Source organism: Cololabis saira, chromosome 9 (assembly GCF_033807715.1).
Source record: "Cololabis saira isolate AMF1-May2022 chromosome 9, fColSai1.1, whole genome shotgun sequence".
NCBI lineage: Eukaryota > Metazoa > Chordata > Actinopteri > Beloniformes > Belonidae > Cololabis > Cololabis saira.
This window is the reverse complement of record NC_084595.1, coordinates 10,037,855-10,109,943: the sequence shown is the minus strand read 5'-3', so window position 1 is coordinate 10,109,943 and position 72,089 is coordinate 10,037,855. Positions and strand designations below refer to the sequence as shown.

General features: G+C 41.0%; 1 protein-coding gene across 1 annotated transcript; it reads left to right on the top strand.

Annotated features, from left to right (window-relative positions):
• The first annotated feature begins 50,932 nt into the window (after positions 1-50,932).
• Positions 50,933-70,102, top strand: ccdc92 (coiled-coil domain containing 92). The gene is made up of 5 exons (XM_061729834.1): positions 50,933-50,996; positions 51,177-51,353; positions 60,003-60,173; positions 61,448-61,489; positions 67,196-70,102. The coding sequence occupies exons 3-5, from the start codon at positions 60,038-60,040 to the stop codon at positions 68,002-68,004; spliced, it is 987 nt and encodes a 328-aa protein (XP_061585818.1). The 5' UTR covers positions 50,933-50,996; positions 51,177-51,353; positions 60,003-60,037; the 3' UTR covers positions 68,005-70,102.
• Positions 70,103-72,089: the final 1,987 nt, after the last annotated feature.

Sequence of the window (72,089 nt, the reverse complement as noted above, 5' to 3'; positions counted from 1 at the left end):
GGTGTTACTCTGTGTCAAAGGTCTCGGTGATGGAAAAGGAAAGAAAACAAAGAGGGTTCTTTAAAAGACAGAAAAAACTAAGACGTAACTTACAAGAAAGGGGCAAATTTATGGAAATGGAAAAACTAAAAACAACTATTTGAACTCAAATCGACCTTTTCAACTTTCCAAAATGACGGTGACGGCGTCAGTAGCCTGGTCTTGATTCAGTTTTAGAGAGCAGAAATGGTTGCTGTCTGTGTCTCTGCCTGTTCTCGTGTCTGTTCGTTTGTTTTCTGTCTTGCAGATTCCAAAGGCCGCTGTGCCTGTTGTGTGTTTTCCTGTGTTTTCTTTCATTTCAGGTTTGCAGCGGATGTCACCCCTCAACAAGGGACGGTGAAAAGAACATACAGGCTTGAGATGAAGATCTGCTGCGATTGTCTCTGTCATGGATGATCTTCATCTTTCAGCAGTACCGTCCTACACGGCATGCTGTATCCACTACAGCAGCTTCACTGTAGGAGAGCTGAGGTGCTGAACCTGTTCACATCATTCACATATTTAACCCTTGTGCTGTCTTCGGGTCAAAATTACCTAATTCTCCTTCCTTCTTCCCTTTCCTTCCTTCCTTCCTTCCTTCTTTCCTTCTTTTCTCCCTTCCTTCCTTCCTCCTTCTTTCCTCCCTTCCTTCTTTTCTCCCTTCCTTCTTTTCTCCCTTCCTTTCCTTTCCATCCTTCTTTTCTCCCTTCCTTCCTTCTTTCCTCCCTTCCTTCTTTTCTCCCTTCCTTCTTTCCTCCCTTCCTTCTTTTCTCCCTTCCTTCTTTTCTCCCTTCCTTCCTTCCTTCCTTCCTTCCTCCTTCCTTCCTTCCTTCTTTTCTCCCTTCCTTCCTTCTTTCTTTCCTTCTTTTCATTCTTTTTCCTTCCATCCTTCTTTTCTCCCTTCCTTCCTTCCTTCTTTCCTTCCTTCCTTCTTTTCTCCCTTCCTTCCTTCCTTCCTTCCTTCCTTCCTTCCTTCCTTCCTTCCTTCCTTCCTTCCTTCTTTCCTCCCTTCCTTCTTTTCTCCCTTCCTTCCTTCCTTCCTTCCTTCTTTTGTCCCTTCCTTCCTTCCTTCCTCCTTCCTTCCTTCCTTCTTTTCTCCCTTCCTTCCTTCTTTCTTTCCTTCTTTTCATTCTTCCTTTCCTTTCCATCCTTCTTTTCTCCCTTCCTTCCTTCTTTCCTCCCTTCCTTCTTTTCTCCCTTCCTTCCTTCCTTCCTTCTTTCCTCCCTTCCTTCTTTTCTCCCTTCCTTCTTTTCTCCCTTCCTTCCTTCCTTCCTTCCTTCCTCCTTCCTTCCTTCCTTCCTTCCTTCTTTTCTCCCTTCCTTCCTTCTTTCTTTCCTTCTTTTCATTCTTTTTCCTTCCATCCTTCTTTTCTCCCTTCCTTCCTTCCTTCTTTCCTTCCTTCCTTCTTTTCTCCCTTCCTTCCTTCCTTCCTTCCTTCCTTCCTTCTTTCCTCCCTTCCTTCTTTTCTCCCTTCCTTCCTTCCTTCCTTCCTTCCTTCTTTTGTCCCTTCCTTCTTTTCATTCTTTCTTTCCTTCCATCCATCCATCCATCGTTCCTTCCTTCCTTCCTTCCTTCCTTCCTTCCTTCCTTCCTAAAACATTGTGACACAAATAAACAGGATCCAGGACTATTGAGTAGCTAAAATCTTACTCATTGTGTGTTATTATTAAAAGAAGACAACATGTTAAGAAATGGCAAATATCATCCTGTTGCAGCTTTTTTGAGAGATGTCTCTGTCATATTGAAGAGATGACCGTACTTTTCCTTCAAATGGTACATTTCTATGTCCTATATCCAACTTGTTCAGAGTTAGGGACAGAATCAGACACACGACCTGGAAACAGCTAAATCTGGTCCCAGTCCACCGTGTATAGTTCTTGTTCCTGGATCATTTAAAACTGTGATTCATTGTTGGTGTCTGACGGATGCTTGTTTATGCCACAATAAATGACGATCACTGGGACAATGCTTGATGACTTCCAGGCCTCCGAAGGAAATATGGCACATAGTGCAGAGCAGCACGGGCGTCAGTGTGGAGTCTCGGAGCCTGGAGAGGATCAGAATAGAGGGAGGGTCACTTTCATATCTGAGGTCAGCTGACGGCGCCTCTCAGCATCGGTCCTGGAGTAAGAGGTGGATGTAAACAGCCTGTGTGTGGCGCATACTAGTTTGACATGTAGATTATATCAGTGTGTGCTTTATTTTTCTTTTTGTAGCAGGAGATTTATGTATCAAGGAATTGGGGCCTTTTTTGCTTGTGAGGAGTTTAAAATAAGTATAGTCGGCTGCATATATGAAAAAAAAACATCATACCCCAAAAAAATTCTAACAAAAGGTTTTTCAGTGGATTATTGTAGTACTAGGTGTACTTAATGACATCCTAAAAGTCTACCAAAATCTGACCACCAGAAAGGTGTATTTTTCAAGATGGCGACCAAGGTGGCCAAGAAATCCCAGGTGAATAGGGTAAACATTTTAACAAACAGATATCATCATGAAACTTCCCCAGTTAATTACTTACATGGAGACAAAAAAAATTGCATTGGAAGTTTTTTGAAATTGTATGTGTAACTATGCAAATTAGGCGTATCTCATTGAATATGCGCCAATAAAATAACCATTGCTCCTTATTCTTTAACAGAGGCAAGCATTTTTGGTGCCAAACCCCATGTTTTTTGATAAAAGCATCTAATTAGAATATTTAAATTATAGTAACATTATTAGCCATGCACATTTAACATTTAATAAAACGGTTATGAAATCGGTTATGAACATATCTATATTAAATGTACAATTTCCAGTTTCACTTCTATTTCTAATCCTGTATTCAGGAGCTTTCTTTATACCTTTATACCTGTAGTCTAAAAAAATCCATTGACTACTACAGTGTGGTACTGTGAAATTAGTCAAAACAGGGTCGCCACGTGAAGGCTCAGTACCGCTAACCCCTATAGTTGTTTTTTTTTTTTTTTTTTTTTTTATGTTTTTTTTCATTGTTTTTTAAGTTTTGGTAGACTTTTAGGATGTCATTAAGTACACCTAGTACTACAATAATCCACTGAAAAACCTTTTGTTAGAATTCTTTTGGGGTCAAGTCATAAATGCAGCTGACTAGTAAGTAAGTAAATGTTATTTGTACAGCGCCCTTCACAGACCATGGTCACAGAGCGCTTCACAGTTACAATAAAAACACAGTTAAAAGATACATACAAATTTAAGTTTAAAAGGCCAAGACAACACATTGACAATCATAACAGCCCCAAGACAATTAGGCAAAAGCCTGCACAAATAAAAAGGTCTTTAGTTGCCTTTTGAAGGAGTCAACAGACTCCATGGAACGCAGAGAGAGCGGAAGATCGTTCCAAAGCCTGGGAGCAACGGCCTGGAAGGATCGGTCTCCTCTGCTCCGGAAACGAGTACGAGGAACCATCAGCAGATTCTGATCCACAGACCTCAGAGCCCGAGCTGGAGTGTAGGGCTGGATCAGATCGCTGATGGAAGATGGAGCCTGACCATGCAAAGCTCTGAAAGTTAAAACCAGAATTTTAAAATTGATCCTAGAATTCTTGCTGCATGGCAAGACGCCACCTTCTTCTCCACTGGAAGTCGACTAAGGCTCCCTCTAGTACCCAGTGGCTCAACGACACCATGTTTTTTCTGAAGCTGGAAAAGATTAAATATTCACTGAAGGGTAGTTGCAACAAATTTTATAATAAGTGGCTTCCCTTTCTTACATTCTTCCACTCTCTCCAGTCCCTGCCTCCTGATTGACGGATCCCCCCTCCCTCTCTTCTCTCATTCCACTCTTTCTTCCTCCTTTTTATTTATCTTTTTATTTACTTTTCTTTTGTTTTTGGGGTTTTTTTTTTTTTTTTTCTTTTTTGCTTTGGGTTTTTTTTGTTTTCTTTTTTTCTCCCCCTTTTTATTCATCTATTTTTTAATTCATACTGTTTAGCTTTAATACTTAAATATTACTTATATATAATAATATAATAATTTTCATGTATTTGTCATTATTTTGTGTGGATTTTTTGTTCTGTTCTTAATCCAAAAAAAAAAAAGGAGGTAGACTGTATCTTTTTTTGTTTATTCCTGTTCAACTGTGCCTTACCCCCTAATAAAAATATCAAAACAAAAAAAGAATTCTTGCTGCAGAATTTTGCACTAGCTGCAGGCGAGACAGTTCCTTCTTGTTTAGACAAGAAAACAAACTATTACAATAGTCCAAATGCAAAGACACAAATGCGTGAATGATCAGCTCCAAATCATTTTCCTGAGTTTAGAGATATTCCTCAAATGAAAGAAGCAATTCCTTGTCAGCTGTTGCAGTGTTGCACTAATGACGTCTTTGTCAAACACAACACTTCTTAGGCTCAGTTTAACAGACTGGCCCAAATCACTCAAATACTGGATAATCCCAGGAATGGAGTCATCAGGGGCAATAACCAGGGTTTCAGTTTTGTCCACATTTAGCTGCAAGGCGTTCACACTTAGCCATTATTTTATCTCCACCAAGCAATGAACTAAGGAATTTAGCCTGTGGAGCTCAGTAAGCTTAAAAGAGCAGTAAAGCTGAATATCATCCGCAAACATGTGGTAAGAGACATCAGGAAATCTCTGGATGATTTTTCCCAAGGGGATCAAATACAACAAAAATAATACTGGACCCAAAACAGAACCTTGTAGGAGTCCGATGGCAGAATAAATCGCTCTCAGGAAGGGTACGAATGCATAAAAGTCTCCTGATTGGTGCTAGTTTGTAGGAACTTTAACAACTTTTCATCTGTGTGTAAATGTTTTTTACAAGTTTGCTCGCACTATATGAGCTTTTCTGATCTCAAGTATGAAAAGGTGGCTTCTCCAGTGTCTCTCCCCCATGTCTGCCTTGTGCGCTCAGCACGGCCAGCGTGTCCTCCATGACCCCATGTAAACAGCCTCTTCAAAGTTTCACTCTTTTAATATTTGAATAAACTGCTGCAGGCTTGTTAACTTCTCCAGCTTTTTTGTTACGCGTGGCTCACATGTAGGGTGGAAAATGTCCCTGACAGCTTGTCTGTTAAGACTCTGCGTGTTCTCATAAAATATCTCTTTATTTTTGTGGGTTTTTTTTCAGCGCTTGGACGTGTGGGCCCGTCTCGACATTTCTTCTCATCGAGGGAAACTTGTAAAGAGAAACTCCTGTAAAGTGGTTCATTAAAACTGTTTATAACTGCCAGTTGATTAGGTAGCCTTTAATTTGAAAAAACAGATCATTATGCAGCATCAACAAAGGACTTGAGGAATGCATCCATTAATGCAAAAAATCTCAAGTCAACTTTAGATGTTAAGTAGCAGGAGAAGGCTCATTTTAAATATATCTGCACCACAGGGAGAGAGGGTGTTTCTTTCTTTGAAAATAGAATTGGTATGAGCAGTTAATTACAATTTATAAAGCTGTACATCTCTATCAAAGAACAAACAGTCCTCTGAGAAGCAGCAAAAGACTTCATTAGCACTTGTTCACCTGTCTAAACAAACAGGCAAGTCGTAGATTTAAGTTTTCCTCTCCCTGATTTAGAGTAAAAAGCCAGTTTCCTACTTCAGGATTTTGGCTGCGTTTGAAACACTTCAGAGCTTAAAACGCTTACACTGTACAGCAACGTTTGCCAACAATATAGAAATAAGTGTAAAGAAAGTTCCAGCTGTGCACACAAATCACATTACCTCCACATTCACCGTTTATTTACCTCCAGAGAAATTTCAGTTTTCTGCCTTGTTGAAACATTTATGTCATGTTTATCAGAAACGAGTGTGCAGTGACTGTGGCCTGGTGAAATGTTAATGTTGTTGTCCCTGTTGGCTGCTGCAGCCCGTCATTTTCTGTGCAGTAATAAGCGAGTTTACCTGCGGTAATCATCAGCTGCGTATCTGCCCGGCTGCAGCAGATGTGTCCTCTCCGCCCCTGCTGCTGCAGAGGAGACGGAGAGAGCGTGGGAACGGGCCAGACGTCTCCTGCGGGTTAGAGTACCGTCTTCTGATGCTTCATGAGAGCAGTGAACTAATCATTGTGCACTACATGAACAATATTTATAAGATAAAGGTTCATCTAATACAGGGGTTGGCAACCCAAAATGTTGAAAGAGCCATATTGGACCAAAAACACAAAAAACAAATATGTCTGGAGCCGCAAAAAATGAAAAGTCTCGTATAAGTCTTATAATGCAGGCAAATGGCGAAAGGCAAAATGTCGAGAAAAAAGTCGAAATGTCGAGGAAAAAGTCAAAATGTCGAGAAAAAAGTTGAAATGATGAGGAAAAAGACAAGATTTTGAGAAAAAAGTCAAAATGTCGAGATAAATGTTGAAGTACAATCTCGAGAAAAAAGTCGAAATGTCGAGAAAAAGGTCAAAATTTCGAGAAAAAAGTCGAAATGTCGAGAAAAAAGTCAAAATGTCGAGGAAAAAGTCAAAATCTCGAGAAAAAAGTCGAAATGTCGAGAAAAAAGTCAAAATTTCGAGAAAAAAGTCGAAATGTCGAGGAAAAAGTCAAAATTTCGAGAAAAAAGTCAAAATGTTGAGATGAATGTTGAAGTACAATCTCGAGAAAAAAATCAAAATTTTGAGAAAAAAGTCAAAATTTCGAGAAAAAAGTTGAAATTTCGAGATAAATGTTGAAATGTCGAGAAAAAAGTTGAAATGTCGAGATTAAAAAGGAAAAGAAAAAGGAAGAAAAAAAAGAAAAAAAGAATTAAAAAAAGAATAAACAAAGAAAAAAGGAAAAAAAAAGAAAAAAAATGGAAAAAAAAGGTTAAACATTTTTGAAAAAGCTCCAGGAGCCACTAGGGGGGCGCTAAAGAGCCACATGCGGCTCTAGAGCCGCGGGTTGCCGACCCCTGATCTAATACATCTTCCATGTAGTGAGATATTACAAGTGTTAGCTATAAAGAAAAAAAAATTATTTTTAATTTAGTTTTTGTTTTTACATCTTGACTCTCCTAGGGTAGCATGACGTCTTTATACTCACGTGAGCAACTGAAGTAAGTAAGTAAGTAAAACTTAATTTATATAGCACATTTCATACAAGAGTTTGCTTTACATAAAATCAATAAAAACAAGCAAGCAGGAGCGTAGCCTCAGTTAACATTTTTACGAGCCTCATATAGCTCAACAGATCCAAACCGAGAGGTTTTTTTGTCCTAATATGACTTTTTCTAAAATAATCACAGAATGACAAATGAAGACAGGAAAGTTTGCCGTGATTTAGAAAATGCAAATAAAGAAGTGATTGTTGAATTTACTTTTACTTTTATGTCTTGACAGTATGAACCCATAATAGTTTATGGTTTTTTTTTCTTGTCACTTTTATTTTACTGCTTTTTTTCCGTTCTTGGTCCAAAGGAAGGTGGTCCAGCATGTGGGAAATGTTGCAATTTGCTTTATAGTATTCATGAGGGGCTTTGAGTCTCTGTGGAGGCAAGATGGACAGAGAAAGGTAAGAAAATCCTGAAATGTTTAAAAACAACTTTTCTCAGTGAAGGTTGGATGGGAAGTTTCTCCTTCGACACTGTAAAACCTCCTCCAACAAGCAGAGTAAACGACTTTCCAAGCATAAAGGGCTAGGTGCATTTCTACGCTGGACACCTCAGAGCTTCAAACATCACTGCATCATCAAAAGTTGATGTATCCACATGACCAAAACCTTTGTCAAACACGACAGCGTGGAGCTACGTTCAACAATACAATGTGTATTGTAACTGTTCAAAAGGAAAAGGTCCACGTTGACCTTGTCCAGAGATGGTCTTGGCATCTGCGGACTTGGATGAGTTTGGTATGGACCATCAGAATCATCAGGAAATGTATATTTTAAGGTCAAACAAATCAGTGCTACAGATCTTTTTTGGAGTAAGCTGTCTTTATCCTGCTCACTTGTGTTTTTGTGTTCTGGTGAAACATCATCATTTGCAGCCAAAGTGGCACTTCTCAAAGATGCATCTGCGTTTTTCTTGATACGGGTGCAGCCATGTTGCTCCAGAAGCCCAGCATGCCCACCGCGTGTCAATCATCACGTTGAGATGTTGGGGAAGTCAACATTTACAGTTGCGTTTAGCCAACCCTTGGTTAATGCAAACAGCTGGTTGCTTCGCTTAGCTTGGTAGCATAACGATAGCGGAGATGAGGAAGTTATAATGGCTAGCCGCAGGCGTAAATATCAGCGGTTTTTGTGAATGGAATAGTCCAATCACCTTAATAGGTTACCTGTCAGTGTTATGTTAAGTGCATGATGACGCCGTGACGTGATGTGAGTTTTCAGCAAAAGTTCTCAAAAGTAAACAAAAGAAAATAGACGACAAAAATAGCGTAGCATCATATTTAGCAAGCCCAAACAAAAAAGCGGCCACAAAAGAGAAAAGAAAAAAAAAGAGCCAGGATGATGTTGAAGCAAAAATGACAAAATAAATTGCGTTTTTTACTGAGGAAAAACATGTTAGTGCTACTGTAGATGTTTATTTATTTTTTGTTCCCAACACCTTTTATACAACAAAACCAGGTCTTAAAAAAGCTAACCTCTTTGTAACCCTTCTTCATCTTTGTGTGAATGTGTTTTAATATAAACAGTCCTGTTTGGTCAGATGTCATTTAAGCCCAATCATTCCTAACTCTTAAACTACATGTTACAGTTACGGTTGCTGTGGCCTCCATTACAGCAACATCATACTGTCTTCAGGCCCACTTTTTTCTTTTTGTCTTAAAGATGTTGATTCTTCGATCAACAATTTAATTCGGGGGGGGGGGCAGTTCCACACATATTACAAAAGTATGATGGAGGAGGAAAAGGACTCAGTTACTGGACTGGGCTGACTGCTGTCCTGTCTGGGCCCCAATACGCTGACGTATGAAACAAACCAAGACATCTATACAAACCGTTTCCTGGAAGAATGGGGCAGACGGCACCAGAAAAGCTTCACCACTCGGCTTCTTCAACACCACAGCACATCTAAATATCTAAAGAATGGAAATGTTACACATGGTAAAAGCTGTATGGTCCCAACTGTTTCTTGTTTTTTTTTGTGTGTGAAAAAAACAAAGTGTGGAAATGGGTATGGGTAATGGAAATGGGTATAAAAAGCTGATGAGAAATCAAGCGAAACTGAAATATCCTGGGTTCTTATTCCTTGACACTCTTCATCCTGTATAAATGTAACTACAGGAACTCTGCAAAGCAGAAGCAACGTTTCCCATTAACGGGCACATTGTGGATGAATCATAACTGCGGTTTGTTTGCCTGTTGGGACTATCTGGTGTACTTTTAATTCACAACAAATCATCATGAAAGTCACTGTGATTTATCACAGATCCTTTACCAACAGACGTTGGAAAAGTGCTCTTGTTTGGTATTACAAAGTGATTCATCATTCATGGGGAAATAAGTATTTACAGAGTGAACCTGATGAAACTAAAGGAATTACAATAAAGGTTTAATTCCTGACCACAGGACCACGTTTTATCAGCCTGCTGATATACTCAGAAATGTGCAGCGCATATTTTTTGCATAATACCAGATTCGCTATGGAAAGTCATCATCATCTTATTAATGACTAATGTCTTTTTAAACTTTATAAATCCACTTTATACCTTAGTGCAGAGAAATGTGAATGATGCAAACTTATCTACCTCTCCTTTACTTGCTGCAGTCTTCTGCAACAACGTTACGTTTGTGTAGTTTACACTTTCCTCGTCACATCCTGGCCAGACTATATTTTCTGTTAATTTATGTATAAAATAAAAAGAATGCAGTAATATATATGTGGGAATCAGAGGGGGGCCCTGCAGACTGACTGAGCCCACTGGTGGAAACACACTGGGCCACGGGGACTCCTGCATTACGACACAGCTTTATTTCTCGCCAGCATTCCTCAACTCAACAAAGAATTAACGATACTTGACCCTGAAATATTTCTGAGTGAGTTATACAAATAAGCTATGTTACTTATTTACCTTTGTGCTACTGTTTAATGTCTCTGTCTGGAAAAGTGTGTGTCATATGTAGATTATAATAAATGAATCCTCACGTGGGTTTTTGCTCTTAAATGGTAGAATTGGAAGAAGAAGAAGGGCTGGACAGCATTGTCATGAAGTGTCAGCTGTAGAAGAAGAAGTAATAAAGAAATAAGCAGTGATCCTCACTGAATAAGACGGCTCCACTGCTTCAACAGGATCAGGACATTCTTCAGTGGCATTTGAAAATATTTGCACAGGGACCGAAAAGGAGAGAACCCAAAGATATAAACACATTGAGCTGGGAAGGTTAAAAGGCAGAGGAGGGCGACGTGCCAACAGGAGCTGTGGCTTCCAGGAACGTGCACAAACACACCGACAGACTGAGCTGCCTCTGAATCTCCTGTGCTCCCAGTTTCTCTTACTGTCTGTCTCTCCTGCAGCATGCAGACATTTGAAAGAAGAAACTGATATTCCAGAGCCAAAAACTACTCAGCGCTGGAATTCTTATGCCAAGTCTTTTTTTCTTTTTTCTTTTTTTAACACAGCAAACCTAAAGGAATGCTTTTGACATTTTATGACTGAGGCTTAGCAGTTTCTGAGCCCACAATCAGGTGAAATGATCAATATGATCAAAACAGCCCTCACATCTGCTGAAGCTGGCAGCTGGTTCGCTTAGTTGATCACATAGATTGTAAACGAATGAAATGATCGCAACGAAAGAAAAGCAAGCACTTTAACTGGCTTGGGAACCGAGCTGAATAACATTCAGGAGGAATTTTTGAGCGTCTCCTCTTCCAGAACCGCTTCAAGTCATCCATTGGTAGCACGTCTCGTGTGAACTGCTTCCTTGAAGTCGTTTCATGGGATCTTTATGGGGCTACGGTCTGGCCAATCCAACAGGCTGACGTTTGAAGATCCATTTACTTCATTGCTGAGGTCCTGCTGGATCAATTTCCACTAAACTTCAGGTGTTGGAAAACCATGCTGGCATCTTCATGTAGGAAGTTGAGCTTAAGTTAAATTGGGAACTGATTTTACCAAGAGAAAGGGGGAGCCAGGAAGGCAAGCTCGCCTCATGATGCTGCCTCTACCACACGTTACAGGTGGGATGGTATTTGTAGTAGTAGTAGTAGTAGTAGTAGTGTTTATTTCGAATATGAATCATATAAAAAAAGAAAGAAAATAAGACAATCGTCTTAACATGAGACATAACAAAGTACATATTCGAAAGGGAGTGAGAAGAAGTAAAACTTATAAACTCTCACCCCCTCTCCTTCAATATGACTAGCTAACACATGCGAACATAACATTATGCAAACATAATAAAAAAAATAAAATTAAAATAAATACAAATAAAAAAACAAAAACAATCAAAACAAGACAATAAAAACATTGTAGCAACATAAGCTACTGACTAGTGTAAGAAAATAAGGATAAAAATAGATAAATAAAAAATAAACACTGTATCATTGCACCCAAGCATTTTGCTCATCCCTGTACCTCTGAAAAATAATATCTTTGTATTTTATTTTAAACAGTTTAATATTTGGACATTGCTTTAATTCCATTGAAAACTTGTTCCATAGCCTCACCCCGCTGACTGAAACACAACAACCTTTCCTGTTTGTGCGTATTAATGTGACATTAAAATTACTTTTGCCCCTTAAACCATATCTTCCCTCATGAACTAAATACTTACTACTTAATAATTACTACTAAATCATTTCTGTATATTTGTTGGTTACAGATCATTTTTTGCTTATTTGCGCTGTTTGATAGCCCACAATATCCATAAATTTGAGTATTTTGGACTTCAGGAATAATGGGTTTGTGTGTTCCTTGTAGTCGGCATTGTGGATTATTCTTATTGCTCTTTTTTACCTTATAGATTTGTACCATCTATAGTACTCTATGGCAGTGTCTCCCAACCTGGTGTCCGGGCCCCCCCTGGGGGGGCGCTAGAGATCTCTGGGGGGGGGGGGCGCAAAACTTTGTCTGCTTTGAGGATATGCAGTTGTAAAAATTATATTTACACATGTTAAATAAATAAAAAATCATAATAACACACCTAATGGAATACAGTAATCCAAGTCTGTATAAACCCACTTGAAAATATATTTTGGTCATTTTAAAATACAAAGTTATTTATCAGGATAAAAACTTAAAAACGTATTATTGTATCATTATTCAACATTTAATCATACGACTACTCCGACAGGTTGTTAAAGGAAAAATGTTTAAAAAAAAAAAAAAATTGTGTGTATTTTATACAATGGTGACACAAAAGGAAGGTGAGAAAAACAAAGTACAGGGTAAACCAAAGAGAAATGTATTAAAAAAAAAACATAATTAATGTTCATTTTTTCAATTAAATATTTGTAACGAATAACTTTACTCTTTTGCTGCTAGTACGTACGGGTCGGGGGCCCGGCTGGTCTTAGACACAAGTAGGGGGGGCTCTATTGAAAAAAGGTTGGGAACCACTGCTCTATGGTACACTTAAGATGCAGAGAAATGCTTTTTTAACCCCATTTAATTGATGTTCTGCCACAGACACTGAAAGTACTTTAGGAAACCTTTGTCAAGCAGTAAAATAAACTTAAAACCTTAGCATTATACCAGATCTGTTTGACTAAATCTTTGAGTGAACCTTTTCCAACTGCTGTATTGACTTTTCTAGGATAAGAGGCATCTGGGATGGACCATCACACTAGTACATATCCTTTTTGGAAGAAATGGGTGCTGTGTGCTCCATCCAGCCAAAAAAAGACCATGTAGACTTTTATCAGTAACAAATCCATAAGCCAGACTCTGAGAGCACGTAGCTACATCCGTGCTGTTGCCAAAGCTTGTTTACTCTTCTGTGATGGCAGCAGAAAATGTGTGGAAATGTTAAAGCCCTAAAGGCAACTGCTAGATATACAGCCTCAGCTTTATTTTTGGAGTGTGTTGCAAGGCTGAAATACAAAAACATAGGAAAAGACACGTCAGTTATCCTGGGGTCATAAGGTCTGTAGCAGGGGCGCCACTAGGCCCTTTTTGGGGGGGCTTGAGCCCCCCCAAAAGAAGTCTCAGCCCCCCCCAAAAAATAGAGAACTTTTTTTTTTTTTTTTTTTTTTTTTACCCCCTCTGGTGGTCATTACTAGCAGTTTCTGATTACACTCAATGCGCTGTGTGTGAGTTCCCCCCTCTATGTTCTTAGGGTGTGCTGACAAACATTTAGGGGGGTTCACACACACTGCAGCACGAAGTAGCCCTTCACAGTCAACAATCGTTCTCCCCAGTCCCCACTCATGATGAAACTGTGAGGTGAGCATTGAGCAGTCAGAGTCGTTAGTTACTCAATGAGCGCATACCGTTGTAGTAGCTAAACAAAATAACTTGTCACTGTGCCTGCCAGACAGGTGACTATAGGCAAGGCTACCATGACACACCCAGCCAGCCAGCCATCATGCTAGCTCGCAGTAAAGCGGGTCTAAATGGATGCAATGTCTTTTGAGAAACAATATGGGCATAAGTGAAGAACATATTTTCAAACGGGTCTCTTGTTTTCTGAATGAAATGAAGCCCTTCAGAATCGCAAGTGGCTGCTTTACACAGCCTGTCTGATGTGATGATGACGATATGCTATAGCTTGGCCCGCTTTGTCTTTCTTTCTTTCTTTCTTTCTTTCTTTCTTTCTTTCTTTCTTTCTTTCTTTCTTTCTTTCTTTCTTTCTTTCTTTCTCTTTCTTTCTCTTTCTTTCTTTCTTTCTTTCTTTCTTTCTTTCCCTATTTTGAAGCCTACCAACTTCTAACCAGTCAGATTTGTAGAAAATGTGTATGATTGATTGCTATATAAGCTGATTCACACACAAGAGTTTGAGTGAATCCAAAAAGAGACAATTTGCATGAATGTGTGATGAAATGGCCTTAAGTAGCCTAACTAAATAATACAATGTGATTTTCAAATGTTTGTTTCCAAGACAATTAAGTCTTAAAGTACATTTTCTCAGATTTATTGGTGTCTTTCTAGTCACACAATTGAATAGTCAGTGTTTCCAATACACTGATCTATTTGTGGTAGTAGGTACACCCTAAATAGATTTTGACCCCCACAAATACTGCCACATATTAATTTCAACTAGTTGACTGCAAACTCCTGCTTTAGCTTTAATTTTTAATTTAATTTTACTTTTGTTTTGCCTACAAAGCAAAATGTTACTTTACTTGAGTCTCCCCTGAAGTGATTTTGGTATTATTTATGCAAGCAAAATTCTACCATAACCTGTATGCAGAATATATATAGGGAAACAATTATTTTTTCATCGATGTAAAACCACAGAACAGTAAAGAAGATATTGATGTGTATAGGTCTTCATAGATCTAATCTCTTCATTTTGACCTCAAAGTGCACCAGATTGATCCATTTTTACTTAAAATCTACAAATTTTCTTCCGGGGGGGCATGCCCCCGGACCCCCCTAGGGGTTCTGTGGTCCATGAACTTTGGGGAGGCTGAGCCCCCCCAAAGCTCTGATGCTAAAATCGCCCCTGGTCTGTAGATTAAAAAAAAAGTTCAAATAAATAGTAAAACTAGCCACCACATATATACAGTATCCCATCTTTATTTCTTTAATTTTTGTTGTAAAAGATGTAGATCCAACTTTTGGTCAAAACATTGTTTTGTCCGTTCCAGTGAGCTTTCACATTGTCGTCGCTCTAAGTTCTTGCACTGTATTTACTGAGTTACTGTCAGGTATTTAAAGTCTCAGATGAGGACACAGAGTCATTTAGCATCGATGTTACGAAATCCAGGAAATGTTGCCAAGCACCTCAGTCTTTCGGAGCCCCGGTGCTCCAAATCAAAAAACAGAGAAGTGATATAAACCGACTGTCTGTGTTGAACAGTTGTAAGCTCATTCAGGATTTAAATCACAGCCGAATGTACATTTTATGTGTACAATGAGAAAATATATACTTGTCATCAATCCAGCAGGTGGATACAAATCTCATTCAAATGTTGGATTGTGTGTTTAAGCGCCTCTGGCACGGTGTGGTTGGACGTAATGTTTCAAAATGAGTGGCAGAAAGAGTCTTTTCATTGCTCCCGCTGGGGCACTGGAGCAGGGCTGTCACAGTGATTCAAGGCAGAGCCGTGCCCCTGCCTGAATGAAAATACAGCATGGAAAGAATTTCCTGAAATGAAACTCAATCACATTTGCCACTAAACAGCAGAATATGAGCTGAAGCAGTTCTCCGCAAAGCTTTAGGTTTGAGCGGCCTGCCGAAGCTGTTCCTAAAAATCACATTTAAAAAAAAAACTAGACAGGGGAAATTGTATTCCCAATCCTTGAGAGGAAATATTCTGTTAATGGTCAGTAACTTTATTTCTTTCAGTTTGACAAAATGAAAAGTTTAAGAGCCGGACTGACAGCCAAGGACGCCGGTGGCTGTTCGCTGGAGCTGGTGTGGCAGCAGAGGCCGTAATCCACGGCTTTCCTGTGCTCACTGGTCTCTGACAGCCCGGCCGGTGTTGGGTTTCTATGGGAACAGCTGGGTAAGGGCGTCCTGTAGTCTTCTTCAGTCGTCTTTGAAGGAGGATATCAAGTTCAGTCCCTCCATGAGGCCCTTTGGACCCGGCCCCAGCAGTCCCTCTGAGGAGAGGTGGCCCTGCTGCGGACATTTTAGAAGTCGACCGTCCAGCTGTGAGCAGCAGAGGATCCTGGGAGACAACGGGCGAGCGCCGTGCACGAGGGAAGGAGGACATTTGGGAACAGAGGATGTTGCCAATATAGAGTAAATGTGTCAGGCTGCGGTGTGGGAATAATAATAATTAAAGCTGCAAGCAGTGATGAACGGGCCCTCGCACTCCATAAGCATATACTCCATAAGGGGAACTATCAAATATAGACCAATCAGATGAAGGGGAGGCTCGCTTTTTGGCGTCTAGCGTCGCCACGGTAACACTTTTGAAAGAGAAAAGTAATGCGCGTAGTCGCAGGATGGAGACTGCCGAAGGAATGGCATAAATTTAGTCAAAATGACACGACTAATTCAAAATGGCCGACATCCTGTTCGGTTTCGGGCATGACGCCAAGAGACTTTTCTTTAAATTGCGCCATGATACAGGTGTGTACCGATTTTCGTGCATGTACGTCAAACCGTATCATGGGGCTTGAGGCACAAAGTTTTCAAGGGGGCGCTGTTGAGCCATTAGGCCACGCCCATTAATGCAAACCAATAAATATCAAATTTTTTGCCAGGCCTGGCTTGCGTGCAAAATTTGGTGACTTTTTAGGCATGTTTAGGGGGGCAAAAAGGCCTTCCTTTTGTCAGAAGAAGAAAAGAAAGAAAGAAAGAAAGAAAGAAAGAAAGAAAGAAAGAAAGAAAGAAAGAAAGAAAGAAAGAAAGAAAGAAAGAAAGAAAGAAAGAAAGAAAGAAAGAAAGAAAGAAAGAAAGAAAGAAAGAAAGAAAGAAAGAAAGAAAGAAAGAAAGAAAGAAGTGCTCGGGCCCTAATTAAAAAAAAAGAAAATCATTGAAAAGCGAATGTTTTCCTTTCAGGCAGGTTGTCCAGAAAGCCCATCTGATGACAGCTCCTGGTGCACCTCTCCTGCATCTCCTCTGTCTTCTCCCACCTCCGCGGAGGAAGTGGACTACAAGGGCCTTGACAGTGTGCTGATCGGGCCTTTTCGTCAATATGACTGATGTAGTGTTTCTTTATCTGGGAAGGCCAGGGTAAATGGCTTCCTTGTATTTAGCCTGGCGACACAGCCAGTGGAAAATAGCTCTGTAGTGGGTTTTGTTTGGCTAACCAGGACGGTTTTATTTGGAGTCTTGTACTAAAGGATGAGTATCCCAGCTTGACTGCAGTTGGCCCAAGGACACATGCGCTAAACTCCATATTGAAGTATAGAAATATCATTCAGTGTTTACTTACAACATTTGATCTTTCAACATGTGTCCCATTTTGTAGCTTAACCCTTTATAAGGCGAGTAACCATATACAGTAATTTCCGTGGACATGAAAAACTACTTTCACCACACTTCTCAGTGAGGTCTTGAAGTCATGTGAGTTAATCCTGCCAATCAGCACAGATCATGCTTTGTCACAGGCAGTGTCATCATGGCATCTGACCAATCAGCAGTGCCGTGGAGAAGCGGGAACTTCATTGATTTTCAAGAAGGTGAAAATTCACATTTTTGCTCCTACCTTCTTCCACACAAAAGTTCAGAAAACTGAAACTAACCATGCTCAGTTGATGACACTCACACAGTATGTGTTTGAATGATGGTGCTAACTGATGAGATAAGTGTTGTTTGTGCAGAATTAGTGAAATCAGTGAAATGGTTAGCATGAATAATGTGGATCCCATACATGATCATACGCCTCTGTGTGGTAAAACCTTTTATAGACATATGCCAGATACTCTAGTAAGCCATACTTTGTGTATTTTTTTTTTAAATACACCCCCTTATGGTCAAACTAGTTCAAGTGACAGTGTCCTTTTGTAGACATATGCCCGGTGCATCTAGTTAAGTCATACTTCGGGTGTTTTCATTTTACAAATAGCGCATTATAAGGTAAGACAATATTTCTCAATAGTGCATTGGATGTTGCCACAGATTTGTATAGCATAATATCAGTACCACCATTAATTCTAATGCTATTCTTCACTTATTGTTCTGAATTCTTTTTCAATGTTACGTTTTGTATGTATTACATTTATTTTCAGTAACGTTCTTCACCATCACTGTTTCACTTCACATGTAATGCAAAGAGGTCTTGATATTGCCTCAACAACGTAGTCTCTTTTCTTTTGCAGCTGTCTGCTCGGATATTTTACGGAAAGAGACATAGTGTTGTTGTACCTGCCCACCCAGCCATCAGTGACGATGAGGACTCAGAGGTGGAAGACGATGACATGGCAGACTCCGACTTCATCCCACTCACCCACAACCTAGACACTCCAGGGCCAAGTGACAAGAGTTAGAATTACACCATGTTACAATAACAGCGGAGAGTTCTATAGCTCTCCATACTGAGTTGAAATCACAGCAGAGACAGTTCCATAGCTCTCTACACTGAGTTGAAATTATTTGGGAGAGAGTTCTGTACCAGGGCCATGGGGAAGTGGGTGACAGGAGGAGGAACAAACCAGCCTGTCAGACTGGCACACACATAGAAGAGTGGAATGGCATGGTCAACCTGCATGCTGCTGTTGGAGAGAGAGGGTCAGGAGGTGATTGGACTGATTGGACGAAATATATGGATGGAGAAAAAGAGAAGCCCTATAAGTCACGTTGTACCATTTATGCAGTGCTTTAAGTGGGAAAAAATAAGTGCCGGTACTCTCCCCATCCAGTCATACAAATATGGGACTATGTAAATTTGTATATATATATTAAACTCTCCCACTCTGTTAAAAACCTCCTGTGTTTACCTTCATATTTCCGTTTGGCCATGCATTTTGCCCCTCCAAGTTATTTCCGTCACAACCACGAGCGCGCCCGTATAGCTCAACGGGATGAGCAGGCGACTTCTGAGGGTGGCCGCCACAAACAAAAGGTTTGCAGCAGGCGTTAAACTGGAGCATTTCTGGATCCACCGTAACCAGCAGGAGTTTGGGGGACAGACGGATGAGGGGATGCACTTGCGAGGGGTGGAACTGTCTTCTTATTCATTCTGACAGAATCTTAAAAAAGAGGTATGGGATTTCGTATATAAATGATATTTAAATATTATATTGAAAAAATGACTCTCCCCGCAAAAATTGCAAAGAGCTTCAAAGTAGGGGTGGGACGATATGGGTAACTCACGATTCAATACTGTGGCGATATGTGGCCCACAATCAGCGGCGGTCTTTGTATTGAGGCGTTGGTAGGCAACCGCTTGGGGCCCCACTAAACTTCCCCATACATAGGGGCCCCCAGAGCAGCTGCCCACACACTCCCCGTACAGCTGTTAGTCTAATTGGGGGCCCCTGGAGTGTGGAGTGAGCCCCATCCATGTGTTTATAAATTGTAATTTTGTATGTTTAAATCACAAGCAAAAACAACACAATAAAATACAGAGAAATACAGAAGCCGTGCACACCCCCTCCCTTTCGCGTTAAAATGGAATATTCCATCCATGCCATCATGTGCGCGAGACAACTGTTCCAAAACATTCCCCATGTTCATGATGTTCATATCCGCGCACGGCGCAATTACAATGCAGAATGCATTGTGATCCCTCAGTGGTAGCTGTGCACATCTGTGCAGTGGGTGGCACCGCGAACGTGCTGTTTCTGAAAGACGGAAGTGAAATGCTACACTCAAGCTAGCGGGGAAGCGAGTTGTGAGAAGTTGAAACTTTTGAAATTAGCGAAATGAAGCGCCACTATGAAAGTGGTGCTTCCAAAAGGAAGAAAAAGGAAGAGGCCAAATCAAAGGCGGGTGCCCTCCCGAAGCTGACGAGCTTTTTTAACGTGACGCCACCGGTCAACACGAATGTTGTGGAGGAGGAGGAGGAGGAGGAGGAGGAGGACGAGTCGCCGGCTGCTGATCTAGCAGGAGGAGAGCTGACAGCTGAGAAACCAGTGGAGGACATGAGTGCCGTTTCTGTTTACCAACAACAACAACAAAGTGATAATGCAGTGGAGGACGCGAGTACAAGTGCTAGTGCCGTTTCTGTTTATCATCAAGACCAAAGTGATGCTCCTCTTCTTGGAGATGATCCCGCATTTTGGCCAAATGTATTCAATGACCGGGAAAGATGTGAATTAGTCAAGAGAGGGCCCGTGCAGGTACAATTGGATTTCCCGAAAAACCTAGAGGGTCGGCGTTTCACAAATGTGAACTACTTCATGATGATGAAGAATGGTGAAAAAATCAGTAGGACGTGGCTACTCTACAGCAAGGCGAAGGACGCAACAAGCTCTGCAGAAGCCTGATAATGAGCCATTCATTACAAATCAGGTGTGTTGGAGGAGGGAAACATCTAAAACATGCAGGGCACTAGGTCCCGTGGACCGGAGTTGAGAAACACTGAAAAGCACATAGGCAGGGTCCAAGATTAAATGGGACATGAAGCATTTGATCATATGACTAGTGCAGTGTTTTGCAACACTGGTCCTCAAGGCCCACTGTCCTGCATGTTTTAGATGTTACCCTGCTTCAGCACACCGTGATACAAGTGGCTATGTCATCAAAAGTTTGCAGACCTTGATGGCAAGCTAATTAGGACCATAAATTAGAGTCAGGTGTGATGATGAAGGGAAACATCTAAAACATGCAGGACAGTGGGCTTCGAGGACCAGGGTTGGGGAAACACTGGACTAGTTTGCATTTCACCTCACACAAGAAAGGGATACTGCTTTCAAGTCAGAAACTTAGATAGATTTGCTCGAAGGATGAACTCTTGTGATTTTGAACTATCTGATGTTATTTATCCCCAGGTCAATCCATATTGGCGAAACAGTGAACGGCAAGCTCAGTACTTCCATGACAGTGGCCATTCGCTTTTCAGAAGCTGAGGCAAATGTTGGAGGAATAACTGCAAAGGTTCAGGCTGCCTTAAACAATAATGAGTCTTTTACCTTGACAGACAGCCAAGGAAATGAGATCTTGGATTGCGAAGGCTGAAGAAGTAAGTTGTATGATCAGAAAATGTGTGGTGTGTTAATGAACTTTAATGATTTAAAATACATTAGGTGAAGTAAGCAGCTCCATGGTCTTGTGCTTAGAGTAGGGTGTCCGCAGGGTCTTAAAAAGTATTAAAATTAAAATTAAGGCCCTTAAAAAGTCTTAATCATGATTTTACGAGTTATTAAATTAATAAATAAAATTAAAGGCTACTTACTACTTATTAAGTGAATGTTTTCTGACTCCTTAGATTCAAAGTACTGGACCTCAAACTCCAGGAAAGTCTATGCCATTTCTGATTTTGACTTTGTGGAGTTCCAGAATGGAAGAATAGCCAAAGCAAGGTAATACATTTGATTTGAGGCAAAATCGTATGATTTAAACAAAACAAGTGTTAATTTGTAATAGCTGCAACCACATAATGTGTATTATAATTATGTGTATACAACAGGGTTTTGAGCTAGCAAGTTTTTATCATATGGTGATACTATAGGTCTCAGAGATGTACAAATATAATACCTAAAGCATTATAAGGTTAAGAAATCTTGAATCTGTTGTTTCTGTTCCTTAAGTCGAAGGTCCGAAGACAGTTCAAGCCTAGAAGAGGTCATTGGTAACATTGACCACCTAAAGGCCCAAATACAGTTGCAGTTGGTGCCTGCGTACGCGTCTGTTCGGCTCCCAGCGTACCTCGCGTACCACACGACGAGAACGCGCCATACCGGCGGTTACCAATAGGGGGCGAAGGAGAGCAGCAGCTGGAAAAGTGATTAGTAGTAGCAGTAGCGGTAGTAGCAGTAGCGGATTTCAAAGACAAGAACATGTCATCATCGGAAGGAGAGGAGCTTTTAACACTGATTTTGTTGCATCGTCGGAGGAAACGGCGCCAGCGCCAGCACCATCGGAGATGGTACGTTAGGCCGTTGAACCAAAGCCGGCGGGAGACTGGAGAGTTCGCCAGCCTTGTCTTGCCCATGCGGGGGATCGACGATGAAAAACACTGGGAATATTTTCGGATGTCGTCAGCTTCATTTGACGATATTTTGCGTCGGATTACCCCGCTGATTCAGCACAAGACCACACACACCGCTTGTGTGACCACCGCGGAGCGGCTGGCCGTCACCCTGCGCTTCATGGCGACCGGGATGAGCTATCGAGCTTTAGCAGCCAGCTACAAGCTTGGAACAGCCACAGTGGGACGTATCGTGCCTGAAGTATGCCAGGCTATCTGGACTGCTCTCAAGGATGACTTTGTGGCCCACCCCAGGATTGATGGTTGGAGTAAAATAAAAGAAGACTTCAGTGAGTTGTGGCAGTTCCCCAACTGTGTCGGAGCCATCGATGGCAAGCACGCCCGGATCCGTGCTCCAGTCAACAGCGGGAGTAGTTTTTACAATTACAAGGGCTACTTCAGCGTCATCCTGATGGCGGTGTGTGATGCCAGGTACAGGTTCACTGTTGTGGACGTAGGTGCTTCTGGGTGTGAGAGTGACTCAGGGGTGTTTACAAGTGCCTTTGGGTCCCAGCTCATCCAGGGGGACCTTTCTCTACCACCACCATCTGCACTACCTGGAAGTGAGGTGCTCTGTCCTCCAGTCTTTGTCGGTGACGAGGCATTCCCTCTAAAGACTCATTTGATGCGACCATATTCAGGTGAGAACATTCATGTTGCATATATCAAGTTAATGATTTGGAATAACATCAACTAACAATAAATCTCAATTACTTTATCAGGCACCAACTTGTCAGCAGAGCAGCGCGTGTACAACTACCGCCACTCCAGAGCACGACGAGTGGTGGAGAACGCCTTTGGCATCCTGGCTGCGCGTTGGAGGGTGTTTGGCAAGGCCATGGAGTGCAGTGTGGAGACAGCAGAAGTGGTGATAAAGGCGTGTGTTGCTGTCCACAATTATCTCTGTGGTCTGGACCGGTCTGAACAGGCCAGGTACATCCCCAGCACCTTTGTGGATTCCACAAATGGCCAGGGTGAATGAAGGGAGCAGGTGGCAGGAGATACTAACCTCCTCCCCACAGGACGCCTCTCTGCTGAGCGGGCAACGGAACTAGGTTGTGGGGTGCGGAACCACCTCATGAACCATTTCCAGACGGATGCAGGCAGGATGGCTCACCAGGACACTGTGCTACGCAGAGGCACACTACAGTGACTTTAATAATACTGCAATAGATTTTTGCGATAGAATTTAAAGCAGCTTAGAGCCATGGATGATTTACTAAAAGAGGCTCCTAAGAAGGTGTCCACATCTGCAGAGGAGCAAAGCAAGCCGACTAATGACTCCCTTGAAGTCATTTTATGATCTGTTTAGGCTCTTTTATGTTTAATGTTACTTGTTAAAGCCTATTCTCTGCAGTTAGAGAATATTTCCCAGATAATTAGCATCCGTTTTTAATGTTTGTAGCCAACACAGTTTTAGTCTACAGCTTGTCTTTTAACTATATTTGACTCTGTACTTCGTTTATAGGCAACAATAAATTCGAGTAGGCCTATTACAAATATATATAGGCTATCATTCGAACGAATATTATACAGCCCTTAATATTCAATGATGTTATGGGCATCATATTTTATAAATGTGTTTGCTTGAATATTCAGACATGCTAGTGTTCTATTCATGTTATCATGTTATAATTATCCTGGCCATGGATGCATTAATCATTGCATCTGTCTTTCAAAGATGTCAGGTAAAAAACAAATGAGCATCCTGTTCTTCACCCAGAGAGGAAAGCCCCCTAAAAAGGCCAGATTAGACCCAGAGCTCGTAAACGCATTAGAGGAGGAGATGGTGGAAGAGGAAGAGACGGTGCAGGTGGAAGAGGAAGAGACAGAGCAGGTGGAAGAAGAAGAGGCGAGGCAGGTGGAAGAGGAAGAGGCGAGGCAGGTGGAAGAGGAAGAGGCGAGGCAGGTGGAAGAGGAAGAGGCGAGGCAGGTGGAAGAGGAAGAGACGGTGCAGGTGGAAGAGGAAGAGGCGGTGCAGGTGGAAGAGGAAGAGGCGAGGCAGGTGGAAGAGGAAGAGACAGTGGAAGAGATGGTGGAAGAAACAATGGAGGAAATGGCAAGAACAAAAAGGAGACAAGTCCCAGCAGCAGCCACCTGCAAGACCTCTTTTTATAATGAATGGACCTCTAAATGGCCATTTATTACTGTAGGAAGCACCAGCTCATACTATTGGTGCTCTATCTGCCGCCAAGAGAACTCCTGTGCCCATCAAGGTGTGCGGGATGTGACAAGACACATAGGCAGTAAGGGGCATCAGGCCAAACAGCAGGCACTGAAGTCAACCAGCACAGTCAAAACATTTTACATGCCAGTGACTGCAGAGATGAGTGCGCAAGAGGTCAAGGTACATTTAAATGCATAATGTTGACTACAATGTTATTTAATACAATTTTTCTTAATTAATACATCCAATTCTATGACTATGGCATACAGTATATAAGACATTCACCCATGACATGGACAGAATACTGCTCAGTAATATATTTTTATTGTTACTGAAATTCAAGGATTTTAATGGACGTGCAGACATGGGTTAAAATCAGTTAACATTCAAATTTGTATTTACCATAGCTATATCATTTTTATTTGTTTCTTCTGCAGACAAGGAGAGCCTAGGTGAAAGTCGCTGTAGCAATGGTACAACACAATGTTTCCTTTGCAGTGGCTGACCATTTCAGCCCCTTGTACAGGGAATGCGTCAAAGACTCTCCCACAGCTCAAAATTTCAAGAGTGCCAGCACAAAAACTACGTGCATCAATAATCATGCAGTTGCACCACATTTTAGGAACGAGCTGGTGATGAAGATGAGGGAAAATCCCTTTACACTAGTTACGGATGGCTCAAATGACACAGGTATACCTGGACAGCTAAATTGCCTGTTTCCATTACCTCATGTTATGTTCATGTCACACAACATGGGCGTCAGTTGGATTTCAGAAGTGCTGGGGACATTTACCATAAACCTGAGTAAGGTTTGAAAAGTGCTGGGTACGAGCTTTTCCGTGCTGTTGACACCGCAGCCACCCAGCTACAGGTTTGGTTCGACCAGGCAAGCGTAGACAAGCAGGTTAAGCTGGAGGACATGCTGGTGACAGGGAAAACAGAGGGAAACATCGTGAAGCAATATCCAGAACTGGAACAGGCACTGCAGATACAGCTAGCCATGTTTAAGGCGAACAACAAATATACGACCTGTGAAGAAGCCGCAAAAATCCTCAGAGGGCTGTCACCAGAGGTCAGACGGCTCTTCCCACAAGTGGAGACGCTGGTGAGACTGCTGCTCTTGGTGCCGGTGTCCTCCTGTGAGGAGGAGAGGAGCTTCAGTGCCCTGCGTCGCCTGAAGACATGGCTCCGGTCATCAATGTCTCAGTTGAGGCTAAACAGCATCGCCATCTGACACGTCCATAGGGACAAGCTGAAGAAAATCGGAAAAAAAAGAAATAGCAACAGTCTTCATTGATCAATCAGAGAGAAGGGTCCATGTTTTTGGCCACACACACACACACACACACACACACACACACACACACACACACACACACACACACACACACACATACACAAATGGGGGTCAGTCTGTCGTAAGCCAGTTTTCTTTTGAGGGTTTGGTCTGTGGACCTTGTACAGGAAGGAAGTCAGATACCATTCCTTGATATGGGCTGTCTTTGATGGGTACATGGCCAGTGCCTTTTCAGTACAAATTCAGCAAATACCTGTCACTACTCACCAGAGAGAGTTTGTTCGCCTATGGATCCAGTTTCATGCTTTTTGTTTTTGATTTATTGTTGTTCTGTTACTAACGCTTTAACACAATACAAGTTTTAAAAAAATCCTAAATTCAGATCTTATGTGGGCTCTTTTTGTGCAAGGCATCATTCACATCAGACAGTGCTTCTTCAGAATCAGATAACTCACAGCTTGTATTCTTAATAACAGTCTCCAAATCTAACTTTTAAAAAGCCACAAAACAAGAAAAATCAAAAACTTACATCATCTGAACACACAAGACGTCAAACGACAAACAAATCCAGGAAAGTTCAACGATAAGCATTACATCTGTTTCACGGAGCAATGGGCAGGGATAACGCGCATTTAACGCTGAGGGAAATTACGCAGACATTCTTAATTGCGGCCTCCAAATTTAACCTTCAACAAGTCACACACAAATAAGAAACTTAAAAAAAAACTTACAGCATCTGAATACCCAAGAGGCCAAGACCGTCACACGACACAAATAAATCCAGGAAAGACAAGCGTTCCCTTCCGGGCTTCTCCCTCGACATCCATTGGCTTCTGTGTGAACAAACAACCATCGTCAATGGCTAACAACACACACGACACAATGGACAAATTGTGTTTGCCTGTCAGTTGACAATGCCCCAGTTAATATTGGAGCCACAAATTCAATTGCTTCAAAAATGCTTAAGGAAAACCCCAGCATTTACATTCATGGATGACCCTGCCATATAATTCACAACACTGCTAAACACGCAGGGAAGAGGGGCCGGGGGCTGGTCCGCGGGCATACAGCAGGGGTGGGCCAGGGGTGGTGGGGGGATATGTCACTCTTGCCTGTCTTCAAAACTTGAGAGCCCTGCGAAAACAACTCACAGGTCCTCAAACACTGCTCCTCTTCCGGTAGGTATAGTTTCCAGAGTTCTTCTGTGCTCCTAAGTGAGTTAACAACCGCTATTTGTTTAATAGATTGTGACTTTCTTCTCTATTTCTTATCTGCTCGTTATTGCTGCTGTTCTGGCCGCATTTCTCTCTCTGGCTCTAAGTCTCGCGAGAATAGGGTGCGGCGGGCGGTGATGGACCGGCTGGGGCGGTCCCCGGAGTTCAGGGAGCTCCAGCTGGGGCCGACGGACCGGCCCTTCACCTTCGCTCACCACTTCCACGACGCAGCGGTGCAGTGGCTGAGACCCGACGACACGGAGGGGGAGAAGCGGCTGATGCAGCAGGTGGTCCTGGAGCAGTTTGTGCAGGGGCTCCCCACCCGGACGGCGGCGTGGGTCCGCTGCCATCGCCCGGGGACCTTGCAGGAGGCCATCACCCTTGCGGAGGACCATCTGGCGGTCCATCCGGCGGCCGCAGCAGCGGCGGGACCAGCAACGCGTCCCACTCCTGCGCCGCGCCGGAGGTTCGCCGCAGCAGGGGGTCCGCCGACAACAACTAATGCTTCTCCTTTTTCCCCTCCCCAGAGCTCGCACCCGGTTCCGCCCGCGCCAACTGACCCTTATACGGGGGCCCCTCAAACGCCTGGGCAGGGCTGCTGGCGGTGCGGCCAGCCAGGACACATCAGGCGGGATGTGTCCTCCCCAGACTCAGGAGGGACGTACCGGGTTCCGGTAAGGATCCGTGGGGGTATACACCTTGGTGGATTCTGGCTGCATGCAGTCGGTAATTCACCAAAGCCTGGTGCGACCCGAGGCTTTGATGAATGTGTCGTCCTGGGTTGAGGTTGTGTGTGTTCACGGTGATGTGCATAAGTACCCCGTGGTGCCAGTGGAAATTCGACACAAGGGGAAAAAGCATAGAATAAAGGCCGCGGTTAGCTCCCGCCTTTTGCATCCTCTGATTCTAGGACTCGATTGGCCAGGGTTTGGAAATTTGGTGAGTCAGTGTGTGGGGATGCAATCACGGCAGACAGGGACACGCGGTATGTGCGCTGTGCTCAGCGGTGACGCGAGGTTGTCCGACGCTGCAGACGGAGAGGGAGAGGGACCCGCGGAGGCTCCGGCGGAGGCTCGGTGCAGGTGCAGGATTGGGGTGCAGGATTGGGGCGTGGTCTGCAGGGGAGAGAGGGAGTGCGGGGGAGTGGCGCACAGGTGACGCGGCTGGAACAGCTGACGGTACACAGGTGTGTCTAATCACTCTCTGTGTATTTCAGCAGGGTGCGGGCTCTGGAGACGAGAGAAGGACGGAAGCAGAGCAGAGCGGGAGAGCAGACCGGGAGAGCAGCTCTGCTGACGGTGCTGGAGAAACGTGGTGCTTGTGCACGTCAATAAATAATAGATTCTACAAAGATCCCGGTGTCTGCCGTCTGTGTGACCCCCGTAGCAACGAGCAGTGCTACAATTACCAGTCCCAATTTTCTACTGGGTTTATATATATATATATATATATATATACTATTTCTAGTCCCAATTATCTACTGGGTTACACCTTCTTATCCCATGTGAAGGCACAGTGAAAGTGGTCAGGGCAGCAGAGTGGGTCCTTCGCCAGGCATAAGCCAGAAAATCACAGCGCATCAGGTTGATAAAGTCCTCTACATCGTCCAGAAGAGGTTCAGAGGATGTGTTTTTGCTGGGGGAACACATCGGTGACACACATCACGGCATTGATAATCATCACCATACACTGGTGACATTAGTAGTGTCCCTGTTTTTTAAGTTAAGGCTGCACCACATAGCAAAATTGACAACGCTTAGCTCACAGAGTGGCAATATAAGACAGCTCAACAAAGCAGTCCTTTTCAAAGGGCAATAGATATGTGGGTGATTCTCTAACTATGGTACATTTCTTGTCCCTAGCAGATATTTTTAAAGTAATAAAATGTTTCTACTTTTCGTTTTTTCTCAACACTTACTACCCATTAAAGGCCCAAATACAGTTGCAGTTGGTGCCTGCGTACGCGTCTGTTTGGCTCCCAGCGTACCTCGCGTACCACACGACGAGAATGCGCCATACCGGCGGTTACTGATAGGGGGCGAAGGAGAGCAGCAGTTGGAAAAGTGATTAGTAGAGGTAGTAGCAGTAACGGATTTCAAAGTCGGATTTCGGATTTCAAACACAAGAACATATCATCGGAAGGAGAGGAGCTTTTAACACTGATTTTGTTGCATCGTCGGAGGAAACGGCGCCAGCGCCATCGGAGATGGTACGTTAGACCGTTGAACCAAAGCCGGCCGGAGACTGGAGAGTTCGCCAGCCTTGTCTTGCCCATGTGGGGGATCCACGATGAAAAACACCGGGAATATTTTCGGATGTCGTCAGCTTCATTTGACGATATTTTGCGTCGGATTACCCCGCTGATTCAGCACAAGACCACACACACCGCTTGTGTGACCACCGCAGAGCGGCTGGCCGTCACCCTGCGCTTCATGGCGACCGGGATGAGCTATCGAGCTTTAGCAGCCAGCTACAAGCTTGGAGCAGCCACAGTGGGACGTATCGTGCCTGAAGTATGCCAGGCTATCTGGACTGCTCTCAAGGATGACTTCGTGGCCCACCCCAGGATTGATGGCTTTTGGTCCCAGCTCATCCAGGGGGACCTTTCCCTACCACCACCATCTGCACTACCTGGAAGTGAGGTGCTCTGCCCTCCAGTCTTTGTCGGTGACGAGGCATTCCCTCTAAAGACTCATTTGATGCGACCATATTCAGGTGAGAACATTCATGTTGCATATATCAAGTTTATGATTTGGAATAACATCAACTAACGATAAATCTCAATTACTTTATCAGGCACCAACTTGTCAGCAGAGCAGCACGTGTACAACTACCGCCACTCCAGAGCACGACGAGTGGTGGAGAACGCCTTTGGAACGCCCATGATGTTTCCTATAAAATTGAAAGCATTTTATATGTGTTTTTAGCCATTTCACCTCTGTCCCTAGGTCATACTTTTGGTCTTTGACCTTGTTTAACTTTAAAGATAATAATAAAATAATGTCAAATTCAAGCATGGACTATTCATTACTATCAATTTCAATGAAATGTATTGTTTTTAAAAATATTTATTTTCAATATGTCATATTTTTCACATGTTGAACACCTGTCCCTTAGGTTTACCGTCATTTCCACAACCCTGTACAAAATACAAACCCAGGCTTTTTGCTCTAGATTTATAAACTCAGTAACAATAGCAACAGACACTCTAAAGGGAACCTCATGGAGTCATGAAAGAGTGCTCCCCAAAGGGGGTAATAAAAACAAGAAATATCAAGGTAAATATGACTTAAACTTGGTGAACACTTTTTGTACTTCATTTCCAAACTGTTCATATTTCATGTGGAAAAAGAAAAAACTGGATTTTTAAAAGTTTGTTAGTTGTAATTTGTGATCATTTAATGCTAAGTTTAAAACTAACTCTAGTAAGCTCGGCAGGCATGAGATTTTGGAGGGAAAGTGAGTAAATGTCATTTCCACAACCGTCATTTCCACTACCGCCTCCATGGTGGTGGAAAAGACAGGTTGGAGTGGAAATTACATGTCTGTGTTAGTAAACTGTTGTTTACACAGATATTATTAACTCATTAAAAACTGTGTAAAAATATAATTTATATATCATGTCCAGTGTTTCCAACCAAATCTTCTGAATGGAATTTTGTTATTTAAAGTATATTCAGTTGATATGGGAACAATACAAAACTAAGTGGCCCCTCTGTTTCTTAGATGGCACGAAAAACAGCAGCGGAGAAATCTAAATTGTACAGAGAAAGAATCAAATCTGATCCTGTTAAATATGCAGAGTTCCTTAGGAAAGACCGAGAGAGATATTTGAAGAAAAAAGACAAAGGTGTGATAAAGTCTGTCAAAGAAATGCCGAAAAGACAGCAAAGAAAAATAAGAAGACAGTGGCGAGTTACTCAAAGAAACAGACGAAATAAACTTAAAGAGGCTGCTGAAATGGTCTCAGCAGCAGGGCGCTTCATGGAAGGAGAAACACCCCCACAATCACCTGACAACATTGCAATTCCCAAACCACGTCAGCCTACCCCAAAGACAACACAGAGCAAAAAGGGAAGGAAAAGGTTAAAAAACTGGAGAACCAAAGTGTACAGAGATCTTAACAAAACTAGAGCAAAACTTTAAAGAGCCGCAAAACAAGTTGAAAAGTACAAGAAAAGATGTGATCGCCTGAAGATGAAAATGAACACCATGGAATCCCCAAAAGCCAAAACAAAACAGCAGCTCCAACAAGGAACCAATCAATTAAGAAGAACATTGCTATTTCACAACAGCATCATTTCAGAAATAAAGAAAAAATACAATAGTGACAATCGCAAGGCTCGGCAAATGATCTGGAAAATTGTGGCTGGTAAGATCATTAAAAAATACCGTCTAGCTACCATGGTCAAAAAAGAGTTTGGCTTTTCTGCAAAGCTTCAGAGGTCAAATATGACAAGGACCGATAAACTAAAATACACACGAAAGAGACAAAATAAAATCAGCCCAGATGTGAAGAAAAAGGAGTTTTTTGAACGTGATGACAACAGTCGGACAACAACTGGGAAAAAAGAGACAATTACGAAGAAGAAGAAAAAAATGCAAACGCGCTTCCTCCTTGACTCTATGAAGGCCTTACATCAGAAGTTTAGGCATGTGTATCCTGATGTCAAACTCTCCTATGCAGAGTTTGGCAGACAGCGGCCCTTTTGGGTTGTCAAACCCACAGTCAAAGATAGGGACACATGTCTGTGTAAACTCCACTCCAACATGCAGTTCATGGCTAACAGGCTGTTCTTTCACAAAGTCCATGGGCGGTCTACCGGGGTGGCATAGGGTGGCAAATGCCACCCTAAAATTAACCCTTGCCACCCCAGCTGCCACCCCAGTTGGTAGCAATGAATTCAAAGAAAATTTCAAATTTAAGAGCGCGAAGCTCCGATGTCCGATTACAATGAATGCAGCACGAGAGAACGGGAGACCGGTGTCGGTGCTTTTTTTTCCCACCTGCTTTTTTTTATCGGAGGTCTCCCGTACGTGATGACGTTCCGTCTTGTGATTGGCTTTTGACCGTTTGCGTGAAAAGACCAGGAACAGAGTGACTACAGCAGCCGAGAGAGAGAGAGAAGTCATTGAAAGGTCGTGTCGTGAACAGCAGTTACAGCAGCATTTATTTAGTTATTAGTCAGTCAGTTAGTTAGTGTAGAGTTTTTATTCAGTTAATTAGTTAGTTAGTTTAGCCATCGTTATTTTATTAGTTAGTTGGTTGGGGTACTTTAGCCTTTATTTGTTTAGTTAGCTTAGCCTCAGTCAGTCAATCACTCAGTTGTCAGTAGTTTTTCATTTTTAAATGATAAAGCCTGGACATTCGAGGCTAGTAGTTAGTTACTTACTTACTTAGTCAGTCGGTCAGTTAGTTGGTTAGCTTTACAGGGGAGAGAGAGAGAGAGAGAGAGAGAGAGAGAGAGAGAGAGAGAGAGAGAGAGAGAGAGAGAGAGAGAGAGAGCTTCAGTGTTGTACACTGTACAGTTAGTCAGCCAGTCTTAGTCAGCTTTAGGAGAGAGCTGTGTGTGTGTGTGTGTGTGTGTGTGTGTGTGTGTGTGTGTGTGTGTGTGTGTGTGTGTGTGTGTGAGTGTGAGAGTCAGTCAGTCAGTCAGTCAGTCTTGTACAGACAGTCAGTTCTATCATTTCATTTAGAGGGACATTCCACAGATACGGAAATGGTGGTGCATTCGACTCATGGAACGGTTCCAGATTGATGGGTAAGACAAATAAAAAAAACATATTTTTTTTAGCCTGTAGTTTACTTTTTAATTCTCATACCAATCTCATTCAAAAGCCATGGACAGCGGTTTGCGTACTGGACCAAGGAGGCCACAGACCTGCTAGATGGTTTGCTGGAGCCGATAGGCAAACTCCCAAGGGCCAACAAAAGGACGCATGAGGTGAGCAGAAATGTAACCCAAAATGAGATTCCAAAAAACTATATACATGTAATGTATTGGCTTGCAATTAAGAGTGTCTGGCTCCAACTCGCCCAAGGTGGTTAGCAAAAGATGATTATTTGTAATCATGTAACTGTAAATGCACCAAGTTCATGTGCGTGTGTACGTATATCTGTAATGCATGGGGATTTTCCGGGGAAAATATTTCAGCCCGATACAATCTGGTACTCACACCGGCACGAGACTATCACGAGGGAGCCAGGAGTCGCAAGGAAGAGAGACACGAGAGGAAAGAGGTAAGAACTGATAAAACCATCTATCAAATAATGAAAGCACTGTGCGAGTTTACTTGTAATGCTGATTTTGAGATGACAAACTCAGGTTTAAGAACATTATTATTTCGTTAACTATACATATCATTTTAGCTAGGTCTGACTTTAGTTCTGTCTAAAGTAACGTGAAGCTACAAAATCTAATATTGATTCAACGTCTGTCAAGGAAAACATTGTAAAGTTACTTTGAATCTTACAGAAATGAAGAGGAAAGGCAGCATATATATTTTTTTTGCACCAAAGAGACAGGCCAGAGAAATACAAAATGAACTGAACAGTGTAGACCAAGGAAATGAGGTGGAAGGAGAGAGAGAAGACGAGGTGGAAGGAGAGAGAAAATACCAAGACGAGGAGGAAGGAGAGAGAAAAGAAGTGGAAGGAGAGAGAGATGACAAAGACGAGGTGGAAGAAGAGAGAGAAGGGCAACTAAAACGTGACAGAGACAGAATACAAGGCCAAGGTGAGCAGGGACAGGAGGAGGTGGGGGAACACCACAGTGATGAAGATATGGAGGATGGAGAGCACCACCAAGATGAAGGAGAAAGCCAGAGACAGAACAACATGCAGGGCCCAGACAGTGACAGTGAAAGGCAAAGGAGTGTCTGAGCCATCACCAGCTACCTCCAGTAGAGCTGCTCCACATGGTATGGAAATTGTTGCTGCATAGTTTACTAAGTTACATATTAAAAAGAACAATAAATGACAAAAACAGACATTTTGCTATAAGGTGCATTTAAGAGATATTGCTTATGTAATAGTGATAAAATGTCTATCTAAAATCTATTAGTTCTGATTGGCAAAGGCCCTTGGATTCATGATGTTGTAGCAGAAAAAAACAAACTAATATCATAATCCCTTTGTAAATAATGTTTAACCGTCGTTTTGTTGATCGTTTGTTAAGGAATGTCTATTTTGCTCACGTTGTTTTGGGTTCTAACGCGGTGTCCGTTATTCAGCCAATACAGAACTGGACGCTGATTAACGAGCATCGTGTTTGTGTGTCTGTTTCACACCCCCTTTTTTAGGTAAGAAATTGATATTATTTAGCACTGTATATATATACTTTTTTATTTGTAAGACTATAGACAACAGTTAAGTATAGTTTGATGACTTTGAGAGTGAGTTTTGGTTTTGAGAGTGATATTTTATTTGCCTGCGGACTTTTACTGGCTGTGCGCGCCTGTGTGTGTGTGTGTGTGTGGTGTGTCAGAAGAGATTTGCCGTAAGACAATGTTTGATGTTTAAGAAATATATGTTTGAGAAAAAGCAATACAGAACTGGACGCTGATTAACGAGCATCGTGTCTGTGTGTCTGTTTCACACCCCCTTTTTTAGGGGTATAACACTTAGACTTCTTCAAATAAATATTAATGTTTGCTTAAATATGAATCATTGGGAAAACTTGTAAGTGTTTAAGTGTAATGAGATGGGGAAAGAGTATTAATATTTTGTGTACAATGTAATTTAGATCTATTGCTCAGGATAAATTAATCATAACATAAAATACTCTCCCAGGCTAAAATGTTAGTGTGTGTTTACACAGTCTGATGGTTATAATCAGTACTGGAGTTGAGGGGGGATGAGGGGGGTGGCAATAGCTCATATCAGGGAAGTGTGTCCATCCATTCACCGGTTACACTGCAGTGTTCACAGGGAGGCATTGGCAGCCAAAAACATGCCAGCTGATCTCCTTGCAGTCCTGAATGATGCTGTGAAACTGGTGAACTTCATTAAATCTCGCCCGCTAAATGCAAGACTGTTCACGCTGTTATGCAATGAGATGGGCAGCGAACACAAAGCATTGCTGCTGCACACTGAAGTGCGTTGGTTGTCCCGCGGCAAAGTGTTAACGCGGCTTTTTGAACTGCGACACGAGCTTCAGCAGTTTTTTGAGGACAATCCATTTTATTTGGCTTCCAGTCTGCATGAGGAAGATTTTCTGAAGAGTCTTGCCTATCTGGCTGACATCTTTTCTGCTCTGAATGAACTGAATCTAAGTCTGCAGGGAGTCAGTGTTACCGTGTTCAACACACAAGACAAGATTGAAACCATGATAAAGAAGCTACGGTTCTGGGCGATCTGTGTGAGTGGGAACACACTCCTGTGTTTCCCTACGCTGCACGAGCTCTTGGGGGAAAATGACGTGCACCTGGGTGAGCATGTTAAAAGTGTCATAATTGAACACCTCAACCAACTCGCCGAGCAGCTACGGAAATACTTCCCACCCATAGACACATCTCAAGCGTGGATTCACAACCCATTTGAAGTTTCCCTCCCGGTCCCACAGCTGTCATTTCAGGAGCAGGAACAGTTGATCGAGCTGTCATCTGATGGGGCACTGCAGTTGCAGTTCAAACGGAAGCCACTTGTGGATTTTTGGACTGAGTCAATGTCATCATACACAGTCCTGGCAAAGCAGGCCTTGAGAGTTTTGATGCCCTTCGCAACAACGTATCTATGCGAGGCTGGTTTCTCTGCTCTGACCGCAGTTAAAACGAAACATCGGCAAAGACTGGATGCTGTTGAGAAAGATTTGAGGCTTAAACTGTCTTCAATTGCGCCAAACATCGGAGAACTTTGTGCCAAGATGTAGGCCCACCCGTCGCATTAATATGGGTAAATATTTGGCCAAATGGTATTGATATTATTGCTACAAATATACTGGAAATACTCACACACACTCCCTCTCTGTTTCCCAGAGTTTCCCAGAAGACCCTCCAGGGAGGAGCCAGGAGAAGCTTCCGCACTGACTGGTACATATCTCACCCCTGACCTGGTTAGAATATTCTCAATCTAAAGACGCAGCTTACTGTTTTGCGTGTAGGCATTTTTCCCTCCCCGACGCTCCAAAGACTGTTTTCACCTCATTCGAGGGTTATCGCAACTGGAAAAAAGCTACAACGAAAGACAGTGGTTTCTGTTCTCATGCCAGATCTGAAGGCCATGTTAATGCAATGTTAGCTAGACCCTCCAGAAAAACGCGGGCAAAAATCCTTGATTCTGCGGGCTAAAATCCTTGATTTTGCGGGCTAAAATCATTGATTATACGATTAAATGTGCAGGTTTTTTATGTGCTTTTATGCAGTGAAATTGCGGAATATGCTGGAAGTTGCGGAATATGCGGGAAGTCGTGGAATATGTGGAAAGTTGCAAAATATGCGAAATATGCAGGAAGTTGCGGATTCGGCGCTGAGCTCTTCCCTCTTAAATTCAGCGGGCTGTCTCGTCTGATCTGAGGTCGTAGGCGAAAAAAAAAGGAGAGCGCAGGTGGAAAGGAGAGGGGCGGTGGCAGCCCGGGGGCCGGCCGCCCCTCTCCCTCCAGCCCGCGGCTCAGTGCTCGGGTGATTGCCAGGCGCCGGAGCTCCGTCACCCCACGCGTCCGCCGCCAAGATCCCCAAGTGGATGGGAGCGCGCGTCCGCCTTCGCAGGCGCAGTGGTACGCGGTCAGCGCGGATCCTGAGTCCACCGGCAGCCGCGCCCACCGCGCAAGCGGGGGGCTGGACGGAGACGGCACTCTCTTTTTCCTCTCACCCCCGCGGGTGAGAGCGGCTGTTTGGGGGGTGGCGGTTTCTGCGAGGGGTGCGGAGGTCCCCGGGCGGGTCCCCGGGCGGGTCCCGCACGTCGCGACCGGGCGTCTCGATATGTCACTCACAACACTCCCCCCTTTTTCCAAACTTTATGCGAAAATGTGCGGCGATGATGCGGTGAAATCAAGCGAGCCCCGCATAATTTGCATATTCAGCGCGGACATATGCGATCATCGCTGGAAATATGCGCCCTTTCAGGAATAAATGTATCCCTGCGTAATCTGCGCCATTTGGCTGATTATGCAATGAATTATGCCATCGCGTAATCGCGTTTTTCTGGAGGGCCTAGTTAGCATGGACAGAGAACAAGAAAAATGTGGATAAAAATAGCTCAATGTTTGGGCTAATGGATGAGCAAAAAAAGAATCAGGTGGCTGAAAATCAATACTACATTAAAACACTAGCTGAAATTTTAGTCCTAACAGCCACAGAAAACACAGCACAGCGGGGTCACAGGGAGTCTCTAGACTCAGAAAAAAAGGGTGTGTTTCTGTCTGTGTTAGACCTGCTGGGTAACCATAACCCCATCATTAAAAAAAGACTTGAACAACAAGCTAAAAATGCAAAATACACCAGTAAAACAATACAGAATGAAATACTTGAATGCTTGGCTGCAATGGTTAAAGGGGACCTATTATGAAAAACACATTTTTTCATACAGCAGAGCAGATTTTTTTATGAAATAAATTAAACAAAAAGGTCTTTTAAAATCGAAAACAACTAAGGAAAGTGTGCCAAATGAAAAGGTTTGGACCGTCTCTGGGTCTTCCTCAGGCTCGAAACAGTAACACTGTGAACAGGTTTCTGGGGAGAGAGATGTTGTCGCTCCGAATGCCAGAAGCAGAATGAGCCTCTTGGTGGCTCCGCCTTTTATACCCTCTGTTTTTAACCGTCTTTACCGGCTGTTTTACCAGGAACCTTACACAGAAATGATTGTGTCTTAACCCCTTCAATAATTCATGAAATATAATAGTTATTTTATTATTTTAAGCCTTCTAACCTTGTTTTTAGGCAAGACAAGTTTATTTATATAGCACAATTCAACACAATGTAATTCCAAGTGCTTTACATCAACATTAAAAGCAGCAAGACACAATTAAACTGTAAATAACAAATAAAATGAAATAAAATTACGAGAAAAGAAGGTAAAATAATAAAAAGCACAAGTTGCTGAAAACTAAAGGCAGTAGAGTACCACAGGTACGCGTCTCATTCGCGGTTTTCAGAAAGTGTTTAATTTAGTACGCTTAAATAACAAATAAATGAAATAATATGATAAGAAAAGAGATCAAATAATAAAAACCACAAGTTGTTAAAAATAAGGGCAGTAGAGTACAGCAGGTAAGTATTTAATTTAGGAGTACGCTTCAGTAAACAGTAATGTTTTTAGGCCTGATTTAAAGGAGCTGACAGTTGGAGCAGACCTTACATTTATGTAATGTTTATTTTAATTATTTCGAAATAAAGAACTTTGAACCTTGTTTTTTAAATAAGACTAATTAAAATAAATAATAATGCCACGCCTATTTTAAGATTAAAATCTTTTTATCCCTCACAACACTCCACCTGCTTTTTTTGCACTGTTTCTTCTTCCAACCAACTGTACATACTGTTCATATTCTGTGATTATACATATTTTATATATATTTTTTATTTCTGACTTTTCAGTCTTTTTACCCCTCCCCTGCATGTGTGTGCTAAGTGTACTGCTGCCAACAAAAATAAGTTTCCCCACTGAGGGAGAAAATAAAGGATATCTTATCTTATCAAATCAAATAAATCTAAGACTTGAACTTTAGACTAATAGGATTAAGGTTAGGGTTAGGAAAGGAACCTGTCCCCCATAGACAGGAGGTGTCCGGTCTGTCCGGGCAGCTCCCAATGACGCTTGTTCAGTCATTCATCACCATTAAGATTTTTTTATGAAATAAAATAAACAAAAAGCTCTTTTAAAATCGAAAACAACTAAGGAAAATGTGCCAAATGAAAAGGTTTGGACCGTCTCTGGGTCTTCCTCAGGCTTGAAACAGTAAAACTGTGAACAGGTTTCTGGGGAGAGAGATGTTGTCGCTCCGAATGCCAGAAGCAGAATGAGCCTCTTGGTGGCTCCGCCTTTTATACCCTCTGTTTTTAACCGTCTTTACCGGCTGTTTTACCAGGAATTTTACACAGAAATGATTTAATGTCTTAACCCCTTCAATAATTCATGAAATATAATAGTTATTTTATTATTTTAAGCCTTCTAACCTTGTTTTTAGGCAAGGCAAGTTTATTTATATAGCACAATTCAACACAAGGTAATTCCAAGTGTTTTACATCAACATTAAAAGCAGCAAGACACAATTAAACTGTAAATAACAAATAAAGGAAATAATATGATAAGAAAAGAGGTAAAATAATAAAAAGCTCAAGTTGTTAAAAATAAGGGCAGTAGAGTACAGCAGGTAAGTATTTAATTTAGGAGTACGCTTCAGTAAACAGTAATGTTTTTAGGCCTGATTTAAAGGAGCTGACAGTTGGAGCAGACCTTACATTTATGTAATGTTTAAAATGCCTATTTTAAGATTCAAATCTTTTTATCCCTGTTTTTCAATTAAATAAATCTAAGACTTGAATTTTAGACTAATAGGATTAAGGTTAGGGTTAGGAAAAGGAACCTGTCCCCCATAGACAGGAGGTGTCCGGTCTGTCCGGGCAGCTCCCAATGACGCTTGTTCAGTCATTCATCACCATTAGGATTTTTTTATATAAGGAAAAAATAATTAGGAAAATGAAAAAAGTTATTAATAATCAATAAAACAAATGTGTGCCAACTCAAATAAATGTGTGCATCAATGCAACGTTTAGGAATTTTTTCTTTATTCTCGTTATTCTTTCTTCTGACGAAAGGAGGGCCTTTTTTCCCCCTAAACGTGGCCCCAAAGTCACCAAATTTTGCACGCAAGCCAGGCCTGGCGAAAAATTTGATATTTAATGGTTTGCATTAATGGGCGTGGCAAAATGGCTCAACAGCGCCCCCTAGAAAACTTTGTGCCTCAAGCCCCACAATACGGTTTGACGTACATGCACCAAAATCGGTACACACCTGTATCATGTCGCAACTTAAAGAAAAGTCTCTTGGCGCCATGGCCAAAACCAAACAGGAAGTTGGCCATTTTGACTTAATCGTGTCCCCAGGTGCACCCAGGTGTGTTATACATCAAAATGTGCGTCTCCATCCTGCGACAACGCGCATTACTTTTCTCAGTCAAAAGCGTTACCATGGCGACGCTAGACGCCAAAAAGCGCACCCACCTTTCATCTGATTGGTCCAGACAGAAAAAACAAGAAAATCGCTACACACCTGTATCATGTCGCAACTTAAAGAGCAGATTGCAGGTTGGAGACTCCTGTAAATCAATGTGTAGGAAAATAATGTAGGAACTGAATTTTCATTGAAATACGCATAAATATATACTACAGTGACCTCCAGAGTTGTTTTTGTGAGAGTATTTTACTTCCGCATCTGAAAAAGCTGAACCGGAAGTGACGTAGCGGCAGGGAGTGTGGTGAATTTCAACAATAGGAAAAATAATGGATCTTAATGTTAGTTGTGACACTGAAGAGGTTGTGAATGTGTATTCCAATATTACGGGCCACAGCCTTATAATTACAAACCCGTTAGGGCCCCCATGTTCTTTTGATTGACAGCTGAAACTCGCTTTTTAAAAGGCTGATTTATGGGTCCGCGTTACACCAATGCAGACCCTACTACGGCGTAGGTTACGCGGCGACAAAAATAACTCCTAAAAGATGGGTGGGTACTTGTAATCTGTCTACGTTTGTACTTTCCTAACAGAAAACAAGCTTATTATCTTCTCTTTTTTCTGATTAAATGCATCCGAAATAGCCAGGTATTTGTGTCCCACCACGGAGCTGCCGCGTTAAATCGGCGCAGCCCTACGCCGTAGGGTACGGCCATTTTGAACATTTTGAATTAATCGCATAATTTTGGCGCAATTTATGCCATTCCTTCGGCAGTTAATACGGCCCGAACCGTAACGTGCACCCAGGTGTGTTATACATCAAAATGTGCGTCTCCATCCTGCGACGACGAGCATTTCTTTTTCTTTCAAAAGCGTTACCGTGGCGACACCAGACGCCAAAAAGTACGCCACCCCTTCATCTGATTGGTATTTGATAGTTCCCCAAAAGTCACCAAATTTTGCACGCAAGCCTGGCCTGGTGATAAATTTGATATTTCATGGTTTGCATTAATGGGCGTGGCAAAATGGCTCAACAGCGCCCCCTAGAATACTTTTCTCTGCCATAACTTTTGAATGGTTTGACATAAAGACTCGTGGGTGGTGTCATCGGACATGGTTTTGAATCCCTTGACCATAATTGGTGTGAATTAACCCCGCCCTTTCTTCTGATTGGTCGATATATGATAGTTCCTATTTTCTGCCATAACCTTTGAATGGTTTGATATAAAGAGTCGTGGGTAGTGTCATCGGACTTAGTTTTGAGTCCTTGACCTTAATTGGTGCAAATTGCACCAATGGACGCTTGTCCAAAGTCAAAGGCTAGGCTTTTGTATTATTTTTTGTTATTGTTGTTGTTGTATTATTGTATTGTGTTATTGTAGGGACATGATTCAAATGTTTCAAAACTCGCCTCGCTGTGGACTACAACATATTCAAATTTCATGAAGCTGTGATTTACATAAATTTTAAGTCAAAATGCCTGCCAAATGGCCCCATCCCCAAAGGTTTATCAACAACTTTTAACAGTTTAACAACCCTAAACTACTTCTTTGCCATTATTAATCACCCTAAACCACACCCCCTGCGGGGAGCACAGGAATGAATGCAACCATAAACACCTCAAACTGACATAGAACCACCCCGACCACAACCACTACAGCCCCAAACCAAAGCAGCAAGAGGGGGCGAATGGGCAGTAGGGCATGCCCATATCAAAATTTCCTGAAATTTTTCTTGTTGCACATGTTATTGTCCGTTAACTACTGAGAGCAGGCCTGGTTGTACAGTCTGATGGCAGCGGGGAGGAAGGACTGCGATGCCTCTCAGTGGTGCATCGCGGGTGACGAAGCCAGTCGCTGCATCACTGCATCACTGCAACATTGCCAATAAATAAAAACTCAATGATTATTAGGTTTAAATGATCGTTTTAGCCAATGTCCACCCCCTGAAACCAGTTGCTTTGAAAAGTGCTGTAAAGACATGGTTGAAAAGGGGAGCTTTTGTTATGTATTTCTGATGAAAGCAGGTCTCAGACATTTCAGTAAGTCCCCAGAAAACTGCATCAACCTTTGAAAAAGTAAGTAAATAAAAAAGAGCATAATATACCTCCTTCAAGTCAAGTAATGACATGTACGGTCTCCTTTATTTATCACCGCTTTGCTTCTGAGTCACTGCGAACTGTATGTGTAACTTTCTCTTTTACTTCAGGTGGAAATTGGAAACGGTTTTGAATATTTTTAAATGTTTAACTGACCAGGAAATCAACCATTTCTTCTCAAGTATGACATTTGATTTTGAAATGAGAAAAAAATAATTCAAGTGCTGTACTTTTTAAATGCTGGTGTTGGGCATTAACCAACAAAACAAGCCAGGTATTCAGAAAAAGTACGGTATTGTTTTCCTTTTCTTTTGTCCTATGAGGCCAAATGATTTCCTTTCATACCGCGGTGCGTTTTCCTGCCTAAGCTGGCACCTTGAGTGGCAGCCGCTTCAAAGTCTGCTGTTCGTTCTCTAATAGCCACAAGCAATTAAAGTGTCATTTGAAATGTTAACATGTGCACTGCTCTCCCTAGACTGTAAAATAAAATAAAATAAAATAAAGGCTGTACAGAAAAACATGGTTTCCCGCTTTCCAGCCTCATTACTAGCATAAAGGCAGAGACTTTGTGCAGTGAGTATGTAATTACGCGGCAGCAGGGCCGCCCATCAGGATCTTACTATGTAGCACCTTGCCTGTAATTTCCTGACTCTGTTCTCCTACGACATGTCAGCCAGTAAATTTGCCACATTAATCAGTGGGTAGAAAGCTGAGTCAGAGAGTTAAGTTGCCGTTGAAATAACTTTTAATTTAAGTGGTCATTTCTCATATTTTGTCCCGTTATTTTCAACATATGAGGACAAACTGGATCCAAGTCTCGTACTGCACCTTTTTCTGTCAGTGTTTGAAAGGCTAAATACTTTCCACGCCACGCTGGCACCAGCCAAGTCAAAACACTACATTTTTGGCTCCATTATGGGACAGAGTGATGATTCATTTGTCTGTAATAGACTTGATGTCTGGCAAAAAGGTAATAAGCTGTCCCCTAAAAAGGCCTGAAGCGTTCTTTTATTTCATTTATTTTGTTTTGGTTTTTGTACTTACTCCTTAAAGTGTATTGATTATTATCAAGTCTCTTGTGACGATGGTAATTAATGAAAAATAATTTAGCTGCACTTTGATGTCCTGCATAATGTTAATCCTCTAATCACAGAGCAATCTGTAAAACATTTGGGCACAGCTGGTTAAAATGTCTGTTTTAGAAAATGAATTCACCTCAAATAAAGAATGTAAAAGCTTAAAATGTTCTTTCAATAAGATTACAGTTATATATTTGTTTAAATACTGGATTGGAAAACCATGTAACAGTTTGAAGCTGAACCTTGCTCCAACAATCGGTTGCCATGGTCTCCTGTGAGCATCTGCTCCAGACACTTAAAAGTGAATCAAATTAAGCTGTTTAGCATGGCGGTGGAGAAATCATGCTCAGGGCTTGTGTTGCAGCCACGGGCACTGGGAACATTTCTCTGGTAAGGAAAAAATTATTCTTCCACATTCAGGAAGCAAATATCGGAGAAAGGCCTCTTTTTTTCTTTTCTTGTCCTTGTCTGAAAGAGTGAAGACATGTGCGACCTTAAGCTCTACCGTATATCCGTTTACCCTTCACTTGTTAATAAGTCACAGTGGCAGAAACTTTGACTAAACTCCTGCACACCACAGCAAATGAAATATTGATGACTGTTCTTCTTTAGGCAGAAAAAATAATAAAAATGGGCCTTGGAAAATTAAATTAGGCTTTCAGAGTTTTAGAGGCATTTGCCTTGCCAACCTCAATATAATAACTGTAAAACTATTACAACCTGAGAAGTGTTTGTACTGGCGTTTTGTCAGAGCAGGGGTCGTAAAATAGTGCCATTTAAGACAAGCTGCCATGTGTCTATATTTCATTTCTGTGACACAGAGCAGCATTATCCGCTCACAGTCCTGCAACTGCACCAATGAGACACATTTAAGAATGAACTGATGTCTTTGATGTCAGTCTTCGCAGCAGATGTGCCAGGAAGTTGCAAGAAATCTTTAATAGCTCTCTCATATTGCTTCTCCATCAGTGAGACATTTTTGGCCCGCGCCCTGCACCTCCGCCACCATCTGCATGGCATCACCTATTCTGAGTGCATGTCAGTGTTTTGAGGAATTCATTTCACTGGTTTCTCCATAAAACCACAACTTTTAATCTAGAAAAAGTGGCATGTAAGTAGATTACAGACATCTTTATGAGGATTGCCAGATTGTTAAAGGAAATCCAGCTGTGGACACGTCCTCCGGGGGAGACGCTTTGGTCAGCGTGTGCAGATATTTCTGAGCTTCATTCTGACACACGACAAAAAAAAGTAAACATTTGGTGTTTTATACAACAGTCAAGGGAGGTCAGAGTCATTTTATTGTGCAGATTTATTTATTTTTTTCATGGTTGGTTGCTCTTAGTAAAGTATTTTACGGAAGTACAGCTCTCTGTTGGGGAATTGTCTTTCACCTCACTTCTGCCTGTACAGGGATAATATTCCCAGCCCTAAACTGGTCTGCAGCTGGGACGTGTGCCAGAATCATTAAAAGTAAAGAAATGAGAAGAACTTAATCCCTACTGCAAACAGCCCAAAGCCAGGGCGAGATTAAAAACGGCTTCAGAAACATAACGTTTCAGGAGGTGAACAATAATGCCATTTACTTCCTTGAGATATTTTCTCTTTGTCATGTGAGACTCATTCTCGGGGCAGGAAAGAAAGGTGACACTTTTGTTTTTAGTGTGGTTTATTTCACACAGTAGCTGTGTTGCAATAAATATCTCCAACCAGAAATATATTTCTTTACGTTAGGGTTAGCAATGACAGAGCCTCTTTCCCCCAAGTGTGTGTGCTCCAGGCACAGAAATACACTATCAGCAACGCTGTAAAGAAAGATTACACAAAGTTCATTCACTCTAATGGTGAATGTCACTGTGTGCTGAACTAAATACAACTTAAAAGAATAAATAAAAGAAAAAAACAGGATGTTCTGTATAATACACACACACATATACATATATATATATATATATATATATATATATATATATGTATATGTATATATATATATATATATATATATATATATATATATATATAGGGGGTATGAAAATTTCCCAGAATGCTTTTGCCGTAGGCTCTGCGTCGATTTGACTTGCCGACCGAAGGCAAACAGGCAGACTCGTCTCAGAGAAATAGAGAGAAATAATCCTGTGACTCGTCAGATTTGTTTTGGATGTTTCTGATATAATAGTCTTCAGAAACCACAAAGTAATCCAGCTATTATCTGGGTAATTTACACACTTTCAGATAAAGTTGCCGAAGATCACGCCAGAATAAAGGGATTTATGGTTCCGTGTTACACCAACGCAGAGCCACGCCGTAATGTCTGCGTCCACGCGCACCGTACGCCGTACCCTACGCCGTAGGCTCTGCGTCCATTTAACGCGGACCCAAACTCCGGAGCCGGCAGACAGAAATCTCTAAATTTCGGAGCAAATTTCTTAACAGGCGTAGCTACAACTGTTAGATTTCATCTATTAAACCAACATCTTCCTAAATGATTTATTTCAGCCAGCTTAATTCTCAACGGAGCTGCGTCCCGGGAGAGAGTTTCTCTCCCGGGGCTGAAGGAGCAGCTTGACCCGGCGGACACGTCTCTTCTTGGGCTGTGAGCTGAGGCTGCTCCCCGGGGGCGGCGGCTCTTCTCATCTCCAAAACATCGGGTCAAATTTCTTAACAGGCGTTATTTGGATAAACTGAGCCACGGTTGCGGATCTTAAGGTTACCTTTATGCCTGAAAAAATATTAAAACTTAATAAAGTGCCATATTAACAGCGCTACAGCTGAAATTAAAACAGCTTTTGGCTCTCTGCTTCCTGATCAGGTTAGGGATGAAACGAGGGGTAGGGGGAGAAATGGGACAGGCACCTGGGCCAAGTGCCCTAGATCTCAAGTGCCCTAAAATCTCCCCCTTCTTTTTTAGGGGTTAGGGAAGAAAAGAAGGGCGAGTGGAGAAAAGAAGGGCGAGTGAAGAAAAGTAGGGGGAGTATTGAGATTGGGCCTAAATCTACTCTCTTGAAGGGTGAAAAAAGGTCATTTTAAATTAGATGGGAGAGCATGTCTCAAAAAAGTTGGCGATGAATGATGTGTACCACTGTTTTCCCCTCTTCTTTTCACAAAACTCTACACACATCTCGGATGTGAAGAGACCGGTTTCTTGAGTTTTGAGGGAGGAACGTTTCAACATTCTTGTCTGATAAAGGATTTGAGTCGTCTTTGTTGTATATTTTTGTTTTAATGATGCATTAGAACGTTTTCAGTTGTTGAAATGTCTAGACAGCAGACCACTTCAGCGTCCAGACTCTTTCACCACTAATCTATATTTCTGTCATAGATGCAGAAGGTGGTTTAGCATTGTCTTGCTGATAGATGGCCTTTCCACAGGCATTAATGAACCCCTGGCCCATACTATAATAAATGTGGGTTTTTGAACTGAACACTTTTAAAAAACCTGATGGTCCTTCTCTCTAATTCATAGGAGGTTGCGTTCGTTGTATCCAAAAATCATTTTTCATTTGGATTTGTTTGACCACATCACCTCAGGCCATTAATATCAATGTCCAGTCTTGTCCCGTGCGCCCAGAGATATCTCCAGGTTCCTCGGATATTTCAATCATCTCTTGTACTGTTTAAAACATTATTCTAAAGGTCCTTCAAAATGTGTTAATGCTAACTTTAGCAGAGTGGTGAACCTCTGCACATCTTTGCCTCTTTGAGACTGATGTCACTGACCTGTTGCCGTTTAACTTAATTAGTGTCAAGATGCTCCTCCAGGGGTTTCCTTTTAGTACCACTTCCTTTTCCAACCATTTGTTGTCTAGAACCCAGTTCTTTCGACATGTGCTACGGCCATTACATTTAAAATGGTAAAATGTTTCACTTTTTCTATTTGTTTTCTGTCTTCTGTTATAAAGAAACTGTATTATGAGATATGCAAATTGCCACTTTCTGTTTTTAAATACATTTTACACTGTTCCCCGAGTGGGACTTGTAATTTCAGTTTACTTTTACAAGATTTAAATTAGTATTCAAAATTGACATTCAGTGTTTCAATAACTCACATCATCAGGACACGTCAGCTGTGTTCCCATGTTACATACCCATGAAAGCAGTGTTACGCCATACACTGGATCCTGAAATGTTCTCATATTTAGCACAGATCTATTACAGTATCCAACTGATTTGTTTAAATGAAAACAGATTGCAATGATTTGTATGGCACTTAAACCATAAAGCATGTTTCACGCCAAAAACAAGTTTAAAAGAAGAGTCATGTTTATCACTGTTCCACATCACCTCTGCTTTTAACCCCTTTCTTGTGTGCATTTGAGACTAATTAGTATTTTGAAAGATAAATGTTTACACATTCTTGCTTCTGCTAGGGTTTCAGCTAGACAACAGTTTGGGACCTGCATGGTTAGCCACAATGTTTCAATGGGTGGCAGATGTGGACTCCAGGCAGGTCATTTTCACAGAGCCTTTGACCATAAGGAGCCACAATTTGTAACGTGTTGCGGTTATTTATTGCGTTGTTGGAATAAAAGACATTATTCCCAGAGAATGAAAAGAGTTCCACATGTAGAAGTTACCCATGCCGTGTTCGGTAATGCATCCCGTACATAAACGGATGCTGGCTCCTGCTTGCACATAAACTGTGTCTTTGTTCTCATTAGCACACACAATGTGGTGTCCACCCTGCACAAATGCCCCCTCTAGAAATAAGCCTTATACTCTTAAATCTAATCAAAATGTCATTATTCTAAACAAAAAAAAAAATCTGTCAGTGGGGTATGGAAACTTTTCCAGGCTAGAATTGTTAAAACAATCAAATAGTCTTCTAATCTTCTTCAAACAGGCCATTTTTACTTTCATAGAAATCTGTCTTTAAGTGAGTTTTGGATCCAGAGAAGACGTGTGTTTCTGAAACTTGTTTATGTACAGTATACTTCCTTTGGATGTGAGGTTTTAACTTGCTGTTGGTGCTGCAGTGAAGATCTATGTTCACTAACAGCTGTTTTCAGAAGTCCTTCAGAATGTTGCAGTGACTTTCACTACAGTCATGTCTGTCTTTAATACAGTTCCACACAATGGTTATTTTCATTAAATACAGCTTTCAGGTTTCTCTCCATGTTTTCAGATTTCCTTTTTATGCATCTCTAAATAACATTATGTCAAATACAGTAAACAATCTAATCTCTTATATCTTTTTTTTTAGGTTCTTAAACATTTCAAAGATCATTGAAATGTTTACTTCTCAGTTATTTCTAAACCTCTCTGGGATCCCTTTATTTATTTATTTATTTAAATGTGATTAATGGCACTGTTTCAGCTGTTTCAGTGAATCCTCCCAAGACGCTAAAGTGGTAACATAGGCGTGTCTCTGCTTCCATGTTTTTGAAACATGCTTACTGGCATGCAATTCAAAATGTGGACACTAAAAAAAAAAAAAACTTTATTTTGTTACATTGCCTTTATTCTATACATGTGTGTAAAACGACAACATTATTGCCTCCTGCTTGGCTAAGTGTCTCAGTGTACAAGAAAAAGTTATTTTAATGTCAGACTTACATTTGACATCCCTCAGCTGGGGACGCTCCAAAGTTTGAATGTACAATGCATGGAAAATAGTTAATAAAAATGTTAAAAACCAATTAAACAAGTGGGTGTTATACAATCTGCATTTTAACTTTTTTTTTTCCTCGTCTCTCAGAGTATTTAAGTAAATAGTGAGAATAGTGATCATTATTACATTAGTGTTGTGTGAAAAAGTGATTCCTGTAGTCAAACATCACTTAACTTTCAGTGAAGTGCAACACTGCCCCCTGCTGTCCATCTGCCGTACACTATCCACCAATGTTTAACAGCAGTAAACAAATACAAAGATGTTTATCCGTTTTAGGAGTAAAACTGTGGAACTCATTAGACAACGACCTTAAACTAGCAAACTCAATAAAAGCATACAAGATATTATTCAAAGCAAAGGTAATGGACACATATATAGAAGCACAATAAGCAAACAAAGAAGAATGCACACATGCATGAGATAAAATGACAGCTTAAATTGGTTTTGTCGGTTTCCTTAGCATCTTTTCACTTTCTGTTTTCAGAGCTATTATTATTATTATTATTATTATTATTATTATTATTATTATTATTACTATTATTATTATTTTGTGTAACCTCATGATACTTCCTTTGTTCTTTTTGTATATTCTGTTATGTTAAAAGGTTTATGCTTCAAGCCCAGACCTTTTCGGTCAAAAATCACAATGTTGACCAGGGAAAACCCTGTGGATGTTTGTTATCTTGCTTGTTGATTTTTATGCTTGTGATTGACCCAAATAAAAATATTAACTAACCAACTAACACCAGCTCCTATATTTTCACATTCATAATCGTAATTCGGGCAACTGGAGTCTGGTGGGGGCCTCCTGCTCGCTCCCCTGACGCCCGGTCTGACCTCACCCCTCATTGCAATATATAAATGAATTACCAATTCTAACTCTAATAATTATTCTTGGCATTATCATGATATATTGTTTCATAGTATATTATTATATTAAGTTATGAAATCTCATGGGATGCTAAACTATAGTATTATTATATTGTTATATATGTATGTATGATGATATCATTTTGTTATATGTTATAATATTATAAAAAATATAATATAATAATTATATTATATAAATAATATGTTATATTAGGATATTACTATATTCCATCCATTATCTATAACCACTTTATCCTTTGCAGAGTCATGGGGGTCTGCCTATCCAAGCTATTTTCAGGCGAGAGGCAGGGGTTACACCCTGGACAGGTCGCCAGTCCATCGCAGGGCCACATATACAGACAAACAACCAGACGCACTCACACTCACACCTACGGGCAATTTAGAATAACCAATTAACCTAATAGTACCCAGAGAGAACCCACGCTAGCACGGGGAGAACATGCAAGACAGAAAGACCCTGCTGGGCCTGGGAGTTGAACCGGGGACCTTCTTGCTGTGAGGCAACAGTGCTAACCACTAAGCCACCGTGCTGCCTATTATTATGCTATATTTATATTATATCATGCTACACCACTCTATATGATAATTATTTATTTTTTTACTTATTTATTGTCGAATTAATATTCTTAATTTATTCATCTACTTTCATCATATTATTTACACGCACACACACACACACACACACACACACACACACACACACACACACACACACACACAACACACACACACACACACACACACACACACACACACACACACACACACACACACACACACACACACACACACACACACACACAAGCACACACACACACACACACACACACCTAGATACTTATCATTCTAACTGATGTCGTCTTTTGTCGCTGTTTGTACTGTATGTTAATATATAAAAAATAAAAAAATAATAATTGTAATTTGGGTAGTTTTAGACATATTATAATCAGTACTCGAGTTGTAAAAAAAATCAGGGGTGATGGTGGATTTTATCATATGGGGACAGATAATTTGTGCTGATTACAAATAATATAATATATTACAAATAATAGCACTGACCAAAACACCTGCAGAAATACTGCAGGAATGACATAGCAGCAGTTAAATGCAGCCTTCTGTAAGCTTTAAATATCCACTGGGCTTACATCAAATACATCAAAACACAACAATAAAAAACAGTTTTCTGAACTTATCAATATGACTCTGTCCTTCACAGGATAAGTGAAATGGATCACTGTAAAAACTCAAAATCTTAACAAGAATATTTGTCTTATTTCTAGTTAAAATGTCTCATTTTAGTAAAAAAAATCTCATTACACTTAAAACAAGACTCATCACTGGAAAAAACAACAATTTTCACCTGTTTCAAGTAGATTTTCACTTGAAATAAGTAGAAAAATCTGCCAGAGGAACAAGATTTTTTTCTTGCAATGAGAAGATAAATCTTGTCCCATTGGCAGATTTGTCTTACTTATTTCAAGTGAAAATCTACTTGAAACAGGTGAAAATTGTCAAATAAGTTATTTTTCTGGTGTTATTTTTCTGGTGATGACTCTAAATGTTGAAATAGCAGTAAAACCACATTCATTGATGAAATGACATAAGGGATGGAAAGGAGGGATGACAGTTTTACAGGGGGGATGATTTGGACCGTTTTTATTTCAGGGGGGATGATTTTGACCGTTTTTATTTCAGGGGGGATGCCATCCCCCCTTATCCCGAGTACTGATTATAATAAACTTCACGCCCACGTACTGTGAAACATTTCTAACACATTTTAAACTGGGCTGCAATAACAACGGCGTGTCACTAGATGGAGAGATTGTAGTTTGACTGAGCAGGTGCGGAATCCGTTACCATGGTGATGACGCTGATCCCTGCTCCGTAAACTGAAGATTCTTCGCGCAGTTCCGGTCGCTTAAGGTTGGTAAAAACAAGATTTAGCGTGGTTTTTCTTCAAAAATTGAATTCCAATAATAACAATAATAATAATAATTACTAAAATTCATATAAAACAGTTAATGTATTCACTTAGATATGTATTTATTGATGTATTTAGTTGCACTGTTTTCCCATGATGCACCGCTTTATTGTGTCTGGTAGCTCCGGGAGATGATCGGACTGACACAGCCGAGCTGGGCGAGGACCTGACAACATCCCCGACATGCCCCGCAAGGTGGACTACTGCCCCTAGCCGCCGCTGCTGCTCCCCGTATCCACCATTTACCACTTACATTTCCCCGAGCTATTCCACTCCTCGGTTACGCTTTAGCTGTAAAGGTAAGCTTTTCACCGGTGACAACGTTTGAGCTCCCGTATCGGCGTCAGGAGCTATATGGCTAAAGTCTGATTTATGGTTCCGCGTTACACCGACGCAGAGCAGTACGGCGTACGCGCGCGTCGCCGCGTACCCTACGCCGTAGGTACGCCGTCGATTTAACGCAGACCATAATTCAGCCTTTGAGCTACTAGAAATAAAAGCGTAATCCACGTGCATGGGCTGATGTTTTAATGCAGTGACATTAAAAAAAATAAAAATAAATATGTGTGGTTAAAAACCCTCTTAATTGTCGGCAGCAGAGCTTTTTTTAATGGTTGCAGAACCTGGATAGCAGCAATATTTTAATATTGACTGCAAGGACAGTCTTTGTGATGACCCAATAAATGCAAGGATTTGCATTCTGCGTTAGACAAAAATAGGAAATATGTATTAGTGGTTCACAGGCAGCCCTAATCTAATGTATGGTTTGATGAGCATCCCTGCATGAGGAGCAGCTGCTTTCTCCTCCTGGGCTGCTGTCCGCAATGCAGGTGCTGAAACTCCCTCCCTGCATGTTTATATTATCATCTTCTTCTGGATTAGGAGGTCAACTTCTTCCTAGTGTTCATGTTGCTGCAGTTCATCGATTATTTATATATCGCGTATGTGGAAACACTACTTGGGTCTATTGGGGGAAAGGCAATAATTAAGGGTATATCTGATACGACATTAGATTAGCTTTCTTCCATGGGTGCAGATCCCGGGGGGGGCCGGGCGGACTTAAAGGTTGAATATGTAGAATATTTATTAAGAATATATTTCTAAAAAAAGAATACATCCACGGTGCGTTTTGCGGTGTACAGAATGAAAGTATTGCTACTCCATACATTTTTTTTTTAGTCTGTGTTTATTGTGCTCTTAGCAATGGGTCCTTTTTTTTTTTTTTTAGAACTGTTTACCACCATAACTGTGTTAAAACATGATCAGTTAGTTTAAACAACTTGTTTAGGGCTCCATATTTCATCCATATATCAATTGATCGTACATAAAGTAGTCCCAGAAAGGATAAAAGGAAGATGGTGAGAAGAATTTGAGATGAGTAGACACTACACGCCCAAAACCCTTAAAATTATGATTTATGAATGTAACAGCGTATGTGGAAACACTACTTGGGTCTATTGGGGGAAAGGCAATAATTAAGGGTATATCTGATACGACATTAGATTAGCTTTCTTCCATGGGTGCAGATCCCGGGGGGGACGGGGGGACTTAAAGACAGCAAGAACTAATATTAAAAAGAAATGTACATCAGTTAAGGCTAGAGAAATTTGGAATAGTTGTGACAACAACCTAAAAATGTGTCGCTCTATCGTCAAGTTTAAGAAATTGTTTAAAGAAAATACTGTAAATAAATATAAAACACTATAATTATAAAGTATACTATCAAAAACATTCTAGGATGTGAAACGTCAATTTTATATTTTGTCTTACTTATTTTTTTCTTCTTTATGTATTGTTTTTTTCCACTGAGTAAAAGCTAATGTCTCATATTTAAGCTGATCATAAGAAAAAAGGGTAGGCACTATAAGCTACGGCTTCAGCTACACCTTTTCGGCAAAAGAAATGTTGTTTTTTTTCTTTCTTTCCTTTTCATCTTGTTCTGTACAAGCCGAAATAAAGATTCATTCATTCATTCAAAGGTTGAATATGTAGAATATTTATTAAAAATATATTTCTAAAAAAATAATACATCCACGGTGCGTTTTGAGGTGTACAGAATGAAACTATTGCCACTCCTTACATTTTTTTTTTAGTCTGTGTTTATTGTGCTCTTAGCAATGGGTCCTTTTTTTTTTTTTTTTTAGAACTGTTTACCACCATAACTGTGTTAAAACATGATCAGTTAGTTTAAACAACTTGTTTAGGGCTCCATATTTCATCCATATATCAATTGATCGTGCATAAAGTAGTCCCATAGGATAAAAGGAAGATGGTGAGAAGAATTTGAGATGAGTAGACACTACACGCCCAAAACCCTTAAAATTATGATTTACGAATATAACAGTTAAGTAAGCAGTGACACACACTGTTGGCTGTTTAGGACAAATAAACAAGAAAGGTAAGCACAATAAATGATTCCCTGTGCAGTATTTTTTGGCACGCCTTTACCAATTTATGGCATGGTATGAGTTGCGTATTGGCAAAAAATTAAAAATTAAAATCACATTGGTGTCCCCCCCGAATCCTGACATCGGATCTGCACCCCTGCTTTCTTCCTTACTCCTTTTACTATTTGTGTCGCCTCCATGCTTTATTATAGGAGCTTTGGTATATTGTAGTTGGCTGTGGCCATTGTCTTTGCAAGCGGAAAAGCTTTCTGAGCTATTCTAGGAAAGAGCTGGGATGAGAGATATGCTTGCAGGGCTGGGTTTACCGGAAGGACTCCACATTGCTCATCAATAATAGATTATCTCCTCAGCCTTTATGATACACCACTGGCTGCATGTGTTGGGACCAGCGTGCGTTTTGGTAGTGGAAGGCATTTCCTTTTTCTATGTAAGTCATGACACAAATACTCTGGTGACTGCTGAAGCTAAGGAGTGTGTCCATCCAGGGGTCATTACATATATTATTCATGTTGCTGGTGATGTAAGAGTGAGAAGATCTGGCTAAGTCTTTTAAACACGTTTATGAATGCGGAGAGCGGCTTGTTCTCTGCCAGGGAATATTTTTTTATGGGGATCGGTGTGCTGTGAACCATTAGCCAGATACCGCTGTGTGACAGAGGGGGATGTTGGACTGAGTGATTGTTTTTCCTTTTTTTTTTCTAAGGCTAAAGAGACAAGGATATCCCACAAAGAGAGGGAGGTGATGAGAGTCAGGGAAAGAAGATGCTTTCTTTAAGACGGATTTGCCACACCCAGTGTCGTCCTGGGTTGCATTCATGTATTCAGCTGTGATGTTTTTATTTTTGGTTGCCAATCTTCATATGAGCACTGCATTTGATTATTAAGTGGCTGAGAGGAATTTAATTTAAAGCTTAATTAGGTCAAATGCTTGTTGTTCAAATACCCACACGTTGTTAGGGGTCAAAATCAATAAACTAATTTCAGTGATTTGTTGTTAATGGCAGCAAGCACTTGTACACAAATCAGCCACAACGTTAGAACCATATGATGATGTCAATTTTTGACAATTTCCCAGAGGGAACCTCCCAACGGGATTAATAAAGTCATCTGAATCTGAATCTGAAAAATGTTCTATAGGTTTACCTCAGGAGTTTGGAGATTCTGTTGGTCTTGAACTATTCCTGAGCTGCTTTTCCAGTGTGTTGAGAATGGTTGTCATGCTGGTGGAGGATGCTGTTGCTGAGGATTAGGGTGTGGTGCATTATCAAAAACAATGTTGGATGGATTGTACAAGCAACATCCACTAAATGCCAGGTTTCAAGTTTCAACCTAATATTTATCTGGTTAGCACTAGGGATGGGCGGTATGAACTAAAAAATGTATCACGATAATTTCTGGCATTTATCCCGATAACGATAAAAATGACGATTTAAAAAAAATACCAATTCAATTCCACCTTTTTAACTATAAATCTATCACCACATTCAGTCTTTGGAGCCCCCAAAACACTGCTCTAAAAAAATACTAAATGCTACTAAACTACACCAATTATTACACCACTCTGGTGGAGACCCCAGCAGCTGCTGTTATATATAATAATATGTTAAATTACTTGTATTGCCATCCTTTGCACTCACTGTTTTTTTGAAGACTCTGCATATAATAGATGATGTTTGCTCCTCGTCTCTCTTTTTAAATCCAAACCAGTTCCAGATAACGGAGCTGGAGCCTCGTTTAACAACGAGCTCCTCTCTCTCAGATCCGCCTTCCGCCATGTTTCTTAAGCCTGATTTATGGTTCTGCGTTAAATCCACGCAGAGCTACGGCGTAGGGTATGCGGCGACACACACTGTACATTGCGCGTCGCCGCGTAACCTACGCCATAGCTCTGCGTCGATTTAACGTAGAACCATCCGACAAATCCGACTTCACACAAAAACGTCATCAACGGGAATTCATCGTTTTTACCGTGAGATGACAAATTCTTACCGTGGGGAATTTTTTTGACGGTATATCGTGAACGGTAAAATATCGCCCATTCCTAGTTAGCACCTTCATTTGTTAGTGCTTTTAACAATGAGACTAATTTCTATTGGTTGCGAAGCTTTCTTCTGCTACAATCTCACTTTGACATGTATCCACTTCGCATAATATCACCCAGTAGTCACATTAGCAATGAAATGACACATGATTGAAGAACTTTCCATCACAAAGCATTTAACAATATACACATACAGCACAACAAAAAACTAATGGAAAAACCTCGCCTTAAATCCTGTTAAGATCATTTCTACTGAAAAGACAATTCCTACGCCATGTAGCTAACATCATATAAGACGACTACGCAGCATGTCCCAGAAAAATGGAACTAGAAAACAACTGCTGCATGTTAGAAACACTAGCTTTTCATTGGTTTAGATACAAAACCTCACTGCCTGGAACGGTGAAAATATCTTCATTCTGGAACAAAACATCATAGAGGCAGACATGAGACATAAAAACTATTTGAATTACTGCAGCGCAACTCTAAATTCACATTTTGATTAGGTGTTTAACTATCATATGTCAAACTCCAGTGCAAAACCTAGTATTATTTATGTTATTTCCAAAATATTTTATATCTCTCATCCCAGGGGTTTCCCAGAATAGCTCAGAAAGCTTTACCACTTGCAGCCTTTTCTGTTATCAGCAGGAGGCCACAAAAGCACTTTATACCATTCTTCGTTCTGACAGGATAATGCCTGAAGTGATGTGGTTGTATGAACTGTCCTTGGTTATGAAGAGCCAATAAAGGTGCCAGATATACTGTAGTTTTGCGCAGATCTTAGAGACACAAAGAATGGATACTGAAGAGAATAATTAATACAAACAAACCCGAAATAGGTACATGTGTCCACATATTTATAATGTAACAAGTAATTATATATTGGTATCTTAAAATCCTCAACAGTATTTTGTGCCAAAATTACCAGTTTTAAAGTCTATCTAAATATTCCTCCCCAAAAACCTTGCCAAAACATCTGTCATACAGTATGAAATCAATCTTGATTCAATAAATGTCCAATCAGCATCAGAATTCTCAGAAGCACAACATTTAAAAATATAGCAGCTCTCGTGAAAAAAAAATCAACAATGCAAAGCAACAGAGAAAAATAAAATGGTGCAAAGACATACAACTAACATACATATTACATATGAACATACATACATACATACTTGTACACCTACAACAGGGATATTGCACGTGCTGTGTAAAAAACAGATTATTTATCACATAGTGTAGATTGAAAGTTGACAGCAGTTCAGGGTTTGGTTGAGTTTGAGTTTAAGGTGTTCCGGGCAGCAATCTCCGATGATGTTGCGGGCTCTCCTGAGGCAACGGGTGTTAGAAGTGTCTTCCAGAGATGGGAGAGGGTCCGTCAGTCTCTGAGCGACGTTAATGACCCTCTGGAGCTGCTCGCTCTTTGCTGCAGTGCAGCTGGAGAACCACAACGATGCTGCAGTTCAGCACCGACTCCAACCAGCAGCGGTAGAAGGACAGTAGAAGTTGTTCTTCCTGAGAATCCTCAGGAAGTAGAGTCTCTGTTGTGCCTTCGTCGGGATCGCTGTGGAGTTAGCAGTCCAGGTTAGATCTTCACTGATGAGGATGCCCTGAAGTATGACACCACCTCCACCCTGTCCCCATTTCTAGTGATTGGCTGAATCTGGTTTACACCTCCTCAAGTCAACGATCAGTTCCTTCCACTTGGAGGTGTTCAAGATTAGCTTGTTTGAGAGGCGCTCCACCTCCACCCTGTAAGTATTCTCATCTCCTCCTGAGATGAGACCCTCACCACCGTGGTATCATCTGCGAACTTAATGATGGTGTTGCTCGATCTTCTGCCTGTAGTCTGGCTTGGCATCCCTGATCTCTCTCTTCAGAGCAGCACAAGCACAGCTGTATAGTCAGAGACGTTCAATAAACTAGACAGCCCAATCGGTTCGGTTTCCTGTATCTGTGTCACGTGACTGCCCCGCCCTTTTAGGAGACAGGAAGTAGGTCCTGAGTCTATTGAGTCCTATGGGAAAAGTGAACGTGAGCAGCACAGATTATTACCAATTCCTTCGCCCCATAGTAACCTAAGTAAATATGGGACCCATTTTCCAAAAGCCACAAACCTTCTGAACATTCTGACACCAAAATGGCAATTTTCAGACCGACAGATTAGGAGAAAATGAACTTTGTTTGAGACCTGTCTCTGTCTGAGCAACACATTCTCGCAAGATTTGGCTCTCATCGTTTTCCCATCGGATAAAATGAAGTTTAAAACGAAATTAAAACTTGCTTCTTTGCTTAATAATACTGTTATTTTTACTATTTAAGTCTTTTTGGAAGAAATTTGTACTGTATCTAGTGTTGTATGTTCCAAAACGATGTGGGGAGAGGGGCGACCACGCCCACTTAGGAGACAGGAAGTGGATACCATTTCATACCATTGGCAGTAACGGTAATGCGCTATCTTCTGTATAGAGGATCTTTGGTATAGTTCCTTATCCCAGGGCTTGAAGGCATTGATCCTCTTCCTCAGCAGTTCCTTGACCTCCTTGTTCATCCAGGGCTTCTGATTGAGAAACACCCAAGATGTTATAGATATGAGAGGAACAAAGACAACATATCAGATATTGAAACAGAGACATTTTGCCATTTTGAATTTGATGGCAGCAACACAAAATAGTTGCAACAGGGGCAACAAATGGCTGGAAAAGTAATTGGCACAAATCAAAAGCAACTGGAGGAGCATTCGACAACCAACAGGATTGATTGTCATCAGGTCAGTAGCAGGACTCGGTGTAAAGGAGTATTTCAGACTGACGTAGGTTCACCAATCGCCAACAAACTGCATCAAAAACCTTTCTGAACAATCTCGGGAAAATGTTCCTCAATGTAAAATTGTGAAGGCTTTGAAGATCTCACCATCTATATGGTCAAAACATTCACAGAATTGGGAAAATTGTTCTCTCAGATGTAAGTTGCTTTGGATAAAAGCGTCTGCTCAATGACAGTAGTAGTAGTAGTAGTAGGAATCTCACAGGGGACAAAACTGAAGGTCAAAACAAGATGCTTTTTATGTTGGCCTCGTGCCCTCAGGTGGTACTGCGTTTAAAAACAGGTGATATTCTCCACTGGAAGTCACTGCACAAGCTCAGGAGAACTTCCCCAGATCACTATCTGTAAACACAGTTCACCATGTAATCCACAACTGCAGATCATGGCTCAGAAGAATCATGCAAAGAAGAATCCATATGTGAACACAGTGCAGTAGCGCTGCCGTTGACTCTGTTTAAAATTATTTAAAAAGACTATTTTAAAAGAGCCAAAGCTCTTTTAAAATAGTCTGAGAAAAAATGGAAAACTACTCTGTGCAGAAAGCGTGGACCACTTGTTCTCCACACTACAGAGGAGAGTGACCGTCCAGCTTATTATTTAGCGCTTAGTTCATAAACCTGCATCTCTGTTGGCTCAGGGTTCCACTAGTGTCTCTGGCACGGACAGCTTACACATCTGGAAAGGCAGCATCAATGCTGAAAAGAATATCAGAAGTTTACATACACTGTGAAAAAAGACTTTTTGTCTCAGTGTCTACTTTAAATCAGACTAATCTTCTCCTGTTTCAGGTCAGTCAGGATTATCAGAATTATTTAATTTTGCTAAATGCCACAATAATTAGAGATCATTTCTCAGATACTTTTGTTGAGGTCAAAAGAAAGCTCTGAGACGCATTCATTTTTTCAACCATATTAGGGGAATAAATGAAATGAAATGAAATGAAAAAAATATAAAGAAATAAATGTATTTATAATATGAGGCTGGCCTTTTGATTGACAGCGGACTCAGCCAGTGGCTAGCCATCATCACTTGTTAACCCGCAATTTGCATTTATCAAACAAACAAACAAAATGGTGCATCTGTGCAAATCATATGTACAATTACAATATTATAGAAGATGCTCGCTAGTATTATTTACACATAGCTTGTTAAGCACCTGGTAAAAATCAGCCTCATCCATTATTATACTTGGTGAAACTAATATTTTTTTTTACAGTCTATTACAGCTGCATCCCTTCCTGTTTCTCCAAAATACAGGTTGAGCTGGGGGTCATATTTTTTAATTGTCCGCGTGTTAATCTGGTGTTAGAAAGAAAAAGTGTTGTTAAATGCATTTGCGTTAATGCATTATTAACACCTCAACTTTGACAGCTCACACATAAATTGTCTACCATCATCATCATTTACTCTTCCCTGGTAATGTGTACACTGATTTATGCTTATGCCTTTTTCTTTTACACTTGATCCTGTTATCCAGTAGTTGGTCCAAAGGCTATGTGATGCAGATTACTTTTGGCAAGACTGCACAACAAGCCGAGTGCGAGCTTTTCTCCACACCTTTCTGCAGCAAGAAGCGCGAATATTAATTCAGGCTGACAGATTTGACTGTTGTGTAAAATCTTCCCTCTTTCCCTCTGCTTCTTTTCTTTCTCTGTCTCTTTCTGTATGTGGAGGTTGCAAGCCGGTGTGGGTCCAAACATAAATCACAATGGCATCAGCAAATGTTACACTGGAAAATCAGCTGCACAGTGCGCAGAAAAACCTGCTCTTCCTCCAGCAGGACCATGCTAGCACTCTGAAGGGGCTACACTCAGAGATCCGGAGATTACAGCAACAATGCACAGGTAGGCGTGCACATGTGGAGACGCATCATACGAGCATCCTGAATTAAATACAGGTACAGATGTAATGTCCCAAGCATTGGCGGCTTGTCAATAGGGGGCGCTAGGGCGGCGCCCCCATTAAAATACAAGGAAAAAAATGTCATTCTTCATCCAATCTGATTGATTCATGAGCTGTCAATCAAAGTCACACCCCTGACAGTGTAGACGCGCGACTGTATCTGTCACTCGCATACAAACGGAGTCACAGCCATAGACATGTATCCGTATCCGCCCCATGGAGCTGCTGCGATACGTCAACGTCGCCGCCATGTTGGATGTGGCAAGACTGCGCTGTAAACTAATACTAGTAAATTGACTTATTTTCATAAAGCGCCTTTCTACAAAGAAATTTACGTTTTACGTCTCATTTATTCATTCACACACGCACTATTATACTTGGGAAACAGTTAGGCACCAAATATAATATATTTAATTTTCTGAGATGACAAAAATAAGAACTTTATTCATCCCACATAGGAGTAATTCATGTTATATCAGCTATAGAGAACAAGGTAGTGCCGAAAAACAATATATATCCCCCCTCACAAAAATAAGAAAAATACAGAAACTTATTTTCTCACCAACAACACAAATTAAAAAAATTTCAAATAACAAAATAACATATTTGAACCAATTTTCTGTCAATATCTGTCAATATCTCTATATAATAACTGAAAAAATCTGAAAAATGGTTCAAATATGTTATTTTGTTACTTGAAAAATTTTAAATATGTTTATGTAAAATATGCTACATGTATATGTAGTATATGTATATGTAGTGATATGTAATAAAAAATAACAAAAAAAATTTGTGTTCAAGTAGAGTTTATAGTTGTGTTGTAATCCCCAGTTCGCCAGTGCGCCCCCCCCAAATTTTTTATCACCAGCCGCCACTGGTCCCAAGTAGATATTTGGTAGCAAAAGTCAGCGATGAGATGCTGTGGTGCTACTCCTAAACTTCCCAGGGGCTACATTGTGAGGGATAAACCCTCTCAAGCTATAGTGAGTTCACCCTGCACAGTAACGATCACAAGACCTATTAGTTCTGCTCCTTTGGGAGAGATATTAAGGTTTTCTCCAAGAAAAACAGCATCCTTTGTTATTTGCGTCAGCTGTTTAACAAAGAACTCTTAACGTACTCTCCCCATACATGTAAGTGCTTTTACTGTACCTGTCTGTGTGGGAACCTCGCGTATCATGTTAGTAACTCTTGTTTGTTTTTGTTTTGTCAACAGACCTGACCTACGAGCTCACTGTGAGAAGTTCTGATCCGTCAAGTAAGCAACAATCACACCACGTTGTCCAAGCCTGCACATCAGTGCTCCTATAGCAGTTCTGTGATAAGTGATTGTTATTATTTGTTGCAGAAATTTGGTTGATCTCGCTTCAAGCGACTGTTATCAGTTTCCCCTGGTTTTATTAAGAAGCCGTACTTTCCATGTGAGAGTTTTTTGAGCAAAATTAGAGAAACCTAGAGATACCTCAAGTAACAAATGATGATATATTTTTCTTATTTAACTGTGCTCAGAGGTTTTAAGCAAAATTACAGCAGAGATGGCTGGTAATCAGTGTTTTGCTGAAATATGAAATTATATTGGTGGACAGGTGTAATTCCCTTTGTTTTCAGGAAACAGTCCCACCCAGGAAGCGTTGCACTGTGGGACTCCCGGCTGAGCTCAGAGCTCCCATCGCTCACTGCCAGCTGCCCTTCCCCCCACAAACTCTGGCTATGAAATAAAAATCCCATCACTAGTGTGATTCAGACCCAGATGCAGGGCACAGTCAGCCAGTTACTGGAATTAGATGTATTTACAGAGCACTGACGGTCACGCTGATGCGTTTGACTGAACAGGAGGCATGTGACACGTCGCCCAGATCATGGTTTGTTGGGCGTTTTTGTGGCAGTGCTCCCCTGGATCAATATTGTTGAGACCTCCTGTCAGAGGCTGCTATTGTGTCAGTAGAGGACATCTGAACAATTTGAGTGCAGGAAATGAGGTTATCTGTCAGAGCACTAATGCATGGCCTCCGACCTGCTCAGCTGCTAAATCCAGCACCCCCATCACCCACCACCCAGAGAAAAACCAGCTGACTAGTTCTCATCGTAACTGGAGACTGGATTAGTAAAGTAGAGATTGAATTACAAACACCCTTCAATTTATACAGATTTAATTTTACTCTTATTCCATGTATTTTGCACATTTTCTTTTGAATTTATAGATTTTTCTGCATTAATTTTCCATAAAATGTGATCGCATATAGGGATGGGCGGTATAGACTAAAAAATGTATCATGATCATTTCTGGCCGATAACGATAAAAATGACGATAAAAAAATACCAATTCAACTCCACCTTTGTAACTATAATTCTATCACCCCATTCAGTCTTTGGAGCCCCCAAATCACTGCTCTAAAAAAAATACTAAATGCTACTAAACTACACCAATTAAATTGAATTAATAAAAACCAATTAAATTAGTACACCTGTACTGAAAAACTGTAATGACTGAAGCTCCTCGCTCTCAGATCCGCCATGTTTGTTACACAAACACGTCATCAACGGGAATTTATCTTTTCTTTCTTTCTTTCTTTCTTTCTTTCTTTCTTTCTTTCTTTCTCTTTCTTTCTTTCTTTCTTTCTTTCTTTCTTTCTTTCTTTCTTTCTTTCTTTCTTTCTTTCTTTCTTTCTTTCTTTCTTTCTTTCTTTCTTTCTTTCTTTCTTTCTTTCTTTCTTTCTTTCTTTCTTTCTTTCTTTCTTTCTTTCTTTCTTTCTTTCTTCCTTCACGTATGTTGTCCGTGGATTTAACGCAGAACCATAAATCAGCTTTACACAAAAACGTTATCAACGGTAATTTATCATTTTTAACGCGAGATGACAAATTCTTACCGTGGGGAATTTTTTTGACGGTATATCGTGAACAGTAAAATATCGTCCATTCCTAATCGCATATTCATTTAAGTCAAATTAATAGACATGCACAAATCATATACGGTAATTACAATTCCTCGTGTCATTAGCTGGTTGAACCTGCTTTGGCTGCAAAGGATTTAAGCAAATGCTTCCAGCATCTCTGCCTCAGGCCTGCACAACATTCAGGAGGAATTCCTGACTGTTTCTCCACGAGTTTTGTGCGACGCCAAAAGGATTTTCTGTGACTGAAACCTTGCTTTGGCGGCGTTACTCCTGTGCTTAAGCTCATCATCCTAGTTCTACAAAGCTTTAGCAGGCTGACAGTCACCTTGATATTACCCTGTAAGACATTTCCCCCTGGTGATGGCAGCAAAACAAGCCCACACCATGATACTCACCCCACTGTACTTCGATGTTGGTAACCTGCAGCATTTATCACTATTAGTAGTTCTGTGTATTCTTCCGAAACAATTCAGCTTTTCTGTTATGAGTCCACAGAACATTCTTCCACTATGATTATGAATTGCCAAAGTGCTATTTGCCTCATTGACTACGTTTACATGCAGTCAAAATTCGGGTTATTGCTAATATTCCGGTTACTGAAACATTCGGAATATTCCGTTTACATGCGTGAGCAAACAGGTTTATCCCTGTATACATGGTAATTAATCATTCGGGATATCTGGATCAAACAAGCGACGCGCGGAGAACGTGATGACGCAATTAGCGTCATTTCCGCTTCTTCTTCCTGTATCAAAATTCAAAACAAATGCTGCTTCGTGCAACTTTACGCTCACCTTCTTGTAAATCTCGCTATCCCGGTACTTTTACCGTCTACAAATGCCAAAATGTTCGTATCCTTCATTACATTTATGAAGTGATTAGTCTCCTCCTCACTCCAAAAGTGTGGCCTGGTCTTGCGTTTCTCCGTGTTATAAGAACTTCCTGGACTCAAAAGACATTCCTTGTGAACAGAGCATGCGCAGAAAACAAATTCCTGTTCCGTTTGATCGGGATATTCCGTTAGACGTTTACATGACCAAATATTCGGGTTTTAAAAGGAGTAACCCAGGGGTCAGATTCAGGTTTTTAAAAACAGGAATATGAGCAAATTCGGGTTATTCAAAGGGGTTATTGGTGTTTACATGGCCGTGCAAATTCGGGTTATTGCCAATATTCAGGTTTTAAAAGGGTTATTGATGCATGAAAACGCAGTCACTGAGGATTCTGAAGTGGCGAGCTGTCCTGGGCGTACCCCTGCTGAATAAGTAGCTATAGATGGATGGATGGATTTTGAGTTGGCTCAGCACCAACATCTAGGAGGAATAACCAGAGTACTTAAATATCTCAGGTTACAGACAGGTTGTCTAATTGTGGACAGATTGATGCCAAAACACTCTGAGATTTTCCTTTCCGGCTTTATGCAGACAAATACTAAGAGTATTTGGTCTCAATGCTACTTTGTCTCTCGTCTGACTTTGAATCACTTTGTGGTTGATTCTTATAAACAGCTAATTTAAAATGTTGGAGTGTCTTTTATCAAATTTACATCCATCCATCCATCCATCCATCCATCCATCCATCCATCCATCCATCCATCCATCCATCCATCCATCCATCCATCCATCCATCCATCCATCCATCCATCCATCCATCCATCCATCCGCTACCACTACCCTGCTCTGACTGTCCTGATTCACATGGCTCACCTTATTGGCTCACTATCAAGGTCTCCAGAAGTCTATCAATAACCCATTCATTAAGATCAGGTGTCGAAGCAAATGAAGCAAGGAAACATCTAATCATTGAGATTAGTGGTGACTAAAGGCCGGGACCGAGAAACACTGGTCCAGCTCAAGCAGTTCTCCAAAAAGAGAGGTCAAAAACTCCTCCTGAATGTTGTCCAGGTCTGATCCAGAGCAATAACAGCAGTAGCTTAAATTCCTTGCTGCAAAAGGATGTTCAACCAGCCATCAACTCGCATACCGTTTCCTCCAGCTCTGTGACACCTTGTATGTTTTCAGCTTAAAGACATAGTGTGTCTCTTACTGTGACTTAAAGGAGACCTATTATGAAGAAAAGGTTTTCTCTTGCTTTAACATATATAAAGTGGTCTCCCCTCAGCCTGCCAACTCAGAGAAAAGGAGGAAAGCAACCAAATTCTGCAGTGTCTGTACAGCCGCCCGGATGAGCCGTCCAGTGTGATGTGGCTTCAGATTCTGCTCCCTTCGTTACGTAACGACGGGAGCGATTTACATAGGTTGGCCTCCGATGCGTGAAACCACGCCCACAACTAACTCCACCGGCCGGAGCTTCCGCCATTTTTTCGTAGCGGTGTATCGCATCATTCAGGCAGCCAATCAGCACAGAGCCTCATTATCATAGCCCCGCCCACTCAGAATCCAGCATAGATAATGAGGTTAGAAACTGATGGAAGATAAAGACATGGCTCAGAGGCTGAATTTCTCATTTATTTAGCAAAAACAATCAAAATCTTGTTTTTAAGACATTCAAGGCCTGTTTAAAATAGGTATTAGATGCCATAATAAGTCTCCTTTAAGTGAAGATCAGATCTCATATTATAGCAAATGAATGCAGAGAACCAGTCACTTACCAGGAGTTTACCCTATTTTTTCTCTTGCCACTGTAACATGACTGTGCAGGCTGTAACAGGGCGTGGCAGGGTGGGGTGGGGTGAGGTTGGAGCAGCAGGGATGGAGGTCAGATATGAGCAGAGCTGTAATGTGAGACTGGAGCTCTGCCTGCTGCAACGAGTCTGGAGCTTCTTACTGTCTGCCAGCTGACAGCCTGTCTGCACTTAATGGACTAAAGATTAATCCTGTGTGTGTGTGTGTGTGTGTGTGTGTGTGTGTGTGTGTGTGTGTGTGTGTGTGTGTGTGTGTGTGTGTGTGTGTGTGTGTGTGTGTGTGTGTGTGTGTGTGTGTGTGTGTGTGTGTGTGTGTGTGTGTGTGTGTGTGTGTGTGTGTGTGTTCACTTTGTTTTTTTTGCTATTAAATTTTTATAAATTATACATTTTTTCTAAATAGACAGGCAGCTTATACACGTTGCTCTACAATTTGTAAACATATTAAGACAATTCAATTCAATTTTATTTATATAGAGTCTTTTACAACAGAAGTCTCTAGGATCTTTCCAGAGACCCAGAACATAAACCCCGAGCAATTATTACATAAACGGTGGCAAGAAAAACTCCTCTTTAGGAGGGAAGAAACCTGGACCAGGACCTGGATCATAAGGGTGGACCCTCCTGCTGGAGGCCAGATGGAAAAGAGAGAACAGAGAGAGAGAATGAATAACAGAGTCACATCATCTATGCATAGAAGAAAAAATAGGGGAAAAAATTAAAAAGAAGGAAAAAACAAAAGAAAAGGGAAAGAAGGGAGTAGGAAAAAATAAATAAATAAAAGTAACCTAGAATTTGAATTTGGGCATCCTTGCGCAAGCACATACAGGACTGTCTCAGAAAATTAGAATATTGTGATAAAGTTCTTTATTTTCTGTAATGCAATTAAAAAAACAAAAATGTCATACATTCTGGATTCATTACAAATCAACTGAAATATTGCAAGCCTTTTATTATTTTAATATTGCTGATTATGGCTTACAGTTTAAGATTAAGATTCCCAGAATATTCTATTTTTTTGAGATAGGATATTTGAGTTTTCTTAAGCTGTAAGCCACGATCAGCAATATTAAAATAATAAAAGGCTTGCAATATTTCAGTTGATTTGTAATGAATCCAGAATGTATGACATTTTTGTTTTTTTAATTGCATTACAGAAAATCACAATATTCAAATTTTCGGAGACAGTCCTGTGTAAATATACCTAAGATAGTAGGCAACTGTCAATTCCCAAAAGAGGGAAAACGATAGTGATAGTTAAAGAATAACCATAACAGTTGTTATAATAGAATATTTATCTGCCCCATGTACCCCATCTTTCATCTATGTTTTCTCCCTCAAGCAGTATCTTATCAGGGGGTTTTCACTTGGTTATATGTGGTTTAATACATGTATGTAACAGCCGTTGTGTTTGTTGATCACGTGACAGACAGCAGCGAGGTGCGATGCAGGGAGCTGCAGAGGAGGTGTGAGGAGCTGGAGGCCCAGCTCAAGAAGAAGGAGGAGGAGAACACGGAGCTGCTGCGCGACCTGGAGCAGAAGAACGCCATGATCTCTGTCCTGGAAAACACCATCAAAGAGAGGGAGAAGAAGTACCTGGAAGAGCTGAAGATGAAGAGCCACAAGCTGGCCGTCCTGTCTGGGGAGCTGGAGCAGAGAGCCAGCACCATCGCGTACCTCACCTCGCAACTTCACGCCACCAAGAAAAAGCTTCTGGCAGGAAGTTCGTCCGAGGCGAGCCCCAACGTCAGTCCCATCACCTCGTACAAGCCCACGCCTCCGCCGGCCAAGGACCGGCAGCCCGAAACCCCCCGGCGACGCATGAAGAAGAGCCTGTCGCAGCCACTGCACCCGGAGCTGACCGAGGTGTACCGCCTCGGCCCGGACGGCAAGCGGCTGGTCCTGCGGGACCCGGTGGACGCCATGCCCGACCCCAGACCCTTCCTGCAGGCGGGCAGGGAGTCCCCCGAACCTCAGGTGGTGCGCGAGCGGCCGGCCGTCATCCCCCCCATCTCCTCGGATCGCCCCCCGGTGCCGCCCCTGGGGGCCACGGCCAGCCCCCGCCACAGCCCGGCCCGGGACCGTCAGTACAGGGCCCACGTGGGCGTGGCGCACCGCATCCCGCATGGCACCCCTCCCCCGGCGCCGCCGCAGGCGGAGCTGGAGACGCTGGCGGTGGACCAGGTCGGGGAGGAGAAGGTTGTGCGGAAGCGCTCGGGGGCTGACAGGACAGTCTGACGTGCAACAGCGCGGTGCGCCGTACGAGCAGGGAGCCTGACCCACTGTGTAGTCTGCTTTTACGCAACACTGCAATAGAGACATACGGAGCCCCTCTGGTGACATTTGGAAAAAATAAAATAATGCGTGGCCACGCATTAATACGACGGAGTATTAGGGCCAAACTAAGACAAAAAAAAAAATTGGAATTGGAAATTACAAGAATAAAGTCATAATATAATGAGAATAAAGTCGTAAGATTACGAGAATAAAGTCATAATGTTGCGAGAATAAAGTCGTAATAGAATAAAGTCGTAATATTATGAGAATAAAGTCATAATATTATGAGAATAAAGTCGTAATATTATGAGAATAAAGTCGTAAGATTATGAGAATAAAGTCATAATGTTGCGAGAATAAAGTCGTAATAGAATAAAGTCGTAATATTACGAGAATAAAGTCGTAATATTACGAGAATAAAGTCGTAATATTACGAGAATAAAGTCGTAATATTACGAGAATAAAGTCGTAATATTACGAGAATAAAGTCATAATATTACGAAAATAAAGTCGTAATTTATGAAAATAAAGTTGTAATATTACAAGAATAAAGTGGTAATTGAGAACTCTAACAGGAAGAGTGTGTTAAAATGTTGAATATTGAGCATCTTGTTAAGTTATATTTATATATTTATAATATATTTAATATTACGACTTTATTCTCGTAATATTATGACTTCTTTTTCAAAATATTACGACTTTATTGTCGTAATATTACGACTTTATTCTCGCAACATTATGACTTTATTCTCGTAATTTTACGACTTTATTCTCATATTATTATGACTTTATTTTCGTAATTTCCTTTTTTTTTTCTTAGTTTGGCCCTAATACTCCGTCGTACATTAATAAACTTGTGGCCACGAGTTAATATCTCGTGGCCACGAGTTATTAATGTGTGGCCACGCATTATGTTATTTTTTTCAAATGTCACATGTTATTACTACACTCGCCATGACAATACTCTTGCTCTTTAATATAAATAGACTATAATTACCGTTATTAATGATGAATAACCACCAAGGAAGTTGCATCCACGAAGTCCAGACAGTAGGTTATAATGCCATCCACGAGTAAACTTGGGCACGAGATACATAACTCGTGGCCACGCATTATTTTATTTTTTTCAAATGTCACCAGAGCGGCTCCGTAGAAACATGCAAATACGAAATGATTATTTTGTGGTATTCCATAAGTTCTTTTTGTTTTTCTGAGTTCACAGTAGGGAAGGACTACTGTCAAGCATGCCAAATGTTTATTATTTATGTCCCAGTGAGACTGTATCATACACACCTTGTGTTTCTGCTTAGACCTTCACCTCATTCTGTTTTATGTGGTGAAACTAACACGTTCTCAGCCAAATATATCTGCATCAGTGCCTGCGTAACCGGTTCAAACACAAGCTGTGAAGTGTAGGCATAACCAGTAGTTATCTTTACATATCTCTGTCTGTTTCATCTCCTCAACCGCAAAGCTGGACATTTCGACAAAGTATATAACGAAAAGTCTGCAGTCGCATAGGATAGACCTGACCTTAAACTACTACTACTCCCCCCGAATGTCTTTCATCTGCTTGTGATATCTGTATAATCATATTACTGTAGGTAGGAGCTGCTGAATTTAGCACGCATCAAGGTGGAAGCTGTAATTTGAACTCTGGCGACAGAAGGAAACAGCAGCGGTGGGCATATTTAAATGCAGTATGAACGGATGGCGATCAGAAAGCCTTGTGTGTTTGAGAGGAAGAGCGTGTGCAGGTCTGAGAAACGGAGGCTGCTGGGTTTGAGCAATATCCAGTGATGCCGTTTGTGATATAAGGGCATTTCTAAAACACTGCTGTACTATTATTTTGTGATAGTAACTGTACTTTATAAAGGCTGTTTGTTTCTATGACATTGTTTTTTAAGTTATTGTTTAATATTGAAAACAATAGCAAATACAAAACTTCAGTACTCGCCGTAGTTATTGCACAACCAACATGATGGTAATTAAATCTCTCGACGGCCTGCTTTTCACAATAACATCACTTGTCAATGAAGTATACGAATCAGTATAATAAAGCTGCTTTTTGGTTTGGTTACTTGCTTCCTGTTTATGCATATGTTTGACAGATTGGGTAAAAGACAGCACTCAGCTCTTAAGCTGATAAACAATTAACATTTCTGGCGTCTCCATTGATCGCAGCCGTTGAGCATGGTGGTGTTGATTTAGTTTAGTTTATTGTTTTGCACAGTTTTAAAAATATACAGGAAATATCAAATATAAATACTATAGGTGCAGGAAGAGGCAAAAAACCCAATGGGTTTATTTGAAGCATCCACCGAAGTTATTAAAATTTTATGTGTTATAAAGAACACAAGATTAACATACAAAAACAAAAAGTATAACCACACAAAAGTGATGGCAAAACTAATAATGCAATATATACAGGACTGTCTCAGAAAATTAGAATATTGTGATAAAGTCCTTTATTTTCTCTAATGCAAAAATGTCATACATTCTGGGTTCATTACAAATCAACTGAAATATTGCAAGCCTTTTATTATTTTAATATTGCTGATTATGGCTTACAGCTTAAGAAAACTCAAATATCCTATCTCAAAAAATAGAATATTCTGGGAATCTTAATCTTAAACTGTAAACCATAATCAGCAATATTAAATTAATAAAAGGCTTGCAATATTTCAGTTGATTTGTAATGAATCCAGAATGTATGACATTTTTGTTTTTTTAATTGCATTACAGAAAATAAAGAACTTTATCACAATATTCCAATTTTCTGAGACAGTCCTGTAAATAAGAACATGGATACATATACAACAATACGTGGGGAAAACAGTTACAAAACAGCAGTCAAGTGGTCCTTCAAACGTCTTTGCCAAGTGGGAAAAATCATTCCACAATTTAGTCCCTAAATCTCACCGAAAATTGACCTCTACAAGTGAGACATTTAGGAGGATGAAGATCTGAGGATTGTCCAGTTGAATAAGAATGAACCTGTGAATTTAATTTAAAGTAAGTCTTGAACTGTCCAGGAATATTCCCTTCACTTGACTGTTAATCATTGGTCACCCTTCCTTTGGTAGCAGCGACCTGGAGCGGGCGCGAGTGTGAGGTCTGGGTTCCACCTGCAAGATATTAAGGAGGAATCCCTGACGTTTTAATTTCTCCAGAGCTCCTTCACTTTGGTCACATTTCTGGGGCGTCTGGGGTGAACGGTTCCCTGCAACTCTGGAAGGTTAAAGTCTGGCCTCTGCCTGAGCCGCTCCAAAAGGGCGGATTTTCTTTTACTGGATTTACAAACAATTGCGGTCATTGTCCCTGCTGCACCATCCAGCTTCCACTAAGCTTCAGCTGGCAGACGTCCACCGTGACATTATCTTGCAGGATAACATCAGGGTGGCGTCTTCAGACCTGGAGCTGTTGCTCCGAGGTTCTTCTTCACCTCATAGGAGGATTCTGCATGGTCATTTTTGCTGGGCGCCTGATTGCATGCAAAGAAGTCAGAGTACTAAACTGTCTCCACTTACAGAAGGTGTTGAATACATTGAAATGAATTTGTATACCTTTCCAGCTTTTTACACATACAGGACTGTCTCAGAAAATTAGAATATTGTGATAAAGTTCTTTCTGTAATGCAATTAAAAAAACAAAAATGTCATACATTCTGGATTCATTACAAATCAACTGAAATATTGCATATTATATTATTTAAATATTGCTGATTATGGCTTACAGTTTAAGATTAAGATTCCCAGAATATTCTAATTTTTTGAGATAGGATATTTGAGTTTTCAAGTGCTGTAAGCCATGATCAGCAATATTAAAATAATAAAAGGCTTGCAATATTTCAGTTGATTTGTAATGAATCCAGAATGTATGACATTTTTGTTTTTGTAATTGCATTACAGAAAATCACAATATTCTAATTTTCTGAGACAGTCCTGTATGTATTCAGAGATCTACATGTATGTGCAAACCATGATGCTCAACATCGTGTATGAGCAACCATGTATATTTACAATATAATATTTCACAGAAACATC

Excerpts from the sequence above, each read along its gene's own strand:
- ccdc92 (XM_061729834.1), top strand. The coding sequence starts at position 60,038 with ATGGCATCAGCAAATGTTACACTGGAAAATCAGCTGCACAGTGCGCAG. Across the intron at positions 60,174-61,447 it reads ATTACAGCAACAATGCACAG|ACCTGACCTACGAGCTCACT; the intron begins GTAGGCGTGCAC and ends TTTTGTCAACAG. Across the intron at positions 61,490-67,195 it reads GAGAAGTTCTGATCCGTCAA|ACAGCAGCGAGGTGCGATGC; the intron begins GTAAGCAACAAT and ends ATCACGTGACAG.